General features: G+C 40.2%; 6 protein-coding genes and 1 non-coding gene across 9 annotated transcripts; 2 read left to right on the forward strand and 5 right to left on the reverse strand.

Annotated features, from left to right (window-relative positions):
• Nucleotides 1-2106: 2106 nt before the first annotated feature.
• LOC102224195 (calmin) lies at nucleotides 2107-11180 on the reverse strand. Its single transcript, XM_023347674.1, has 10 exons — nucleotides 10305-11180; nucleotides 9976-10037; nucleotides 9789-9884; nucleotides 7822-7905; nucleotides 7654-7746; nucleotides 7340-7566; nucleotides 7066-7259; nucleotides 6900-6982; nucleotides 4409-5709; nucleotides 2107-2980 (listed from the first exon to the last, which is right to left on the reverse strand). The coding sequence occupies exons 1-10, from the start codon at nucleotides 10372-10374 to the stop codon at nucleotides 2851-2853; spliced, it is 2340 nt and encodes a 779-aa protein (XP_023203442.1). The 5' UTR covers nucleotides 10375-11180; the 3' UTR covers nucleotides 2107-2850.
• A 1535-nt stretch (nucleotides 11181-12715) lies between these two features.
• LOC111611468 lies at nucleotides 12716-12997 on the reverse strand. The gene has a single exon (XR_002754065.1).
• A 96-nt stretch (nucleotides 12998-13093) lies between these two features.
• Nucleotides 13094-13982, reverse strand: prkrip1 (PRKR interacting protein 1). Its single transcript, XM_005811154.3, has one exon. The coding sequence runs from the start codon at nucleotides 13928-13930 to the stop codon at nucleotides 13355-13357; it is 576 nt and encodes a 191-aa protein (XP_005811211.1). The 5' UTR covers nucleotides 13931-13982; the 3' UTR covers nucleotides 13094-13354.
• Nucleotides 13983-14221: 239 nt separating this feature from the next.
• Nucleotides 14222-17439, forward strand: glrx5 (glutaredoxin 5). The gene is made up of 2 exons (XM_005811155.3): nucleotides 14222-14638; nucleotides 15968-17439. The coding sequence occupies exons 1-2, from the start codon at nucleotides 14341-14343 to the stop codon at nucleotides 16138-16140; spliced, it is 471 nt and encodes a 156-aa protein (XP_005811212.1). The 5' UTR covers nucleotides 14222-14340; the 3' UTR covers nucleotides 16141-17439.
• A 1933-nt stretch (nucleotides 17440-19372) lies between these two features.
• On the reverse strand, nucleotides 19373-30395 carry ints9 (integrator complex subunit 9). Its single transcript, XM_005811156.2, has 17 exons — nucleotides 30022-30395; nucleotides 29526-29653; nucleotides 29385-29445; nucleotides 29187-29249; nucleotides 28872-29011; nucleotides 28544-28630; nucleotides 27738-27858; nucleotides 26536-26670; nucleotides 24817-24928; nucleotides 24541-24721; nucleotides 24393-24453; nucleotides 23359-23530; nucleotides 23048-23172; nucleotides 20870-21037; nucleotides 20677-20775; nucleotides 20450-20587; nucleotides 19373-19976 (listed from the first exon to the last, which is right to left on the reverse strand). Exons 1-17 carry the CDS (start codon nucleotides 30028-30030, stop codon nucleotides 19800-19802), a joined length of 1977 nt encoding a protein of 658 aa, XP_005811213.1. The 5' UTR covers nucleotides 30031-30395; the 3' UTR covers nucleotides 19373-19799.
• A 312-nt stretch (nucleotides 30396-30707) lies between these two features.
• pla2g7 (phospholipase A2 group VII) lies at nucleotides 30708-42423 on the forward strand. 2 transcript variants are annotated; one of them, XM_005811157.3, is made up of 11 exons: nucleotides 30708-31038; nucleotides 33125-33252; nucleotides 34309-34459; nucleotides 35128-35221; nucleotides 35300-35368; nucleotides 37756-37930; nucleotides 39306-39419; nucleotides 39759-39850; nucleotides 40514-40684; nucleotides 40756-40904; nucleotides 41851-42423. In XM_005811157.3, the coding sequence occupies exons 1-11, from the start codon at nucleotides 30975-30977 to the stop codon at nucleotides 41949-41951; spliced, it is 1308 nt and encodes a 435-aa protein (XP_005811214.2). In that variant the 5' UTR covers nucleotides 30708-30974; the 3' UTR covers nucleotides 41952-42423. The 2 variants fall into 2 exon arrangements, with proteins under 2 accessions (XP_005811214.2, XP_023203537.1); XM_023347769.1 differs by having other exon boundaries at nucleotides 33130-33252.
• A 68-nt stretch (nucleotides 42424-42491) lies between these two features.
• Nucleotides 42492-58800, reverse strand: LOC102224446 (tudor domain-containing protein 6). 2 transcript variants are annotated; one of them, XM_023347399.1, is made up of 19 exons: nucleotides 58777-58800; nucleotides 50124-55762; nucleotides 49856-49935; nucleotides 49688-49747; nucleotides 49553-49598; nucleotides 49148-49215; nucleotides 47188-47242; nucleotides 47016-47083; nucleotides 46467-46518; nucleotides 46275-46360; nucleotides 46099-46161; nucleotides 45667-45685; nucleotides 44852-44931; nucleotides 44736-44775; nucleotides 44593-44624; nucleotides 44435-44495; nucleotides 44253-44320; nucleotides 43906-43960; nucleotides 42492-42990 (listed from the first exon to the last, which is right to left on the reverse strand). In XM_023347399.1, exons 2-19 carry the CDS (start codon nucleotides 55684-55686, stop codon nucleotides 42902-42904), a joined length of 6585 nt encoding a protein of 2194 aa, XP_023203167.1. In that variant the 5' UTR covers nucleotides 55687-55762; nucleotides 58777-58800; the 3' UTR covers nucleotides 42492-42901. The 2 variants fall into 2 exon arrangements, with proteins under 2 accessions (XP_023203167.1, XP_023203166.1); XM_023347398.1 differs by having other exon boundaries at nucleotides 44435-44498.
• Between the last annotated feature and the right edge of the window lie 2007 nt (nucleotides 58801-60807).

The raw sequence follows: 60807 nt of genomic DNA on the forward strand, positions 1-60807 counted from the left end.
TTTGAAACTCAGAAATTTCCCTGTTTTTTCTAGAAATTTTCAGAGGTTAATGTCAGAATTTTTGAGTTTATTCCTCCTTTTTGCGTATTAGCACAATGGTTCTATTACCAATCATCATTTTCTGTAGTCTTGCATTCACATGATTTCTTAATCTTCTACAAAAAAATATTTTGCACTCATCTCCATGTGTGCAGGACCTGAGTTGAATTGCTTGACCTCAACTATCATTCCTAGAAGACAAGTGGCAACTTTTAAAATACACAAAACTGTTGACCCTAAGCTTGTCTGAGCCTTGCAGATCTGCCATCAATGTCTTAAAGCTGATGTTCTTGGCAGGTTGTCTGGGCTGCTGCAGCCGACATAAAAAATCTTCTAAGTTTAGTGAGGGTTGTCCATCAACATGAAGGTCGCCCCATGAGCCTCAGGCCCTCCATGTCCTGTCCTCGACTCTCAGGCCCAGAGAAGCTGCACAGCAGAGCCAGAGGTGACACCAGACCCAACGGTGAAAACAGGATGTTCTGCTGCTCCACAGCGGCCAGGTCTTGGTAAGGCCCAAAGGCTAAGGTTGTGTTCAGCTGATTCTTCAGTACGGCCTTCACACCCCGTCGTACCGATTCCTAAGGAGCTTCCCAGTGTTTGGCAGAGCTCATCTGTGTCCTGAGGAGACGCTTTGCAATCCCAGCACTGTGATACAGGCTAACCTACATGTAACAGATATCTTAGCTTCTCCTCTTGCCATCCCGGCCCGATTGGGCAGAAGACAGGCCGCACTCCTGCTTTGGAGAAGTGGTGAGGGCTCGGTGCGGGGGCGGCTGTTTGTGCTGAAAGCATATTGATCTCCGGAGCTGAGCGTTTGACCTTTGGGTTGAGCTCCGAGCAAACAGTGGGAGCCCGTTTTTAGTTTCTTAGAATTTCACCAACAAATAATGTGCATCAGGTGGCCTCTGAGGACAGAGCATAGCCATTCCTCTCGCACATTCTGGTCAACATGGATTTTGAGCTCTTATGCAACCGGTGCATACCTTTATTTCGTGAAGTTTCCCCGCACCCATGCGGTGGCATTCAGACAGAAACTGTAAACGAGTTTGAATGCCGCTTCTCTGGTTTAAGAAAAAAATCTTTCCAGACTTGAATTTGGAGACTGTCCTGGTACAGATGTGTGAAAAGCGGTCTACCGGTCCGTAGTCTGTGCCTGCCTAAGGGGAAAAGTTATTTCTAGCTGTGTTTCTGTTACAAATCTGCACAAAACTTTGTCAGTATTATTTTGTCAAAACAATACAATTTTGCAATTACGGTGTTCCCATTTAACAAGAAATTGAATTCAAATCCCACGTGAATAAGCTCATTAAAAAAACATCCTGGACCATCATCCTCCACCTACTTCCTGCCGTCTTCTTCGTCTTTTCCACCAGTAGTAACGTCTGCTTGTTGACCATGTGACTCATGTGATGCTAAAGGAGTGCTTCCGTAACCGTTTCGCGAAATACGCAAATTTTGATATGACGGGAAAAAAAACCCACCTCAGTTAATCTAATAACATCATACCGGAAAGCATAAAGTGAAACTTAAAAAGTACCTTAATTAAATTTAGTGGCATTTTTCTCAGTTGTGATGTTGTTTTTGTTTGTTTGTTTGTGAGGTAAAAATGTCAAACTTGATCAATAGTGTCAAATGTGCTGATTTGTTCAGAGCGGGTGGACACGTTTTTATCCAGCCTCTGTGCCTTTGAAGTTAACCTAACCTGTTTCCATCACAACATAAGAGACGAAGCGTTATGACAGAGGATCTCAGAGGAGAAACAGAGTTTAAATTGCCTTGTTAAAAGATATCATTATCTCCTGTTAGTAACTCCAAAAACAGCTGGCACGCATGAAGAGTCCTAGATGTATTATACTATTTCAACATGGTGACAAATCTAGGTGAGTGGCTCATCTATTTAAGATGTTGCCTCAGTAACGGAGAGATGCGGAGCTGAGCTGGATCTCCCGTTGTTCTCCACAACCAGAGTTCTATGGATATTTCGAATAAACTTCTAACTTCGGATGGAAATATGCCCATTTCAGACGCCTGTGAACCGTTTAGGCATTCATTGTTCATCAAACAAAGAACCGCTCTCCTCCTTATTTATTATTAGAGGTACAAATAAGTGTCCCAACAATAGTTTCATCAAAAACAATTACTTCCCACCGTTTTTTTTCCATTTGCAACTGCATTAAAAATAAATTTACTGCACAGCTTTTTACAACATGGGTGCCGATACATTCCCGCCTCCGCGCCCCATGTTGTAAATTAGGATCTCTATAGGAAGATAATGTGGTTGATTACAGGTTTAAATGACTGTAAAGTTACGCGGACAAAACCAGTTTATTTTAGTAATAGCCTCGTTAAATATTATCAATATAATCTCAGGATTGGAACTAAACAGCAGGTCATGTTGGATTCTCAGCAGACAACCAAAAGCTCTGGTTAATGCACAGCTCCTGTAATGCTGCGATGCCACCATGTGGTGGGTTATGTCAACTACATCTGAAAGAATTCATTTTTTTCCAGGAAAATTCCCCCTCCGCCCCAAACGTAAACGGTGTTCTGGTCATTTAAGCAGCAACAATCACTTTGAGAACACTAGAAATCAATATAATCAAGCAGATTATTAGAAATGATTACCACAGCTATGACCGTGTTAAACCTGCTGGCAATAATCTGCAAACCTAATCCTCCAATGTGACCCTGAGGGAAATTTAATGAACCGGAAGAGAAGCCAGGCCAGACGTAGAGTCTCTGTTTGCCCCTTTAGAGAAAACTGGTCTAATTAAGCGTGTTTTTGATGCGAGGTTGTACAGCCAAGTTGACTCATAGGTACATCTGAGGCAGGATGAGGTAGCAGTAGAGCGAGATCCACAGGAGCAGCAGGACTTCCACCTCTAATGGGGTTGAGTTGCAGCAGGCTGCTATAGACTGAAGACTGAGTTCTCCGTTGTTCCTGAAATGCAGATGAACACAGGAGAGCTCCATTAGGGCTTTTTATGTTTCATTTCATATATTGCATTCAGAGAAAGAACACAAAGCAGGACTGAATGCCTGGTTTGGATAATAAAGCAGTTGAGAGGACAATTTTTGCCTTTGCCATCTCAGCCCCACATTTTGACCCGGTGCATCCCTTCCTACTCCCATTTCCGTTCAACAAACGATTCCATTACCATCTGCCTGAGCCACTGTGTATCACTGTATTTCTCTTTTTTTGATTTATGGAGCTAAATGGTCAAAAGGAAATCCTGTAATCACATCTATGGTTTATTTTTTGTGCTATTTTCTTCTCTTAATGCTTTTTGTTCAGGGTCATTGTGTGGCATAGTGGGTAGAGCGGCGGGCGCTCCGTATGCGGAGGCCATAGTCCTCCCCAAGGCTGCCCTGTGGTCAATTCCTGTCCCAAGTACCTGTTCCACATGTCGTCCCCACTTCTCTATGCCTCCTTCCTGTCTACATACTGTGAGAAAAATGGAAAAAGCCACTAGTGCTAGACAAAAATGTATTTTATATATAAAAAAAGACTTCTTATTCCACCCTAGCCTGGTGCCTTCTTCTACGCTTTGCTTCTAAACTCTTGGCTATTGAGAAACAATTGTTCGCTGGAGGTGTGACTAAGTTTTAAATAACTGGATCTGATTTTACCCAATGTGCCAGCTGGATGAGAAACTTACCAGAAATTGCTTGCCCCTGTAACCAACTGTGTGGGGAGTAAGTAGGGCTAAGACAACAAAGTGTTATACATTCCTCTTGGTCTGACTTTAATTGCTCAATATTTGGACGTGTGGCCAACATGTACACTTCTTCTGTTATCATTGTCAGACTACAAAACATCTTCCTGGCAGATAGCAATTGATGCAACATCCTACGGCGGACAACAACTTGTTGTGCCAGATAAAAACAAAGCAAGCAAAGCTAAAATGATACAAGGGGGTAAAGGGACAGGCACCTGACTGAACATTAAGCATTTTTAAGCAACTTGTTTACATTGTTATGAGAATTCCAAGTTATTTCTAAATCCTTCTTGTCAAAGCTGTCACCGTTACATTGCTGCTCTTGGGGCAGATTCCTTGGCGTTTTCTGTGATCTGGCCTACACTGCTGTCATACCGTCTGCAGACACAACCCTTTGGAAACACCATGACTCAAACTTTCTCCTGAGCATGTTTTGGTGTCTGTCCTCTTTGCTTAGAGCTCTGTGAAATTTAACACCAGTTACTTTGTGGCTTGGAGGTGTTTTACATGAGAAATGACTACAATAATTTCTCTCATGTAATCACAAAGATTTGCCCCTGCAGAGGGTCGGAATTCAAACTTTTGATCAGGCACAAGGGAGATTAGGACTTATCAAGAGGTTAAGGGTGTGTGCAAAGATGAATCAGTACCATAATGACTGAGAAGACTCCCTGCAGGCCACAGTCCGACTGTTATCGCCCTCATGGACGTCATCAGGAAGGCTTTTGGGGGTAGTTCTCTGATCTGCTTTCAGATCCTCAAGCCTGCTGATCGCAGGTTCCCGTTTCCTCCAGTCTTCTGTTTGAACGAACCCGTAATCAGATGATTTCATTAGATGACCAGCTTCCTTCATTTTCACTTCAGCTCCACAGCCCGTGTTGCTGATTGTAGCCCCATTTGTATTCAGGATGTTAAAACCAGCATCTTCTGAGGAAATTTTTCCCGCAGTTTTCTCATTGAAACTTTGTAATTTCCCACGTTTCCGACTTCCTGTGTCTTTCTTCTCAACACGAGCTTCTTCTGACTCACTCGGTTCCTTTAGATCCTGCCCTTCCTTTAATCTTCCCAAATCTTCCTCCACTGTTCTCTCACTCACAAGTCCCAATTTTCCAGAGAGCTCTGCTCCTCCTTCCTCAGCATATTTCCAACTTGCTACTTCAAAAATAGTTGCTTTTACTCCACCATCTTGAACTTTGTCAAGCCCATCTTTCTCTTTACCATCACTCTCCATCCTTCTGTTGCTTTCTTTCTCAGTGTAAGTGTCTCTGTTTGTTCCTCTCTGGGCCTCTGGCTCCAAGTCAAACACAGCCCTCTTGTTTGTCGTCTCTCTAAGGATACTTTTGATCTTGTCCAAATCCAACTTCCTGTTTGCCCTGAGATGTCCTTCTTGTTTATGTCCGCCTCCGTTAAACATCCCTAGCGCTGCCAGATGTTTCGACTCTTCCTCCATCTCCTCGGCTGTTTCCTCTTCTACTTTTGGTACTTGTCTTTTCGATGGATTACTTGGTCGGAAAACATCTTTATTCAGATCCAGGATGTAGCTGTAAGCGTCCTCTTCGTCTGAGTCCAATGCCGACAAGCTGTAGATTCCTTCTTCGGAGCTCTGGGAAACGTAGCTTCTCTTACCGTAGCCTCGATCCGAACTCTTATCCATCCACGATCGGATATCCTGGTTGGCTATGCCTGCTTCCAGCGGACTTGGTGGCTCTAACGCTCTTTGAGTAAAGGGAAAGGAAGTTTCGGGGCTTCCACTCATGTTGGAGTTGTGGGCTCTGGACGTCTCTGAAGATTTTCTGGACCATTGTCTCCACAGTCGTTGCTCATCGCTTTTCTCAAAGGTTCTGAGCAGAGCTCGGGCTTCTGGGTGGTCAGCCAGGGTCTGTCCAAGGCCGACTGGTTCACGAGACGCAAAGCTGGGAATCTCATGAAAATCAAACTGTGCCATGTGACCCTGCAATATGAAGCAAAGTCACATTTCAGCGTGTTGGGAAAGGCTTATGATTGTGTGATGTAGAAGCACATTTTGAGTCATGTGATGGAGGCAATGATGGATTTTTATTTTTATTATTATGCTGTGGCTTCGATAAGACGACCGAATACAGGATTTCGCAATGAGTTCAACTTCTGAAGGAACAGAGAATAGGTTGGAAAATCTTTGGAAGATTCCAGGCCTAGCTTCCTAAAACTTTAGAAACTTTTAAAAAATCTTTTTTTATTCTCACTCTCTCTTTTTTCATAATTTTTGACAGAGGTGTTGTTATGTACAACTTTTTAAACCATCTCTGCAAGATAAACAAAGCATTTAAAAACAGACACTTTTGGGCCTTTTGCTAAAAACTGGTTAAGTTTAGAAATCTAAATTATGTGGGTATGATAACTAAAGATCACAGTTTGGTTTAAAATGCTCTCTGCAATGATCCATCTGGAACTTTTTGCTACCTCGGAAGTCAGATCTTGAGATGAGATCGGATTCAACTTTTCTGGACTATGCTAACTCACTAATCATTGTGTCCAGTTACCAGGCTAATTACAATTAGCGATACAAGTTGAAAGCAACATATTTCTCAACATCTGGATTATTTTTAGCAATAAAGGAACACGTTCACTCATAGGTGTTGTAGCGTGTGACATCAAGGGTGTAAATACTTTTGCAAGGCACTGCAGTCCTGGTTTCACCAACTGTAACTTGAACTTAATGGAGACTTGCTTAGCCCCGTTCTTATCTGATGTCCAATCTATGGACTATACCAAGTTGACCACCTACATGTGGCAGTCAGTACAATTATTAATGGGCTTTTGGTGAGATGGCTAATTTCTAATTTCTTTTTTGTGTGTAAATTTTATGTAAAGTGTTTTTCTATGGTTTTTAAGAATTTGCTACAGTTCCCTAGAAATGAATAATGTTGTATAATGACTAAAAACGATTTTTCTTAGAACACACCCAATCCAAAAATTACCTTGTCCTTTCTTTTACAACAAATTTGGATAAAGATGATAGGTGATAGTCTTATGGTGTTATGTTGGGATGTTCCCTATATAATATACAGTATGTGTGTGGAGAATCATCTTTTCTCTCAAAAAAAAGGTAGATGTTCAAGGCAAGTGTATTTGACACTTCTCTAAGTGTCAAACTGCACCGACCTCATCTGTGACCGAATGATCCCCCAGGAACATCGACACGTATGTTATGATGGACTGCTCATCCGGCGAGGCGCACGCCACGTCTGTAAGGAGAAAAATAAACTATTCTTCATGTTACTGTGGTAACCATCGTGACTTCTTATGCTGACTTCATTCTGGTTTTTACCCTCAGGCTCCAGCAGAGGGGGTACATCCAAACACTGGTGGGCCAGCATGAAGGCCTGGCGGAGATTTTCCTTTGGTTCCTTGGACAAGCTCTTCCTCAGGTTGACCAGGTCCGGGTTTATGGACTTAATCAAAGCCAGGAAAGCCATTCCACTCCTCCAGCTGGCCCCGAAGTCATCCACATCCACGCCGTACCTGCAAATTCATGGCTATCTTCAAACATTTGTGGAAAATTGTAATTTTCTTCCACTCATCGAGGTTGCACGCAGGCTTACTTTGACGTGCATCTTTGGACCCAGTGCAGGAGAGTCTTGATGGCTTGGCTGTGGTACTTTGGCTCCCTTTCAGCCTTTTTCCCTTTCCTAGGCAGAGTGCTGCAGGAGTAGCTGCCATTGTCACAGGTTTGAGGTGAGAGGTCACTGGTGGAAGGGTAGGCGCTCAGCGATAAGGAAGACAGGCTGGAGGACAAATGTCTCTGCAGGCCTCCTGTCGCCTCCTTCACCTGTTTGGTTTCCCATAAAAGGCCAAGAGCCAAACTATAGTGTACATGAAAATATTAGACGGATAATGAAGGTACCCAGCTGCTCACCTGGAAGTGGAGGATAATGTTCCAGACGAGGTTGAGAACAACAGAAGGGAGGCCATCAGCGATGCCGGAGGCGTCGATGCCAAGAAGCTTCACCTGGGGGACAACACTGCTGTAAGTGAGTGGATTACAACGAACCTGGTTGTATTGAACTGATGAGCGAATCCCCACATGTCTGTCATCCAGGAAAGCTAGGGCTTTGGAGATGTTGTTCAGTCTGAAAATGCGATGAGATGAAGACCTATACCTGTAAAGCTAACATGGAAGTGACAGTGTGAAGAGGAAAATACAAAAGTAACCAAACCTCTTGAATTCTTGCACAATTTATCTCATTAGAGCTGTATACTTCATTGTGTTTTATTAAGATTTTACAAACCTTACTTTGATATCCCTGAAAGAAATCCTGTGCAACCGTTTAAGAAATAGTCTGCAGATGTTCTGTGAAGGTCTCAGAGGTTTATTAGAGAGCAAACAGCATCATGAAGACCAAGGATCACAGAAGATGGGATATTGTTTTATGTATCATTACAAAATCACAAGCTTAGAACATCTCACCAGAGGTCTGATCAGTCCAAATTCTGAAAATAAGAAAATGAATGGAACATTTTCTTATTTTCAATGTATTGTTAAAAGACGCTCTCGTCTAACTAAACTGACAGGACAGGTAAGGATGGCAAATATCAGAGAGGCAGCCAAGAGGCCCTTGGTAACTGTGGAGGAGCTGCTGAGACAAACAGCTCAAGAGGAAGAAACTATTGACATGACAACTAAAATTTCTTCATTCCGCAAGTTACGGAAGAGAGGCAAGAAGAAAGCTGTTTCTGGTAGCCTGGCCATTGCCTTTTACTTGATTCTCATCTCCCTTCAATGCTCCATCTGAGATTTCTCCCATTGAGCTCGATTTCAATGTAGAATTTCAAGTGGTCCAATCAGCAAACAGAAGTTATAAATGATGACTTTGATTTTCTGTGCTGTTTTTAGAATTGTATCCTGCCTATGCTTGTAGCTTGACAATGACAGCAAAGGAAGTGAACAAAGACGTTCAGTCCGGATTTGCCCTACTATTGAAAATTGTAAGTTGGAGCAAGAGAAGCGTTTGGGACATTTTATTGCTGGCAAAGATGTTGTTCAATTTCACAGTGTAGTTTCCTTCATGGTTGAGTTCACACATTACATATGGTCAAACGTTAGTGATTGTTGAAAAGCAAATCCAATCGTTTAAAATTTCAGCTGAGTCCAGGTCTCCAGTAAGCAGTCGTTTCTGAAAAGCCAGAGGTCCAGACCCTCCGGACGGAGCGAAGCGTAGAAAAAAGTCCTGATTCTAAACCAGGAGAAGTTGCTGGTGGAAATCTATAGCTGTTGGAGTTTGACCCACAGGATACAGTGAACAGGCGGCAGGAGATGCTCTGTTTAGTTGAAACCGTACTGAACACACCACCCGTACCCTACAACAAAATGGCCACCACCTAAAACATGGTGGTGGCCATGCTATTCTTCAGTAGCATGCCAGGAGTGGATGGGTGGAGCTAATTACAATAAATTTGCTTAATGGACACGTCAATTTTGAACAAACTCACGTTTTTCGGCTGCATCACAATTTGTGTATTTCTCAAAACTGCAATGGAAGCACTATTTTTGCATCACGCGAGTCATGTGATCAATAACAGGATGTTACTACTGGTGGAAAAGACAAAGAAGACAAAAGGAAGGGGTGGGAGGACGATGGCGCCACATGGCTTTTAATGACTTATTCCACGAGTAAATGTATTCCGGTGTGATTTTAATTGTTTCTTATTTAATGGAAACACAGCAATTGGGAAATTGTGTTTTTTCGAATATCGACAAAGTTTTGCGCACATTTGTAACGGAAACGCAGCTGGTGACTGACTGGAAACTAAAATAAAAGATTGAATTCATCTAAAACATACAACTGGAGCAAAAGTGGAAAGATTTTAATTGAATGACCTAGTCAAAGTAAACAGGATTCTTGCTTAAATATGTGGTAAGATGGGAACTCAGTCTGACTGAAGCAAAAATATTGGACTTTATACACCCCCAATTTGTGTTGCTCTATTCCAACAAAATACTTTTTTTGTTTTTTTGTGGCTCTGAGATGAAAAGTATGAGGGAGTTCTTACTAGTTTGCAGCCAGACAGCTCCTCCAGGAGCGCCATGAACATTCTGCCATCCTGAATGTCCGTGAACAGGTCGGAGACTGCAAGGGGAGGATTTCGCTGGAAATAAACAGAAACCAAAGCTTCTGTGGATAACCGTTTTTATTGTAAAACGTGCTTTGAAGTGAAAGTCTCGTGGCTCGCGCCTTACCTTTTGCAAGAACACATTCATCCATCTGGTGAACGTTCTCTTCTGCGTAGCTTTCCTCCTGTCTGAGAGAGGAGAAGCGGGACGTAGTGCAACCACGATAATAAAACGTTTCCTAATACAACTTTGAGAAGACGACACCTCTAACCAATGAGAACACGGCAGGTGATTGAGCAGCCAGGTGGTACAAAGTCTATAACGGGGATGAAATCTAGCGAAAAATAGCAACAAGTAACCTTTTTGTATGTTTTTTTCTTTTGATTACAGGGCAATTCGATTTCAATGTAGCAAGTTAGATCCATAACTTTATGGATCACTAAAACACATCCTACCTTGAGGCTGCCCATCGTGATCACTGATCGCCGCTGCTGCTTTGCTCTGTGAATCCAGTAAGGCCTGCATTGTCAGTCACTCTTTTTGCTCAAGATCCATTGTGGAGACAAGAGGTGGGCCAAGAGCTGAACACATCCGCAGACTTCTCTGAGACTTCCTCATAAATAGAAGGACTGAGGTGAGGCAAAGTGAGACAGCAGAGCTTGCTCCAGCACGCCCAAACCTCCCACCGAGCCAAAATCCCCCCTAGGACAACACAAACTCCCCGCTGTTGGCGGGCAGCGGTCCACGGAGTCGTATTTGCAGCGGCGTTTGCCAGATTTCACTGGATCTTTCCGTGGGACAAAATTAAAACAATCAGCTGGTTTCACTGTGCTTCACCACATACCCGGAATTAAGACTGACACAAGAACTTGATCTCTGATTTATTGCCTTTTAGTTACCACATTCTGTCTGAGCATGTTCGAAACAATCTGGAGAATTAGCGGGCGTAGACATTTTTTAAGCGCCTTAAAAACAAGGTGCATTCGCCAGCAAACCAAATTTCTTGGGCATTTAGTTATGCGAAGAAGAATCGATGCATGTTGCTAACAGCAACGTTTCTGGAAGACGTCTATACCCATTTATCTACTGGGGATTTATTTATAATAATAATAATTGAATAATTTACTACACAATCATTTAATTCTCGGGTTGTGAAACCACCAGCCTAATGTGAACTTTACAAATCAAATATTAACTTAGAAGTTGTTGGGGTTTTTTTAAGGTTCTCATTAAAACTCGCTGCTATTGCCGTCAGAGCTGCATCAAAAATTGTTCATGACAAAAGGAATTTTACCAAGACATCTTGATTTAGGCGTGATTTAGAAGAGTGGATCCTAAAATTGGTTACTTAAAAAAGGGATACCCCAAGGCTGTGCTTTTGGCTCTTCTCATGTTTCATGTAAAGAAGCGACTTGCAGACGCCGCCGCAGTGGTGCCTCTGACTAACAGAGGAGACGAGTCAGCATACTGTACACGGAGGCCGAGGCGCTGATGTCTCAACTAACTCAGAAATTTATTTTAACTCGAAAAGTTCACATCGTTGTTAGAATAAAGCACAAGGCATATTGTGGCTGGTTATGTTTTCATTTTGTCCGCGCTGGATTGAAAGTGTTTGCAATATTTAACAACTTGAGGTTTTGCGTGAGATGGGGCAGTTTTGAAAGTCAAGACCCCAAAAGTTCTGGGAGCAAGCCATTTAGGAGACGGGTTAATAATGTGGAGCAAGGATGGGTCCAAACAGAATAATTGGATTTATGCTATGATTAAGTGAAACATGTGCAACAGATCGCAATCGATTTTATTTATTGTTAGGAGAGAAAATTGGCTTTTTATTTTAAAGAAGAAGAAAAAAAACAGTTTTAAAACACATCAAACCAAACATTTAGAATAGAATAGAATAGATAGCATTTATTGTCATTGAACAGAATTCAACAAAATTTCCATTGCATTGCATTGTGTTTTATGTGAACATGGCAAAATCTAAAGTTTCAACGTGTATATGCAGTCATATTTACAACAAAGCTTTTGGGTAATCATACATAAAAACAATAATAATGTGGTTATGGAGGAGTACATTTCCACCAATAAAACTCTAATTTCTAACTTAATTTATGCATTCATATATATATATATATATATATATATATATATATATATATATATATATATATATAAATACTTGGACATTATCCTAGATTGAAAAACTCATCAATTTGGGGAAAAAGGGTGAAATGTCCATCATTAAAATACATAACTATGATTTTAAAACTGACATTGTAAAGTCAGACATTTGTAATCTGAATTATATTCAATAAGTTTGAATACTATTGAAAAGTTCGTTAATTTCAGTGATTCAATTCACTAAATGAATCACATTGTATAGGTGAAACACACACAAACTGATTTTTTTTTTTTTTGCCTTTATTTCTCTTAATTGTACAGCTGGCAAAAACATTTTGATAGCATTTCTTTAATCCAGAAATCCAGGCCGAGTAAAATAACTATACTTGCTTAAAGATTGTTATATTCGAAAAGTATGATTAATCTGACAATCATACTTTCAATAAATCAGAATATAATCAGAATTGTATTCTGATCTATTGAATATGACCGCTTATCACAAGTATATCAAGAAATCTTCTAAATACTCCCTCAAATCTTATCCCCACCAATATTACTTTGGGACCAAAACAAACTTCAGTGCAGGACACGGTTAAAGGAAGATGCACCACAAAACGGTGCCGACACAAACCTCTTAACTTAGTTTAGACTGTGGAGCACCTTCCGCCTCTACGCTGAAGCAAACCCACCTTTAAAAATGCTGGATATGAATTAAAGTGAGAATAATGATGGGGTATTAAACTATTACTGTGACAGCAGACAGTGTCTGACAGGAATAGCTTCTCCTGGCCCAAACAATATCAAGCTGCCTGGTTTTTTTTACTCTACCTGCCTCAAGAAAGGTGGCGGCCACTGAGCCGGACCGCCTCCTCCGTGGGAAGCAGGAAGTCTGTCCAAGGAACATCGCACGTGGGACTCCCAAGCCTGCGGAAGCCACGCCTTTTCATCCTTTGAGACGCTTTCTGCAGCCTTGCTGTTCCCACGGGTGATAGAGGTCACCAGGGGCCGATCGACAAGGCGGCAAAGACACACGGACATGACGTCATAACCTTAAGAAAAAGCACATTTCGAATGTGAATGATCCTCCATCCCGTTCTTGAGAGCAAATAATGAAAACATAGAATTAAAGTGTTTTTTTTTTTTTATTAAAACAAAACATGAGAGAACAATTTAGGCAAAACCCAACAGCTTGACAGTTTTGCGAGTGTGATCACGTGTCCAAACCGAATCAAGTGATTGGCTAAAATCCACTCAGGGAGTTATGTATTTAACAGTACAACGGATCCAGTCAATACGTTTCTCCATCAATCAACCATTTATGGTCCGGGCAGGTGTTAAGTTGCATAGAGACCAGGCTAACTCCTGCCACTGTACTTTCATATGTTCATTTCCTCCCCATGATGAAGCTCGGGGTCTCAGCGTCGTCCTCTTTTTGCTCTTCTTCCCCACTCTCCTCCTTCCGTTCTTCCTCTCCACTACTGTCAGAGTCCTCGTCTCCATCTTTTTTCTCCTTCCCCTCCATCTTAGCCTTCTTTGCCAACAGCTTCTTGAGCTTCAGCTTTTCTCGCTTCTTCCTTCGCTTCGCCGTTCGCTCCTCGGCCTCCACTTGGTTCTGCTCCAGTTTCTTCAGGTAGTCCACGTCCTTGCCCTGCTTCGCTGCCATTTTGTCCAGAAAGTCCTGCCGCTGGTATTCTCTGCGGCGTAGGTGGCGGTAGACGTGAAACTCCCCGCTGCCTGCGCCCGCGCTGGAGCCCATCACGTCCCGGACAAACTCCGGCGGCGCTCGCGGGGCCCACTCCTTCTGCCGCTCCGGGATGGGAGCGACTTTGTCGGGGTTCCGCATGAGCCGCTCCAGCTTCAGACGCTGTTCCTCCGCCGGAGTCTTGGGGAGTATCAGCGGCTGAGCTTCTTTCCCCCCTGATTTCCCCGGTTTGTTATTTTTATGCGTCTGCGCCGCCATGTTTAGTTGCCTTTGAGTTCTTCCGTCCTGCCCAGTTCACCCCGGAAGCTCTTAGAAGCTCCATGAGTGACTTTTTAAAATGTTTAATTTCGTTTTTTAGCAAATAAATTATGAAGTACAAGAATGCAAATGTGATTTTTGATTGACTTTATTTTTTTTTAAGTTAATTTTAAACAATTTCCTACGCAACCCACGTTGTTGACGTTTTTACGCTCTGACTGGCGTTCGCTTTGGCCAATAGAAGCTCAGCTTAAACTTTAGCGGCCTACAGCCGTCCAATCCGCATCCAGGTCCCGCCCATCAAGCTTGACGTTTATGTTGTCCTGTGAGTTCCACTCATACAGAACCCAACTTGTCCGTGTGCGACCCGTTTGTTTATCAAGACCAGATAAAACCTCCCAAAAAACACCATGAACAGTTTAATTAGATCCACAGCTAGGTGTATACGGTCCGGCGCGGCCGTGAGCTTTCTCAGGCCAGCCGACGGACTTGTGCGAGCGGCCTCGGCCCGGTTCTTGTGCGCGGCGGCAGACCTCCAGAAGGACCTTGGTGAGATGGTGAAGAAGGACAAGGTGGTGGTGTTTATAAAGGGGACCCCGGCACAGCCCATGTGTGGCTTCAGCAACGCCGTGGTCCAGATCCTCCGGATGCATGGGGTGGACCAATACTCGTCCTACAACGTTCTGGAAGACCAGGAGCTCAGAGAAGGTCAGTAAGCTGGGACGAGTAGAGTCCGAGCAACAAGTTGGCATCTTTAATAGGGGTTTAGCTAAAGGCACAGCTTCATAATCATTCAGCCAGACTGTAAATGTCTCTGCTGATACTTTTGCGTCCATTTTAACCAGACTGTCACCTCCCGGAGATCAGCTCAGCTCTTTGTATTTCCAAACGTTTGGGCTTTTATCAGCGTCCTGCAGCAGCAGCACAGGGTGTGGCTCCAAACAAAGATGAGATCAGAGACTTTACTGCTTTTAAAATCCAATTACCAGTGTTGAGAAGAGAGGCATCGATCCAAGATTGTGTTCTTCACAGTTGGGTTTGTGTCCTCAGATGTCCGGTCTTTTTTTAAAATAATTTTTTTTTTTTAATCTTGCTTCTTCCTCTCTGAGTGGCATTTCAGCCAATGTCATTCTAAGACTTGTTTTTACTGTGGATAGCGAATAAGAATATGACCGGAGAGCAAAAGGTCCACTTAGTGGTACAAACTGGGTTGTTGGAAAACAACCCAGTTGTTTCCTGTTGTTGGAAAATCTGTATTATTATTATTATTTTTCCCCCATAAGTCAAGAGTGATGTCATCACGCCCTTCTTGTTTTTTAAATTGAGTGAATAAAGTCAGAATATTGCAAGGACACAGTTGTACGACAAAGTCCAAATAGTTTTAATATTACCAGAATAAAGTTGTATTATTAGGAGAATGAAGTAGTAACTTTATGAGAACTGCAGCATGAAATAAAATAAAAAAAGCTAACGTGAGGAACGTCGAGCGTCTTGTGAAGTTGTACTTCGGCATCTAGTTTGCAAATGAGCAAATACTTTATCTTTTAACAAGTTCGCATCAAACGCCCGTCAGTAGGAGGACGCTGAAACGACAGTACAAGCGTCTCGAATTTGGAGAAAGAATCACGAGAACTGATCTTATCGATAACTCTAGAAGCTTTTTTTCCCTCATTAACCATTTTCTTAAATCATAATTCTGAGACAATTTTCTGTTGAAATACAAAAAATTGTAGCCTAGCCCTAATACTCTGTTGTACAACTCACACAAGGGGTGATTGAAATAAAAGTCACTTTTTGAAGATATTTTCTGTCATTTGTATTAAATTTGTTTTTAGAAAAGAAAACCCGTTTAAAATTGGTTCTGGCGTAATAACAAAAATTAATAAATCGTAGATTTTATTCTTAAACCAGGTCGTCCGGCCTTAACGCTATCCAGTGCTCTCCGTCGTGACTCGGAAGCGTCTTACCTCATTCCTCCGTTGTTCCCTTGGTGACTGATCTCCGTGTTTCTGTCTGGACTTTGATCCGTAATAACAGGAGTCAAAGTGTTCTCCAACTGGCCCACCATCCCTCAGGTCTACTTCAACGGCGAGTTCGTGGGAGGCTGCGACATCCTGCTCCAGATGCACCAGAACGGCGACCTGGTGGACGAGCTGAAGAAGCTCGGCATCCGCTCCGCTCTGCTGGACGCCGAGAAGGAATCCAAGTAGGAAAAGGGACAAAACAAAAAGAGAGAGAGAGAAAGCGTAACAAACATCAAAGGAATGAGAAGACGGAAAACACATTCATCAGGTCCACATTTTCCCCGTCCCCTGCTACACTGCCAATGATTGGAGATGCATCAGCTGCCGAGGCAGATTGAATACGTTATGCAGCCGGTTTAGTGCTAATAAAACCGACGGCGTGTTGGGGCCATTGAAGATGAAAACAGAAAGGAGTGAACGTCTGAGAAAAAAAGCTAATTCTGAGACCGATCTCGGAAATCTTCTAGGGGAAAAAAAACTCAGAAAATTGCAGTTTTTCTAGAAAATTTCCGAGATCAATCCCTGATTTTCTGAAAAACCTCAGAAATTCTGAGATTAATCTCCCAAGTTGTCTTAAAAAAAAAAAAAAAAATCCCTTAAATTTCAGAATTTGAAAAGTCAGTGAAATTTGCCATTTTTTTTCTAGAAAATTTCTGAAATTAATCTCAAAATTTACTCTTTTTTTTTTTCTGTCTACAATGTCCTTAATACGCCATCGTAAACAAACGCTTTAAAGTTTTTTGGGGTTTTTTTATGCATTACAATCAGAACCTTTTACACCAGTCCAAAAATACAAATCATATCGGCTTTAAAGTTCCTATTTGGGTTTTTTTTACCTAATTTTGCCAAATCAAAATTAGGTTCCTGTTCCTTTGGGTAACGCTTAAAGGAACAGAGTTGTGTATCAACATCGCCACGGTTTCCTTCCATGTTACCTTCAGAAATCTGGACCGCCTCTTCTCCACACTTGGTTCTCCTTAAATTCAGACTGATTTCAGTTCAAAAATGATGATGTCGACACACTTGAAACCTTCCAGATGCGCTGCCTGTAGCTCCACTACATAAAGAGGGAACAGGGACTAATATGCATTATGATTAAAAAAAAAAAAAATCCAACCTTTTTGCTGTGATTTACATACAAAGTCTACCAACTGTGTTTTTCTGCTGAAATCCGCTGAAACGCACCAAACACATTTTGCCTCTTCTTCTTCTTCTTCTTCTTCTTCTCTGACTTATTTCCTGGCCAAACTGTGGCAGTTTGAATTTGTTACATCCGTCTTTGTCGTTTTGGGTTGTTTTTTTTCCCTCTTTTTGTCGCCGAAGGAAGAGTGTTTTTATATTTTGTTTTGGAGCGTCCTCCAACAGTTGTATTATGAAATGAACGTGTAGTACACTGTAAGATATTGTACATTTAAAGCCTATTGTTAAATGTATTTTAGGAACATGTTAACCCTGCAACAATTAAATATTTTCAGACGCAGATGACGAGTCGGCTCTTTGTTTCTGGCGTATCTGATGGTCGCTTTTAATATTTGACAGAGAGAAAAATAATTCAATTATGTTTAATTTTTGTATTTCTGCCATTTAATCCCATTTCTACCACAATAAATGTAATTAATTTGGAATTTATTACATTTCTGCAATTTTATCCCAAAATAATTGAATTACTTTTAACTTTGATCAAATTAAAAATATATATTTTTTCATTTAATTAAAATAACTTTTTAAAAATAAAATAATTACCAAGACCAAATTATTTTTTAATTTTAGCATCACATTTTTCCTGGCGTGTGAAAATAAATCGCTGCCTTACTGCAATAGTATGTTCCCGTGTTTTTCCTGTTTTGAAGAGTAGCAGCGTTTTTGGTCTTTTTTAAAATCTGTAGATAGTTTTTTTTTTTCTTCCTTTTTTGAGGGCAGGTTTACACAAGCAGCTATAATAGATGCATCTTTAGAGAATTAACGAACGTCTGTCTCGCTCCAATGGCAGGATCTCTCGTCTTTCCCATCTTGAATAGTTGAAATAAAACGGGAAACAGGAAGTCATGTAGATCATTAAAAATGCTTCACTTCTGCTTATTTTCTAGGAATTGTTCGGGGGTTGCACACATTGCATCATTAGTTGTAATATTTCAAACAATGACCTCTTACTGTGGGAATTTTTTTTCTTCTTCTTGCTTCACGAATGAATTTTGATTTTTACGAATGTTCAATGTGAAATTATTTTTACCGCAATAAGCCTGGGATTGTGAAGCCTGCTGTGGACGATAAGGAAACAAAACGGCTGCGCTGGTTCGCTCCAGCTTGTCTGGAACACATGGTGTTCCACAAGGCACCTTTCACTGCTCTCTATTTTTTTTTTCTCCAGATAAAAGTGCTAGACATTCTTGTTCTGTGTTATTTTATCTATTATGACAGGAAAAATGTGCTGTTTCTGCTTGCTCACCTGATCTGAACAGTCAGCCTGTAGTGCAGAACAAAACCGAAACACTAAAAACTGAAGGAGGGCGTCCCTTCCAGACTGTTCCTTTTTTAGATCCAGACGTCACAAGAAAGTCACCAAATCTAGAGAGAATGCAGAGCTAAAAGCAAGTGATGGTAGAAGTAACAAAAAACCTGGTATGCAATGCATTTATAACAAAAGTATCGTCTGGTTTATTATCTTTGGTTCCAAAGAACTGCAACAGCAATGTTCGGAAATGATGTGTAGTGCAAGAACAGCAAAGTAACTTGGATGCATAAAAATAAAACAAAAATATAAAGGAAATACTGAAATAATGTAAATGAACAATCACTGTTTCAGCAGTGCCCCTTATGTTGACCTAATCGCACCGTCCCTTGGTTGCCAGTTACGAGGATTTGTGGAAAAACTATATGCAGAAAAAGCAACAGAGTGCATCTATACTTCTTGAATAAGTCCATGAGCTCCGCTTGACGTTTTCTCCACATCTGCCTGTAGGAATCATGATAATGAAAACATCGACCATCTCGCCTTTTGGAGAAGGAAAGGTTCTCCTCTGATTGTCTCTAAACTCACCAGGTAGATCAGCAGTGGCTGCAGACACAGATGAGACGGTAGGTACAGAGGACGGACCTAAGATGGAGGAAATACAGACATATTTATGACTTACTCTGATTAAATTCTCTTGGGCGCAATTCCTATAGCTAAAAATGAAATGTATACCAGGTGAGTGTTTCTCTCACCTGATGCATCGTCCACCGCTGAGCCGGAGAATGTGGATCGGTATTGAGCTGGTTCAGAGGCTCCAAAAAATAAATGGCAACTAATTTCCTAGAGAAGTTTCACAGAACTTATAAATTGATGTAAAAGTAATATTTTTTTTAGTCACATAAATTATCATGCCCAGCAGCAAACAATATATCTCCAGCTACAGCTTACAGTAGCTCAATGATAATGCAGTATCATGTAGTTGATATAAAAATGTCTGCTAAAAATGTAAAACATTTAGATGTTTTAGTTATTTGAAGCAACACAGAAACATGTAGGGTCAATCACGAGAATAGGGCTCTGACTCTTTATATAAATGTGAATTACCAATGAATTAAATATAATTCTTTGGTTCCAATTGACTGATTGAGGGAAGAAAAAATTGTAAAAACAAAATGTGAAAATGTCGGCGCCTCCAAAACACTGCAGTGACTCAAGACACACCGCACAAGATGTTTGGGAAATTATTTAATACAAAATAATGGATCTGGACACGTTTCATAAAAAAAAAAAAAAACAACAACAAAAAAGAAAAACTACAGTTAAATACGACATTTCTCCTCCCCAGTCCAGTGTTTGTGCTGCAGCAGAGGGAGACCAGGCCAGATGGACGCGCTCAGAGTTTCTGCAGGAAGCGCAGCACCAGGTCTCTGAGCGTGGCCCGCAGCGGCTCGTTGTTGTCGCAGACGATGTGCGTCCCGTCCTCCTCCAGCTGAATCAGGGTGTCCTCGGCCTGCAGGTGCAGGATGTGTCCGTCTGCCGTCTCCTCCACTTTGACCTCTGTGATCCCGTGCTGCTCGTCACAAAAGAACCAAACGCACAGGAATGAGAACTGAGCCCAGTTTTAAAGGGGCTCTGTTCTGTGTTTTCCAGGCACTTTGGCCAGTTTATAGCAGTCAAGTAGCCATGTTATAAAAATGCCATATATATCAAACATAACTTAAAAGAAATTTGACTTCTTAATGTAACGCTTTGAAATTGGACCTCTGTCTCTTTAAGAAACTTCTGCTCTTTCTGAAACTCCATCCTTCAGCAAGTCATCACATGCCTCCTCTATTAACCCTTTAACAACGTTTTTTACCAGCATTTCGCTGAGAAGCAGCTCCTATAATGAGCTCAGCAATGGGAGATTAAAGGACTTCTCAAACATGCATGAATCAAAGCAACACTTCAGGTATGTTTTTGATGAGGGAATAGCATCATAAGATGATATAAAAAGTTCATTTTCACATGATACTGCCCCTTTAAGAGAACATTCACTCTGACCTTTTGCAGGGTGGCCAGGAAAGCCTCCAGGGGCACAGCTCCGCTCAGCAGGGGTTTGGGCGCCATCGTCACAGGGGGCTCCTCCATCACCCGCTTCCTCTTTTTGCTGGGGGCCACAGGAGGCGCTTTGGGCACCGACTTGGCAGGGTTAGGGTTAGGGGTTGGGAGAAAAATGTCAGCCAACTCCAGGGACGCCAAACACTTCCAGCACATCCTGCGGCCCTCACCTGCAGCGTGTGCTTGTTGTCCTTGGACTGCAGCACTGCCGACACGGTCGCCACGGAGACGCCGGGTTTAACCTCAGAGGGCACCAGTGAGTTGGCGAGCTAGAAGAGGAAGAATCAGGATTCCGGGAATTAAAACCCGCTAGAGAGGGACTCTAATTGGATGTCAGTTTCCTCTAACTGACGTCAGGGTTACCTCAGGCAGGATGTAGACTCGCTCGTAGCGCCGCCTGAAAGGCAGGTTGAGCACGGAGCAGCGCCTGTAAGGCATGGGAGGGGGCTGCAGCTCCAGCATCAGGTCCGAACGGTGGGACTGCGTTAGAGGAGGCTGGGTGTACTGCTCCGGACACACCACATGGAGGGGCTGCAGGACAGACGCACGTTCGGACAGTTCACTTTCCCACATTTTGTCTTGTTGCAAACACAAACACAAACGTCAACGTCTTTACATGGGATTTCATGTAACAGGTCAACACAAAGGAGCAATTAAATGCGAAGTGGAAGGAAACCGATACAAGAAAATCAGAAATCTGTTTCTGGTCCAACATCATTTTTAAGAATTGTGATATACTGACATACTTTGTAAGTCATAATCTTAAAATAACAATAATAAAGACTTGAAATATTCCACTTTGTATGTCATGAATCTGTAAAATATACTCACTATTTGTAATGAGTAACAAAAAAACCCCTTTTTTTACGATATTCAAATTTTTTGAGATGTGCTTGTATTTATAAGTATAGGAGACTCTATATCTTCTTCGGTGCCCATCTGATGTGGTGTACCCCAAGGATCGATCTTCGGTCCCATCTTGTTTTTCATTGTATGTCCTGCCTTTGGGATCAGGAAGTACAATATTTCCTTTCCTTGTTATCCAGATGACATCCAAATTTATCCAATTGGATGCATCTGACTCACTGCAGCCTCAGTCATATTGCCATTGAGATGAAAAAACACTGGTTGATACAAAACTCTCAGACTAAATGAAAATAAAAGAGAAATCTTATCGCGCCCCTTTTTATGATGCAACTTATTTCCTTGGACTTCTTGCTTTTATACTTTCTCCTATGTCAGAACTCAGAGTGTTTTAGGAAAAGTCTAAGCAAGTAAAATCAATCAAAAACAGTTTTTATGAGATGTGTCAAATTGCTGAAGCACCATTTGTTTTTCTTTCTTTCTTTTTTTTACTCGCATTCATCACCTCTAGATTAGACGACTGCATATCTATCTTTAAAAGGAATCAGAAAACACCAACATCTGACGCCAGTTTTTCAGATCTGCTTCCACTATTTGTCCGGTTGCTTTTAGAAACGTTCACAGCTTTTTATAAATTTTGTTGCATTCCAGAATTACGCACTATGGTTGGGTTAAACTTTCACATAAAACCCCAGTAAAAGTAAAGTTTTTGGTTGAAACTGGTTTAAATGTGGAAAAGTTGAAGGCGTATGAATACTTTTACATGACAAACTGAGCCAAGTATCATCAAAGACTGAACTAAAGTGGGTTAAACAAAGCCTTAGCTAGCATTAGCTGATAACCTAAGTCAACAATAATAAATAAATAATCATGACTTGTATCCTAACCTAACAGAGCCGCTTTCTAACCCCTCCTGTCCTCATTTCTTCTTATTGAAACACCTGCCAGCTTCGGCATATTCTGTTTTGCCACATTTACCCACAATTATTTTTCGCAATTCCACTAACGCAGAAATTCACACAAAATCAATAGATCCCCCCCATTATTTTGCATTAAAGTATAATTACGAGTTAACTGCAAATTTTCCACAAAAATGCTCAAGAACATCTGGTTTCAGCGACTACTAACTCTCACCTGCAGGTGGCAGTATTTCTTACTTCCTTATCAGTCAGTGATTAACGTGGTGAGTAATGAAAACCTGACTACTTAAGTTCTTTAAATAACAAAAATAACTGCTTGTTCTTTTCCCATCATTGTTTTCTGTCTGTATGTATATTTTTGAAGAAGTTTAATATATATATATATATATATATATATATATATATATATATATATATATATATATATATACACATATATATATATATATATACACATATATATATATATATATATATAGCAAATAGCAATATATATTTGCAAAATATTTTTCTAAATATTTTCGCAAATATTTAGAAATAATTGCAAAATTCCTTGCAAATATTTCTAAAGCAGCATCACAAAATCAGTCATTTTGATGGCAAAAAAAGACAAATAAAAATGAACAAAAATCCGGTGACCTGCTGCTACTGCTATTCCACTGGTCTGATAATCAAAAGTTAAGGTTTCTGCTACAGTATCCCACATTTTACTATTCTAGAAAGCACATACATTTGATGAATGATGTGAACTGAATACCTGCACTTCCTTCAGGAGCTTTGAAACCTGATGGAAGTTGAGCCTGGTGTCAATAGGACAGTAAACACATTTCATGGCTAGCGGCTGGTACGGAGCCAGGGCATCCAGGTAGGAGAAATCTGGCTCTGAAAGGAAAAGAAGAAAATAAAATAAAATCAGCTTCAAGATCAAGTTGGATTGGTTAATAAAATCTCTAAATCTTTGTAAGCAGAATGAGAACTGCCGGAGGGCGTCCAGCCGCAATTTCTCTGCATGGTGGAGAAATGTTAAAATTTTTTTTCCTATTTCCTCAGCATCTGTGTGGTAGTTACCTGTAAAGATGACGGTGTTGAGGCTGGATTTGCCCCACAGCTCCATGAAATGAACCACATCGCCGAAGCGCAGTGAGGGGTGACCGGTGAAAACCACGCAGGGCTGGCGGAACTCGCTGCTGAAGTCTCCGTGGATGCTGGGATAGTGCTTCAGCTTGTTGGTCTGGATCAGCTGGAACACAAGACTTATTATAAATGGAATTTAAGACCTATACCACCACAGACATGTCTGAACGTGGCCCTGGCAACTGACGACAAATTTCCACTTACTCAGGATGGACGCCAGAAAAGCTAGTTAGCTTGCTTGCAAGAGTTCGTTAGCAGCTAGTTAGCGGTAGCTTCAACTATCTCAAGGCACAAAACGCAACGAAGATGTCTGAGTGCGACTCAAACGTTTGCCTGGCCAAAAAGTCGCATGAAAAAAAAAAAAACTAAAATGAAAAATAAAATATATGACATTAAATAGTCTTTCCATGACAAAATGTAATGTAGTTAACTAACTAGCTAGATAGCAGTTAGTTAGCTAGTCCTTCCATGATCAAATTTAAGACCTGTGATGAATATACCACCCTGCTTCCTAAAATATTCACCTAAATAAGTTTTTGCCAAAAGTGATGGGCTTTTTTCACCTAAAACTTCAAAAACTTACATAGGCCATTATTTTAAGAAAGCAACTATATTAAAAGGCCAAATTACTTGATACGATGAATCTAAAACATTTTAAGGCCTTGATTTTAGATACATATAAAGAAATGTTTAGACTTTTTAAGGATGTGCTGACACCTCGTCAATCAAACGGAAACAATCACCTTGTGGGAATGTTGCTCAAACTCTGCACTAGTGGAAACTCAAGCATCTGGAAAATTCCAGAGGAGACGACATTCCTGGATCTTAAAAGTGTCACCTCAGTTTCAAATTTTTGATCTAGAAAGATGTTTTTTCCAGCTGTAATATTCCAGCATGTGAGGCCACTTTGACGGAATTGTTTTGTCAGAAATTGCAGCATCATTGTTGGTGCAGCAGGTGGAAATTACCTCTGCGTGTGGGAAAGGAGGCTCAGGAAGATACACCTTGGTTTGCTTATTGTGACAAAGCCTGAAGTGAGAACAGAAAGAAGTGGAATAAGAATGACCAAGAAGTAATGAAGAAAACATAAAGAGATCTTAAGGAAGAGCTGCTCACCACTCAGCAAAGATCTGTGAGAACTCCAGGGAGCTGTTGGCTACGGGTGAGATGAAGTAGAAGGGCGTGGTCCCCAGGTTGGCGCTCTCGATGAATTGGTAGAGGCACTCCAGCAGGTCGTATATCACTCCAGAGGAGTAGCAGGGGACCAGCACGTTGCCTCCCGCCCGGATCGTCATGGCTGTGGGGCCAAACCCAAATACAAGCTTCAGTCAGTGAAAAAAAAAAAAAAAAAAAAGTTAGGCAAATAGTTTCTTCTGGACATTTTTAAGCTACCCAGGTTGCTGCAGAATTCTCCCAGCATGCCGTCTGGGTTGGCGGTGGGCATCTGCGTGAGGCCTGTCAGAATCAGAACGTCGCTGTTCTTCAGGGAGCTCTGGTCCATCGGCTGGGAAAAGAAACAGGAAGCACACGTCCCCTTTACCAGAGCGCTCTGTGACTGTGTGGTTTAGTCTTTGTGGGAACGCAAGATCGGTGGCGTTTGCCTCTTTCCTCGCTTTAAACTACATTAAACTGCCTTCAGTTTTGCTTTAAATTCACCAACACATTAAACAGAGTCTTCTTTTTACACCCTGATTTTGTTACAGGGTATCTGCAGGTTTTGGCAAGAGAAATTTAAGGCTCCTTAAAACCTTGTTTTTATGCCACCTGTCTTGAATGAAATTTAAGACAGAAAAAAAACTATAAATACAGGGAATGGTTGGGAGATTCTACTGAATTACAATCAGGCATAGCAAAAACTGAAATTTTCTGGCTCTGTTTGTGGCAGCAGCATTGTGTTTCTTATAGAGTAAGAAACACAATGCTGCTGAAAGAGTAAGACACTGCCTATGGCTCTGTTTGCACAGAATGCACCTGGCATCGTATAGGTTGGCCTCAGAAGTGAGGCGATGGCAAAAATAAAACTCATCCAGTCAGCTGGTGATACATTTGTACTTACAATCGTTGCAAAACAGATAGCTAGCTAACACGGGTATATTAGCAGCTAGTTAGCGGTAGCCTCAACCACCTTGAGTCACAGAATACAATCAAGATGTCTGCGCGCGACTCAAGCTGCACATATGGGGTTAAAGAGTCCGGCACGACAAAATTTAAGGCCTGTGATTAATGTATTTAAGGCCACTTCGCCTTTTTAAAAAAAAAAGGTAAGACATTTTTAAGACTTCAATTTTCAACTCATGAGTTTAAGACTTTTTAAGGGTGAGCAGACACACTGTGGTTTTTCTTGGTCGAAAATCCTGCAGAAGCAAAGAAGCAGCTTAAAGCATTCCTCACATTCACTGACACGACAGCGCAGTGGATGTCTTTGATTTACATCACTGATGATTTTGTCAGCTACATTAATCATTTTATTAAAAAGGAACAATGACCTCATAGTGATTTAAAAGTGTCATAATGTCACCTTGCTAAAATAATGGCCATTTTTTGACGAAAATGAGGTTTTTTTTTCTTCTTTTTTTGCCTTAATCATCTTTTGGCAATAAAAAGAGGGTGATTTTTTTTTTGGTTGAAGAAAATTTTAAAAAATTGCAATTGGACCATTATTTTAGGAAGCTGATGATAATCAAAGTGGACCGCTCAACTTTCCATTTTACTTTCTGTCAAAAAAGAAAAAAAAAATCCACAAGGTATTAAATGAAAGCCGCTGCTTTGGGTTTTAGTCCATATTTGTAGCAATCATTGCAAAGACATCATGATAGAATTAATTATGTGCCGAGGTGCAAATAATTAAATGACGGCAATTAATTGGAAGTTTCCGACTCAACACATTTCTGTCAATTGATCCAATCAACAATATTTTTCCCTCACAATTTTCAGTTAATTACTGAATCAAGACATATAAAATGTGTTTTATGATGATGTACGACAGATTCTACCACAATTTAGAGCAATTAGAACTTTTTTTTATTTTTTAAATCCACCAAGTGAAATGCAGGTTTCCTCACTGACCCAAACATTTCTTCCTCAGGCTCTGAGTGCAGAGGAGGGATTTACCTGCGGATGTGTGGTGAGGAGGGAAGAACCCGACACGTAGGACACCTTCTCGTGATGCGACTGGATGATCCAGTTGGAGCTGCCCAGCGAGTAGCCGGAGCTCAAGGGGGAGACCTGCACGGCTCCAAACAACTCCTGGACAACGGAGTCAGGGTCAGGACAGCAAACAAATACGAGAAAAACAACAACTGTGGCCTGGAAATACCGTGTTAACACATCTTGCAACAGGAAGAAGATTCAAATGGACTGAAATGTTTCGATTTATCTATTGTTGTGTTTTAACACAAAGAAAAAAATAACTGTTTGGTATTTTAAATTTCTGCAAGCTTTGGTATCAGTCAGTCTAATTATCAGTGTTGTCTAAAGTTTAGCTGCAATGCTTTATATTTTGTCAGTATTTCCGAAATATATTACAGAATATCTGAGTTGCGGACGCACCCATTCACTTTTTTCACTTCCAATACCGATATCTGAAGTCTAGTATCTGCTGATCTGATATAGAACTGTGCTTAAAACGTTTTTTGTAATGTACGGAGTTACAAATTTATTTGATAAGTCTCCACCAGTACAGCACACTTAAATACACTAAAATATTCACAAGCTTGGTCAAACATGTAAAAACGACTTTAATCAGTGCACTTAGGAGAATAACAGCCAACGTAAAATAAATAATAAAGAACTTGACAAAAAACAGGTTGACTACGTTGGTTAAACATGAACATTTTTTTACTGTAACAAACCTTCTTTTAAATGTTTCAGAAACGAGCAATAAGGAATTCTAAATATGATGTGAAATAAACGATAAACCATCACGTCACTCAGAACACAAAGCATAGAATTAGACTGAACAGAGATACCCTTTTCACTGATACCCGATACAGATATTAATATCGGATCGGTCCATCTCTAATCTCAACATGCTGTAAAGACGTTTGTTTTTTTTTACTGTTTTCCCATTATTTTATTGTCTTTCCAACATCTGCTTTTTGAAGGGGCGTCCCATTTCTCAGCCGAATATTTCAACTACTCTGACATTTGAAATGGCTTTCAGGCAGGAAAAAAATAAACAAATAAACGTATAAAAAACTAAAAATACCGACAAGCAAGCCCGGCTGACACCCAAACAATTTGTTTAAAGAAGCTGGAATGAGCTTCAGGATGTGGGTGTGTGAGGTTTTGTCTGAGTGAAAAGTTGTTCCTACCACTTTCTGGGAATAGCCGACGAGCTGCACTTTGCTGAGCGCCGAGTTGACCTCCTGCATGCTGTAGCACCGTTTCCACGTCCACACGTCCACCGCGTCCTTCAGCGGCCCAGGAAGCATCCTGATGTGGAAGAGCGTCGTTTACTTACATCAACCGATGGTCTATTAAAAGGTTTCACAACCCCAAAGTGTTTTTTTTTTTTTTTTGTTGAAAGACAAAAAATAAGAAAGGAAGACCTGGAGCTGGAAAGTCATTTTCAAGCAGAACACTCTGCACAAGACTCCACTGCTGAAGAAAAATCATGCTGAAGCTCATTTCAAGTTAAAATACTAACAGAGCATGGTAAAAAAAAAAAAACAGCAACAACAAAGTTTAGAGGTGGGAGCATCATGATGTGGGGCTATTTGTCAACATATGGTTTCAGCAGACTTCATATAACTGAGGGAAGGACAAAAGAAAAACTGAACCAAGATTGTTTTAAAATTATTTTTCAAAATCAGTAAATAACCAGGGAAACTGAACTGGTTTTTAAAAAAAATAAAGTAAAACTCCAAGTCAGTGATGGAATCCTATGAACCAAAGATTACAGAGCACCAAAGAGGCTACAAGAAATTGAATATGTTTTTTGTTTGTTTTTTTAAAGTCTTTGTGTGTTTATTATTTGAGTCGCTGGGGGATTTATTTCTGCTTGACAAAAACAGGCCATGGAAAATTAGGAAAAGCCTCGAGAAGCATAGAAAAATTTATTCTACAAAACTAGTTCCCTTTGAACTTTTTCTACTTCTTTTGCGTTTCGTTTCCAGACCTCTGAATTTCCTTGTTCTTCCAGCAGGTGGCAGACTGAGCTTTGGGAACCCTCTCCATGAAGTTCACCAGTTCCTCCATTAGTAACCTGCAGGGAAACAAGGGTTCTTACTCGTCAATAACTTCATCGGTATATTAAAACTATTTTACATGTAAGACGAAGGAGCAAGCTCAGAATTGACGGAGAGATTTGTAACTAAAATCAAAAGCAACAAGCTACAAAAAAAATAAAAAATTCTCTATTTCTTGAATTGTTCTCTTTTGTCATTAACAAATGAAGTAAAAACAGCAAACGATGTTCCATCCATTTTAGCGCCCTCCGTACTCGCCTTCCTATCTGCAGGGTGGGCTCTGTGGCGTACACCGTCCCTGTGAATCCGGTGTGTTCGGTGATGTAGGGCAAGGCCATCATACAGTGGTAGTTGGAGATAAGGATGACGTCGATGGTGGAGAGATCCAGCAGTTCTCTCTGTGGGAGAGAAATCAACAAGAATTAGATCAAGATGAAGAGCAAAATTTGCTTTTCAGGTGTTTACAGTGATGTGTAGAACACAGATGATGCAGCAGTGTACAGTGCATATTGCCTAGGTTAAACCCTACCCACGTTTTCTTCTAATAACAATCATCTTGGCTGGATTATTTACCTCAGGGAGACAGAACTCAGGCTGGGAGTCCACAAACACTCTGCCGGCGCATTCTTTCAGCTCCTGGGAGGATGAAGAGGACTTTTATTTAATCTGTACCTTAAAACTATTCATGTAAAACGTTTTTTTCAACTGAATTTACAACCTTTCACTGTACGATACACTAATTCAATCCCTCAATCCTGTAACTCCTCTTACCTTTTCCAGGTTTATGCTCCCATCCTTTGAGATCCAGCCAGGAAGCTTGGAGAGCCTCGGACTGATTATATACAAAATAAAATAAAATGTAAAAAAGTATTTAATCAATACATCCCAGTCATATCACTTTTTTTTTCTTACCTGTGCACCAGAGGGAGAGGCAGGAAGTTGAGGACAGATGTGGTGTCCAGTCCACAGTCCAGCATTATGGTGGTGGATTTGAATTTGAGAACATTGCAAGGCAGCGTTGGGTGACCGGACAAACAGTACTGCAAAGAGGAAAAGGGGACCAGGAGGCTTTCATTGTAAAATATAACAGGGTGATGTCAACACAACCCCAGAAAAGATGCAACAAACTGTTGCTTTTTAAGTGTTTTGAACAGAAACCAGCTTTCTTTGTCGGTGCAAGGATATGAAATATCAATTATAGGACTATTACACGAACTACTTCCAGTCTTCACTATATCAAACAGCATGGGAGGCTCAATGAAAGTACACTCATTAGCCTTGTTGTTAGCTGCTCGGCTAACCACAGTGAATGGATTAGCTTCTAATGCTACTTTCTAAAGCTCTCTAGACCTCTTCTCAAGCCGCTACGGCGTTGTGTATTATTTTAATATTTGTGTTATTTACTCACCAGCTTCATTTTAAGAGAAGTTAGGACTGAAAAATGCTATATTTTAGCCTTCGTAGCTAACCTGCTAATATTTTGTGTTACATTGTTCAGTCTCCGCTCGTGATGTATGCTCTCTGCCGCCCCCTACAGAAACGGAGTATAATTCCACCAGACGAGCCAGCTCTTTAACAGGATATTATTGGTTTTCCTGCCACCGTGGATAACCGAATAAAACCGAAGATTAATTTAATTAAATTCAATATTTATCTAAGCAATGTCCCATGGCTACATGCCCTCTCTCCCATCGTTTTTACTAAGAACGGAAAACGACATTCACAGAAGTCTTGTCACAGTAACAGTGGGATGAAGGTCTATGCTTAGTCTTATAACACAACTTCCCTGACTTTTTTTATTGTTTGGGAACTGATGTCGAATCCGTAGCAATCAGCCGGCGCGATTCCTGACTGGATGTACGGGTGAGCGGCGCCAGACAGCTTTTTCTCCTAAATGGACGGCTATGCGTTTGCCGGGTGACACAGTCCTATGAGTTTTACGTTAATATGACATACATGGTTGAAGTGAGTGTCCACTAACGACCCTGAAAGGCACATATAGACGGTCAGCAGAGACATAGCCCCACCCCGCTAGTCTCGCTGGCTTGTAAATGATGCGGAGCCAGTGTAAAGCCTCTACCGTCCCGCCCCCATTCAGCTCCCAGTTTGGCTCGCAGCAGCAGACCGTCAAACTCGAACAGGTTTAGCTGCCGCCGAGTGACTCATACAGGTGCGCTGCTGCTAACAAATGCCTGTGACCGCACAATAATGATGCACAGCTGATGTGGCAACAGCCGGGGACAACCAGATTTCCGGAGCTGCCGCAGGCCTTCTTGTTGTTTTGTCGCTTTCTAGCCATGATTTTGGTGTCAGCCGCTTAGCGCGCGGCTTCACTCAGCGTTTTAAAACGACAAAAGGTCGATGTATTTTAATGGAGAGTTTGTGCAGATAGCGGTGAAGACAATTTACAACTGGGCAAAGACAGGTAAGCACTACTTTAATCCTACAGCGCGAGCTTTGTGCTCACGACTGAACACCTTCATTGATGTTGTGACATAAAGTTTTGCGAAATAGTCAACAGCTTCTGACACCGGAGTTGCTACTACGCTATTAACAAAGTCAAGGGACAAATACAGGAACGTCGAGACCAAAGGTTAAAGTCTGTCAATGCTGTTTAAAACCCTCGTTTCCAGAACCAGTCAGTCTTTACTTAAACTGCCAGGTCGCGGTGTCACCATGTCCACGGTGCAACATCATCGCTGTCATTTAATTCGGAACTTTAAAAGAAAAAGAAAAAAAAATCACTTTAACACGTCATTCTTCTGATGTGGAATGATAGAACAAACATGTTAAATGATTTAAAATAATGTTGTGTCGTTATTAAATGATATACCCGTCTTCAACGTCTCTCGTGGCTTTTTAACCAGTCAGATGGAGATTTAAAGAGTAGCGGCGAAAAGCAAAGGAGGTGGATGAAAACAATTAATAGTACGTACGTTTTCTGGCATGATGGTTAGACGTCAAGATGGTGTGCCTTGTTCGACTTATTATTCAGTGAGAAGACAGTGCCACTCAGAAAATGTCAGGGGGATTTGCTTTATAACCTCAATCACACAAAATCAGAGTAGCAAAAATAAACATATATTAATAGCTCCATTTATTAAATAGCTAATGATTCATTTGGATAACATGATCAGCCATTTTAACCTTAACATGTCAAAGAATGTCTTTGTTTTTTTTTCCCCCAAAAAAATCCCACGAAAATCACATGTGAGATGGATATATATATATAAAATTTGTTGTGAAATACCAAGAAAAATAATAGTACAAAACAAAATCGAAGTTATATATATATATATATATATATATGTATATATATATATATATATATATATATACCCTTACAAAAAAAAATCACATGAAAATCACGTGACCACATGTGATTCACATGGGGAAATGTGTAAATGTGTGGATGTAGGAGCGTCTTCATATGGTGAAGAACATCTTCACGCTATGAAGATTTTCTTGAACATCTTGTGCCGAACATTTGGTGTTCAACGCGGGATGTTCTTCATCTTTAGTTCAGCGTGGGGTGAGAAGGATAGGATGTTCTTCGGCTTATGTTGAAGATGTTCAACATAAGAACATCTTATAAGTTCAACACCTCATGTTGAGCAGACGATGCTCTTCATCTTGTGTTGAGGATGCTGAGCATAAGAACTTCTTCATGAGATGGACATCATCTCATGAAGAAGTTCTTCATCTTATGTTCAACACCTTATGTTGAGCAGGAAATGTTCTTGTGTTGAACATCTCATATAATTATGAGATTATGATGTTAAATTGTCCATAAAATCAAGCTACGTTATGTTTTGTTGTTACAAGATGTAATTTTGTAATTCACTTCCTAAAAAAAATCTAAAGGAATAAACCGTTGACTAAAAGTTCCAAATTGCTGACTTTTTTCCCCCTTTCAGTCTAATTAATTCAGAAGTAATAACTTCACATATCCATAATTACAATAAAAAACCTTTACTGTGTAAAAGAACACTGCTACAACACTTGGTTTGTAGTAAAAAGAATAAAGTGTCTTAATACTGTTGTTTGTCTTTTTGTATTGTGTAACCAAAATACATGATAAAAAAATGAATTAAATCGAGTTGAATTGATAAATATCAGATTGTTTCATTATGAAAAATAGATTTTGGATCTAAAATTCAATTAATCTGCTTTATTTTGGTGCTTTAATTAGGGCAGTTCATTTTTGACCAATAGGACAAGGGGAGTAAACAGAATGTTAGGATCGCACGAGGGTTAAATTAAAAAAATAAAATAAATAAACAATGCTTAGCCTGGCAGGGAACAATTGAAGCCAGGTGGCCCGCCAGGCTTATACTGGGGGGAAAACCCTGAATTTTATCCGGTCCAAAACCAGTTTCAATAATTTTCTCCAATTTTAACCACCAAGCTGTTGACTTAGGGTGAAGTTAAAAGAGTTTATTGGTAGTTTGATCTTCGTCTCGTCTTGCAAGTTATCGTCTAACCACATCTGTATCGTGGTCTTTCACCAGAACAGTGGAGGTACACGCTAGGCTTCTTTGCCATGGGGAGCTCCTGCAGTAATCACCTGGGGATCCCTCCTCCGAAGGGCCCCAACCACGTGGGCTGCACCGACTTCATGATGGACCACACTGCACAGGTGACAGACGGCAACAAAACCCACTCCATGTCCGCACACACAGGGCCAGCTGTGTGTGCGTTTGAGTGGGCGTTGGATTTAAATAGGCAAAAAACGGTTCTCTGATATTCCTCCAACAGATTCAGGGCCAGCCAAAGGCATATGCAAACTAAGCGGCCATTTCAGAGTGGTTAGACTGTGGAATACTTAGTTTATTAAGTTAAAGTTTAAAAAGAAAATGTTATTTTTCACTTTTCTGCATGATCCAATCTTCTCAAAAGGAAAAAAAAATAAGCATAAATTAGTACAAATCCATTCAATAAATTAGAATATTATTGTAAAGTCAGTTTATTTCAGGATCTTTATTACAAAGTGAAACACGTTATATAGATTAATTACACAGATGAATGTTTGGAAACCTTCATTTCTGTTAATTATAATGATTTTCTGCTTGGCTAGTGAAACATGACATTTAAAGTTTGAATATTACATCAGACTAATGGAAAAAAAATTAATACAGAAACGTACCCTTTAGTAAAATGTTTAGTACCTGCTTAAAAGTTGTCAATTTCTAAAATGGAACTCTTCATCTGACAAGTCAGCTTAATTTATTGAAAATAATTGTGATAATGGATCATTCAGATGTATAAAGTGAGCATTTTTGAAGACGGATGAAATAAAAGGAATATTACCAGAGCTGTACGGAATGATGTCAGCTTCAACGAGGGTCATTTTTGCCACCAAAACAGATATATAGATATATTAAAATCAAAAAGTGCAGTTGCTGTAGGTAAACTGCCTTTATTTCCTCCCTCACCGTCACTGACTCTGCTGCGTCAATGCATCCAGGCTACCTGTTGCACATTTGAATACTGTTTTTTTTTTTTTTTTTTTTTTAGAATGAGTCAAATCAAAAGAATTTCCGCTCAGGGCCCCAAAACGTCACTGGACTGGCCCTGCTCTCACATACCTCAGCAAACACACAATTATTGTCTCCTGTAATGTTTTACAGGAGGAAATGGAATGTTTTTGTTGTCCCGCTGATATAAAGTGAGGCGTGTGTGTGTGTGTTAACAGGGCAGCTTCTTCCGGCTTTACTATCCCTGCCAGGAGACGGAGAAAGCCGAGAAGCCCGACTGGGTCCCGAACATGGAGTATTTTTACGGCCTGGCCGACTTCATGAAAATCAACCGAACTTGGAGCGAAAAGATTTTCGAATACCTCTTTGGTGAATACCTGCAGTCACACACATCCTCCAGATGTGCATCATGCTTCCTTTTCTTACTATTAGTTTGGTTTTTAATCGTCACGCTTAATTTTATTATCAAAAATGGCCAGATTAAATCCAAATTTGTATCTAATTTTGCTTATTGCAAGTAAAAAACTTGCTTGGCTCCCATGTGAAAAAGTAATTGCCTCCCTTTTTAAATTACAGTGCAACTCTTATTCACAACGTCTCTTACAATTTAACAAACCAACGCTCGGATCTGTACATAGAGTCACTTTAATTAGAATCTGTCTGACAAGAAGTAGTAGTCTAAAAACCATCACAACAATCAGTTTTTCAGATTTCATTAGAAATCTGACACCAAATTTCTGCTGAAATCTGAAGCATCAGCGTTTCAGAAAGGCCTAGTTTAAGGATTGATGGTTTGCGGTGAGGAGGCAGCTGATCGAAACCAGATCAGAGGGGAATCTGAAAGCAGAAGTGAGTTAAAATTCACACTTCAGCTTCATTTCATTTCAGTTGGGATTAGCTCAGCTATAAACTTTCTTCTACTTGGATCTGTAATTTCAGATGTGTTAACGAGCAGAATTAGTGGGACGTTAACGGAGGGTTTGGTTCTATTCTGATTCTTAATTCCACACTATTGTCGTCTGGTTTAAATATTCCAGGCTCCTATAAGATCCCTGCCTACATGGATGCTCCGTTTAAATCCAGTGAGAAGTGTCCCGTGGTTATCTTCTCCCATGGCCTTGGTGCCTTCAGGTACACACCGGGTGTAGGTTTTTTTTCCCATTATGGCTGGAGCTGCTGTTAACTGAACATTTGTCTGTTTTGTTCCAGGACTTTGTATTCAGCTATATGTGTAGAGCTGGCCTCTCAGGGCTTCATCGTGGCGTCAGTGGAACACAGGTAACTCACCATGCTGAGCATAAAGTTGGCTAATGAATTTAGTCAAAGTGAACTCTACCTGAACAGACCTGACTGCGGATATGGATCAGTTGAACCAAGGTTTGAAGAAGCCTCGGTTTCACTCAGATGCTGGGGGAAGGTGTTAGATCAATATGAGTTGACGTCGCTGCGCGCTGCCTTTCAAGCTGGCTGCTACACCTTTCGCTTTCTTAAGAAAATAAAAAGCTAATTTAGCTGTTTAGAAATATTTCCAGTTGTGAAAAATTCCAGACAAGTGCCACCCATGTGTGAAAACTACAGTTTCCAAACAAGCAGGAAGTCTCGCTAACCAGCTAATGTTAGCTTGACACGCTAACATTAGCGTGCTAGTTCTGTTAGCATCTATAGACAACCTGGATATGGCGTCCATCTCCGGCGGTCGTTGGGTGAAAGACGGGGTCCAACTTGGACCATCGTGGGCCAACACATAGACACAGGACAAAGAACCATACACACACACACGCACACACACACACACAAACACAAAACTAAAGTTACTTCAACTAATCAACATAAAAACGATTACTAAATGTAGTACTTCTTTGTTTTTGCCTAACTTTTTACATATTAAAATAAGAAATGCTATGGATAACATTAGAATTGTAGTACCGTAATTAATATATTATTTTAGCAGTGGCTCCTCCAAAAAGGGGGCAAAGGAAGCCAAAGCCCTGTCTTGATGAATGTTGATCAATCAAGACATAAATGTAAAACCCAATTAATACATTTTTAAATATATATATATATATATATATATATATATATATAAACATGAAATAGTCATTCCACTGTTGCTAACTGACATATAGCTGACTTTGTTACTATATTAGTGACTTTTTGGGGTGGAAAAATAAATAAAGGTCAGGCTTTTTTAAGATGGGTGACCGGCCAGAAAACTACAGTCGAAGTGCTAGTATAGGACACTGTCAAAAGCAATTCCACCTCTGATTGGTTGAAGGGGGGAAAAACAAAAGGCATCTCCATGTTCAAAAACCCATAAATGTGGCTAAATTAAAAATAATTCTGCAAAGGCAACTATGGCAAAATTCCTTCACTGATGAAGCCTCATAAACGCAACATGCTTTTTGCACTCACTGAGTTTTCGTGTTATGGTATTTAACTGGTTTGATCTGAAACTTTTAAAAGGAGACAATTCGTTTGTCGCAGCACGCTTTTTTTTTTCCATTTTTAATTGACATTTTTTGTTGCTACCCAGTAAAAAATACCCAAAGCCTATCACCCTTCACGACACGGAGCCCAGAAATACAAACCTAGATTCTGTCATTTTGAAGAAATTCTGTCTGACAAACGCAGCAGAGAGGGCCGGCCCTCCTCTGCTGTTTGTCCGTGGAGTCGGAGTGGAAAGGGTGCGCAGACAATGGTCCGGCCCAGCTCATCACATTTTCTTTTCAGTATAGAGACAAGTATGGAGGAGAGCATAATGGCCTCGGCTGCGGCCTCGGCTGCGGGTTGAAGGCAGGAGCCGCGGAGCCGACACGTGGCCTGTCGTCAGCGGACTCGCTTTGTCACAAGTCTGCGGCTCGGGTGTTTCAGCCGGCGGCCGCCTCGCTCCGCCTCGGATTGCGACAGAAAACCCCGAGACGGAGAAGAGAAAGAGACGAGTCTGAACACGAGGGCCAAGCCTCGCGCAGATATGTGCAGATCTCAAGATAGATTTGCTTTTTAATTCACCTCAAAACAGGATGTTTCAGTAGACGGACCTGAAACCGAGACTTGCTTTTTTTCTAGTCCCATAAAGGAAGTTTATATATCTGCTTCTGCTGAATGTCACAATCTCATAAAACCCTCTTTTTCTCAGACTTGTTAGAATTAAATACAGTTACAGTTTGCCGTACTAAGAAATTTAACACAAACAATAAAACCAAACATGTAATTAATCCCAGAGGGAAATTAAATGTAACTCATATCATCCAAGTGTTTTTTCAAAGAGTTGTTGTAGACGCTGATGGCTGTTGGGAGGAAGCATCCTCTGTAGCAGTCTGTGTTACAGCAGTTCATATTGAAACCTCTGACTGTTGCTGTAGAACAGTCTGTTGAAGAGGATGCTCAGAGTTGTGTGTAATATTTTGAAGAAGCCTTGATTGGAGCGCCATGTCCAGAGGTTCTACAGTAGTCTCCAGAACTGGTTCTGATCAGATGATGGCTAAAGCCAACAGTGACATCATCTTTAGATCTTTATCTCCATCTGATTGGTTTAGACACATCATCGCCACTAGGATGTCCGCGTTTAAGCCAACCATATACAGCGAGGTCCGGTTTCATTTTCCGCCTTTTATTTCTTTTTCTCTCTCCCTCAACGTCCATTTTGCGTTTTCCCCTCCCGGTAGAGACGAGTCGGCCTCGGCTACCTTTTACTACCACGAGAAGACGGAACCCGGGCCGACGCAGGAGAGCCGGCCCAAGTCGCCGTCGGCCTCGGACCGAGACGGCCTGCTGAGGGAGTGGATGTACTACAGAGCTCTGAAGCACGGCGAGAGCGAGTTCCCCCTGAGGAACAAGCAGGTCAGTTGAAATCTGCAGCGTCATGCAGAGAGGGCCGGACACTGATGGATTTCATCACTTCTCAATTTTCAACACACACAGCAGGCTTTACAGTGAAATAACCACATCCTTTCTCTGTCTCTCTTTATTTTTTTTCTAGGTAACAGGCCCACTCAACATAAATGTGCATTTTCAAAAGTATTCATTTCCTTTGAATTTTAGCTCTATTTAAATTAGGGCTTCTACAGGTTTCACAAACACAAATTTAAGACTTCTTAAGACCACCGTCAATGGTAATAATAATGGAATTTAAGACCTATTTCTCCACAGAAACGTATGAAAGTCATCCAACAAACTGGTGAAAAACTCGCATAATTTATCCACCATAGACGCAAAAAAAAACAACTAACTAACTAGCTAGTAGAAGCATGTTAGCAGTTATTTAGCGGTATCCTTGACCGCATCGTGTCAAAGAATCTACAAAGGTGTGACTCAAATCTTGGCCTGACAGAAACGTCGCACGAGAAAAATGTACAGGAGATGACATGAAAGAAAATAAATTATATAATCCTGGCAATAGGGTCTTCAAGTTTTATCACAATATTTTGCGGTACTATTGTAATAACGATAAAGTGACTTAGAACTATCTGTTATGTCTTTGACTTGATGTAATAAAGTCTGTATGACTGACTGTTGTGTCAGAAATTATAGCCCCACAAACACAAATATTGCTCTTGACTAACATTCTCGTTTGTCATGTGCCTCTTTAGGACACCAGTCACATGAAGGAGTGTGATTTGTATCACTAAGCTGAACACGGCAACTATATTTTCAAATTCATTGGACAAGCAGTGCAGGAAATGAAACAGTCAACCGTGACAATAAGAGCGTGTTTGGTCGGTTTTAAGCATTAATTGGAATTTATAGCAACAATAATAAATCAGAATTCTTAAGACACTTATCGCGATAAATGATAAACGATACGATAAATGCCCTCCCGTGCCTGTGATTGACATCTTAAAGGCCAACTTAATTTTAAAAAATAATAATTTCAGACATTTTAAGGCCTTAATTTTACACTTTTTAAGGACACTCGGACATTCAGTAAAAGACAAAAGGGTAAAAACTTGAGTCTCTGGGAGAAAAACAAATTTGTCAGAAATAGTGGTTCTACCAAATAGAATCGGAGTGTTTAAATACAAATGAACACCTTGAGGATTTTTATTGCCTCAGAATTCTGAAAACCATGTAGCATTTTGCTCTCACTTTAAACTTAAAACACTACTTAAGATGGGAAATACACAGAGCTGTGTGGTTATAATGCGACAACGTAGGAGCACAAAGCTCTATGATACTTATTTAATTTGATCTGATCCCATCTTGTTACCGTTTCCAGGTGAAGCAACGAGCTGACGAATGCATCCTGGCTCTGGACAAACTCACCCAGATGAACTCTGGAGTAGCGGTGCAGAACGTTCTGCAGACGCCGTTCGACTACACAACGCTGGAGGTATTGCTAACGTAGCTATGGCCACAGAAAAAAAATACATATATTCTAGCAGACGAAATATTGGATCTTGCTGTATCTGTCGCAGTGTAGCTGCATGGAAAGCAACTTCATTTAAAGGGGCATCCTAGCTAGCTGCTGCTCTGATAATAGCGTTAGCTTAGAAAGTTAGTAAAGTTGGTCATTTTGTGGGCTAGCTTCCAAAATAAGCCAGCTTCTGGTGTCAGAACTACAATAAAGACAGCAGCTATAACATCATTACTCACTTGAATTCAAGTAGAATTCATATATATTGGAAAAAAACTCATTGTAAATGACTTCCTCTCGTCTCTGTGGCACCAGAACTCCATGGACCTGTGCAGGACAGCAGTGATTGGACATTCCTTTGGTGGCGCCACTGTTATTGAATCCCTGTGCAAGGAGGTTAAATTCAAGTATGTTCTCTCTTTACTTCTATCTTCTATTCTTCACACAATATTGTACAGTACTCTTTAGAAGCAGCAGCGTCTCTTCATTTTTGCATCTTATGTAACGATGAAACACTCGTGTGTTTTAGTGGGATTCTTTTTTTTTTTTTTTGAGTTTGACCAAAATGATGTTCAAGTAGAATGACACGTTTTGGAATTTGTCTTCAGACCTCCTCTCTGATGCCGCTAAAAAAAAATAAATCAAAAGAATCCAGTGCAGAAGTCACCTGTGTGTTTGTTTTACAGCAGGACGACGGCCCTAAACATACAAAGCACAATGTTAAAGCATGTCCATGTTTTAGTGGTCATCAAGCCTAAATCTGCTTGAGAATATGCTGTAAAATTTGAAAAACTCTTGAGAATTTTGTTTAACCTGATTGAGCTGCAACTATTTTGCAAAGAAGAATGGGCAAAAATGTCAGGTTCTAGTTACAGAGCTGGTTTTGTAAAGTATTGACTTACAGGCCACAGTAAATTTTCCTGATTTGCATTTGGAATATGTTGAAAACTGCGTACACTTTTCATCTTATGCATTTCTGCTGTGTTGGTTCATCAGAAAGTCCCAATAAAAACACTGGAGTTTGTGGCTAAAACGTCGCTGCAAGCTTTAAAACTCTGCCCTCCAATCAGGTGCGGCGTAGCTCTGGACGCCTGGATGGTCCCTTTAGATGACGAGATCTTTCCTCGGGTCAAGCAGCCCATTTTCTTCATCAACTCTGAGAAGTTCCAGTGGGCGGGAAACATCAGCCGCATGAAGAAGTTGGACTGTACTGTCATAGACAGGAAAATGATCACCATCAGGTACGGGAAGGACACACAGTAAGTCATAGTGATATAATAAACTGGTCGTTAATGCTCTCATATTCCGACAGAGGCACGGTTCACCAGAGCTTTCCAGACTTCACCTTCCTGACCGGGAACTGGATCGGGAAGCTGATGAAGCTGAAAGGGGAGATCGACCCGGAGCTAGCCATAGACCTCTCCAACAAAGCAACTCTGGCCTTTCTGCAACGCCATCTTCGTAAGAAAACCCCCACCTGGTCCAGCTAAAAGCCTCAGTTCAATGTCTCCAGAGTACTAGCGGGTCAAATTTCAGACTTTTTAATTCCACCTCAATGAAATTTAAGACAGAAGAAAACTATAAATACAGGGGATGGTGGGGAATTGTGCAGCAGTACAGTCAAGTGTAGAATAAACTGAAATATCTGTGGTCTGACTGTGGCTCTCGACACCAGCTTCATGTTTCTTGTACTGCACATTTTCACCTTACAAAAATAACGGCCCACGTCATTTTTTTGCCAAGTGATATAAGCCAAAAGAAAAAACAAAAACTTATGCCAAACCTTTGCTTAACTGAAAAGTCCTGCAAAAAAAAAAGAAAAAAAAACGGAAAGCAAAACACCCAGTCATTTTTTCTTTTTGGCAATAAATTCATGTTTTTTGCTATCTGGCGAACGGTTTTAAAAAACTCCCAAATGTTTAGTCACAATCAGGCAATACGTCTCATCTAGCAACCCAAGCGGAGCCCCGGCACATTTGGTCAGCTGGTTTCACCGCTGTATGTGCTGTACAATGGCTGCTGGAAAATACAAGTGTTCTGTTGTTGACTTACCATCCAGAAACCACTTGTAGTATTCTTGTTTGCGTAGGAGGCTTCACTACTTCAGGGTCAAAGATGGACAGTTCTAAAGTTGCGTATCTGTTATGCAGTCTTTTCCACGTGGCAATGTAAACCTTGAGTCAGGGGGCGTGGCCAGCAGCGAATTATTTGGACTTAAAGTGACAAGAACCCCTAAAACAGCTTGTTCAATCTAAGCTGAACTGATCAGAGCGAAAACTCATTATCTAAGAATGCTTTGGGGCGAAACCTGTTCAAGGAAGCATAATAGTTTTTTTGTTTTCATGAATTTGAGACATTTTCAGGCCTTAAACTTTAGACTCATCCGGATGTTTTTCATATTTTGTAGGTCTGGAGAAGGATTTCAATCAGTGGGACCCTCTGATTGACGGGCAAGACGAAAACCTCATCCCAGGAACCAATGTAATTCTGCTCCAGTCTTCTATGTGAACACCCTGATGGGTGTCTCGTGCCCCAGAATCTCTCCCAGCTGAAGCCGGTTCCTCTGAACAAGGCCGAGGAGAGTAAAGCCAGTCTACCTCATAAGCAGGCAGGACAAATCACCAAGTGTACCGCTGATTGTATCAAGAGGCCTTGACGTACAAAGAACTTCCTTTTACTGTTGGTGAAATCTTTTATTTTAGCTAGCAGTTTCATATTTGTTCAGTAAAAACCAAGTATTTTGAGCAATTTGTTTGGATCTCGACTTAGATTTTTGTCCTAAGCTATAGTAATCTGATGCTAACTGGTTTTAATTAGTAGCTCAGCCAAATAAAAAGGCCTGATTTTTTAACACTAAAGCCTACAGTAAGATCCTATGTGCTGCAGCTCAGTATGATTCCTCATGGGTGAATGGCACGTACAAGTTTTAATCGCATACCGTCTATAATCTACGTGTTTTAAATAAACTTCTATCAAATAATCAGTGTTGTTGTTTTTTTCTTTGGTTTCAGGGAAGTAAGGACGGAAAACCACTCATCAATACTGACCTGGAATATTTATTGGGTCAACACACAAAAAAATAAAGATTTCAAAGCATGCATGTGTTCACAACAAATAAAGAAATTGTTTCCACTCCACAAACCAACATCTACTTAAGTATTTTAGATGTGCAACAAAATTAGAATCAAGAAAAAATACTGAAACTTTTACAAATAATTCTCCTGCAACAGTGCTCCAATTAGCATCACAAAAAAACACGAACAAATTCCTACAGATAAACTTTTTTTTCCCTCAGAACAATGAAAAACAGGAGAACCTGCTGAGTCAAATATATATAAATATATATAGAAATCAAGACAAGCTAACTGATCTGTACCCGCTTGATTCAGAGCAGAACATAAGTAGCTGATTAACTTCGATCTGAGACCACAAAGTAAAACCAAAAGAAGGGCAGGCCGTTATTCCTCCGGTTGCTGCTCGAGAAAATAATCAGCAGCTCCGTCCTTTACGATCAGACAGAGGTGAGTTATCTTTGACAGCTGGGCCTCTAGAAGAAAGCAAAACATGTGTGATTGTGAGCGGAATTAGGAGATTCTCCCAACAAAATAAAATAAAACTGCAGATGTGTCGAGTAAAGAACTGTACTATAGCTTTTATTGGTGTGCATTCTTTTCAAATCATAAGGGAAAATGTGCCAACTACTCGTTAATTGTATAAATTAAAAAATGTTAAATTTCTATTCCTCTACTACAGATACTGGTAAACGGTTTGCCATGTAGAAATATGATCTATTTAAAACAGTGATTAATATAGTTTGACGTTAGACCACTATTCTGAACACAAATATAACAGAAACTCTGGTATTAGTACAAATTTATGTATTTTCCACTTATGCAGTAGTTTTTAATTCCGTGAAGTTTTGTTAAATAATGAAGTAATGTTGTTACCAGTGGTGGGTAGAGTAACATTATGACTACTTCAACATATTTTTAAACAAGGAAAAGTAAGAAGTAACCGTCCGAGAAATTACTCAAGAGTAAAACGTATTTGGTGAAAGAATTGAGTAATCGTCCTGGTGAAACGCCGTATGTCGGACATGACAGGGCCATTACAGAGAGAGAAAAAATAGAAGTCAATTTCTCCCAAAAAATCTAAAAAAAATTAAAAAATTAGAGTTTGAAAAGTCAAAAATTTGCTAGAAAAAAACTCAAATATTTCCAACTTTTGAAACCCAGAAATATCCACTTTTTTTCTAGAAAACTTCTGAGATTAAGGTCTAAATTTTTCAGCGGAAATTTGATTTCTTTTTTTCTATCTACGATAGATTTTTTCTAACATACGCCGTCATATATTAGTCAAGTAACTCTGCTTCGTTGCCATTTTTCCTTGTGAAAAACAAAAATCTTCTGGTGAATTTTTCTTCCCACAGACATGAGAGCAAGCGTTGGGGAACTTTGCTTACCGAAACTGTCCTCAGCAGACAAAGATTCCTCTGTGAGTTCGCTGTCATCAAACTCCTAGAACAAAACAGGTTCCAGTTGTGAACATAAAAACACCAACAGACAGCTCTAGTTAATTTGTAGAACCAGCCAAATGTTCGAACATGATTATCTCATTGTAATATTAGCTGAATCTGTTCCGGTAGAGTCACGAACATTTATTTCTATTACGTTTAGCTACACTAGCCTTCAGCTGGCAGATGGAGCAGGAATTCTATAAAAAGCAAACTCCTCAACAGTTCTATTGAACTTAAAGAGACCGTCAGTAAAACCGAGCTTTGAGCGTTTCTGTCATCTTTCCTCCGTTTACCTCGTTCAGCGGTGGAGCCGTTTCCTCAGACTTGCAGTCCGTTTCCGTTTCAGGATCTTGCTCCGAGTCTGACGGAGCAAAAACATGTCAGCATTGTTTATTTATTAAACTGAAGGAATGCTCCATAATAAAGTACGAGTTTCAAACGTCTGTTAAAGAAGTTTGACTGAGGAGTCCGACACCTTGAGAGACGTCTGCCAAACGGCTCTCGCTGACCAAACACGTCAACTCTTCATCCACGTTCTTCTGAAATGGCGTCACGATCGGGATTTATTCAGATGAAAGAACACGTAGCATAATTAAGAGAGGGGGGGAAAAAAACAGCCCTGATATACATTACCACATCTGTGTCGGTTTGTAACGCCCCATCAGCTGGCAAAACAGAACGGGGGAAAAAGTAGAGAAATAGATGAGGAAAGGGGTCAAAAATGTGATCAACGTTCACGTTTAAGACGTGAAGAAGAAAAGCAGGAAGTTCATTACCTTTAATGGGAACGGTCTCGTCTTCTGACGGCGAGTTGTCCTGAAAGACAGGGTCACGTTAGCCGCTCATGGATCACACAGCAGATGAAGCAATGGACTGGAATTCTAACCGATACCTTGTCAGAGCTGGGAGTGCACGGTACCTCAACGTGCTGAGGAACATCTGCTACTGCCGCCGTGATTCCTGACACACTTTCTGTGCAGGAAGAAGGAATGGAGGGAAGCAAATCGCTTTCCAAACTTATCCAAATCACATTGCTTCCATTTAGAGGCTGCTTAGTAAAAATCGGTTATTAACCCGTGTAAGCCGAACATGTTGGTGACGACGCAGCCAAATGTGCAGTACTGCAATTCTGCAACATTTGTGCCATCTGAAAAATTCCAACGGTTTCTGAAAGGGGACAGATATTGGCTGGAAACCCGATATTGCTTATATTACGGTACTTTCACTCCTGCCGTAGCAAGGAGTGAAATTACAGTAAATTACAAAAGTAACTGCTAGATATTGAAAGTTCCTGTTGCTATGGACAAATGGGCAAGATATATTTACTCACAGGACATTTAAAGAACTTCGTACAATTAAAGTAAGCAAAAATATCCAGGCAGAGATTTTAAACTTCGGATTCAATGGGGTTAAGGAACATCCATTCCTGAATTACAACAGGAATGGATGTTGCAAAGTGGCAAACGTTGATTGGTATTTGAGAGAAATCATCACTCAAATGTTTCCAATAGAAATCAGAATGTATTTGTATGTCTGTAGCACATATTTTCTTCCATTAGTGAATTTCAGTGCATAAAGAACATGTCAACGATGCGATTAATTAGAACAATTTACATTTTTATTCACATTCTCTTGCTAATGCAGCTGCTTATTTTAAGAAATGTTGACTAATCTGGTGTTACTTAGAAAATCTGCATTATTACTCACCCGCTGAGTCTTCCTGGACCTATTGTTTCAAAACAAGAAGAATTTAAGAAAAATCAAACAAATAACAGAATATCTTAAACGTAATTATGAATGATCAATCGAATATGGTGCCTTCAAAAATGTTCATTTTTGTTGAATATTTCCACATTTTGTCACATTAAAGTTATCAATAGATTTTAGGTGACAGACTATGCTAAGCGTGTTATTGTGAAATGGGAAGAATGAAGCCGACTTCTGATTTTTATCTATCAAAACAAAAGTTTTTCTTCATTTTGTGCTACTTTCCACAGGTCTCTCACTAAACTCCTCTGATAAACATTGACATTTGCAGCTGAAACGCAGCAAAATGCCAGCACCGTTCAAGAAGTATGAATGTTTTTGAAAGGCGCCCTCTGTAAATCGGTCATTTTGCGCAACAGCAGAATGTTTCACCTCGTCTGACTCTTCAGCTGGCTCAGTTCTGTCACAAATATGATCTACATCTCCTTCAGAAACCTTTAAAAAAAAGAAAACAATTACACCACTGCTGACTAATCACTTAACACTGATTAGTCAGCACTGAACTGAAAAGTTTAAATTCTCTTTGTACACATGATGTTGACACTCACAGAGATGGAAAGTGTGATTTCCTCTGCTATGGCATGGCTCTGGCAACCTGCTGCACTTATCTTTTCATCAGAGGTTTGCTCTGAATCTGCAAACCAAAGAAAAACTTGTAGCAAAATTAGAATCCAAGCAGCACAACAGATGCTGGAGGAAACATTTTTTTAAATTCTTTTCCAACTGATGAAGAGTTCTACCTGCTGGATGGGTTTCGTCCGAAGAGCAGGCCAAGACATGAGGATCCTCACCCTGAAACAGCAACGATATTCACCTTTCAGGGTTCAAACGTGTTAACATCTGGAGGCTTGTTTATTTTTTAATCTGAGGTATTTCTAAAACTGAATGGAAATGTACAGCTCAGGGTGAAAACTTTGAGTTTTCTTAATTTTCACACTTTTCTCCCAGGTTTAGTTTGGATTTTGTCGTCGACGTTGCCAAGGATCAGTGACACGGAGAGCAGATTTGTTCCGCTAACTAGAATTAAACTAAATACTTTTGTAATTCAGAATGGGACAAAATATAATATGACTCAAACATGAAAGAGATTCTTCCATGTGCACAAAAACTTTTTCTTTTTTTTGTGCCAAGATTAAGGTTTGAGAATATTCTAACGTCTTTAGAGTCAATACAAAATGAACTCTAGGTGATGAAATGTCCTCCACAACTTCCTGATTGCACTAAGGCGTGTGACCCAACCTGAAAATGCCAAACATGCCAAGCGAGTAAAGAAAGAGGTCTGCGTTTACTGTTTCTGTGGGGGAAAACGTGCAGTTCTGTTCTTCGCTTGTGGTCGTGGTAGATTGTTGCACCAGGGCTGCCGAGACAAAATGATATGTAGATATTTGGCTGCGTCAGTCACCAGTGTGCAACTCCTGACTCAAATCACTTCACAGATGGTCTAATGTGGCGTTAGCAAACCTGGCTCTGCGTCCACAAGCTGGGCGGAAGCAGCCTCTTCGCTCGCGGAGTCATTCTGAAACATTTTCAGACGCAGAGATGAAGATTTGACTCCGATTGTGGCCTTGTAGGTTTGTTACAATGTAACTTACAGTTATTGTCAAAGCAACACTTAGCAGAAATATCTGGTTTTTCCAAATAATTTAGTCAAACCGCAACATTTCCAGGGTAGAATTATAGCCAAAATAAAGTCAATGTTATTAAACATCAAGAATTAGGTGCCCTTTTCTTCTACACAATATTAAAACTGTATATATTTGACTAAGGTCAAATATATACATACACTCCCAGGAACATCTGGTTAAATGTCCCTTGCTATCAAAACACATTCAAGCTCAATTAAACATAGTTGATCTATGGATAAACAAAATGCCTTCTGGATAGAACTGTTTGGTCACAATGACAAGAGGTATGGTTGGAGGAATCAAGATGGAGTCTTTTAACCCTTCTAGGACTACCATTATAAAAGTCCGCATGAGCATCTTTTTACATTTTTGGATGCTGCAGAGTCATTATTAGGAGCACTCCAATGTTCTTTACATCTATAAAATCCTTATAAGTCCTCCTTTCCAAGTTTGTATGCCATTTATCAATAATAACTGATTAAAAATAGAAAATTTGCAAAACAATAACAAGAACTCCATCCGTTTATAATTTTTTTGACATATTTTTGTAAATATGAAGAGTTTCCTAACTTTATTTACCAAAGTTCCCAATACAAAAAAGTTGCACACAAGCCTTCTAAACCAAACACAATTTATTTGGAGTTTTTTCAAAGCTTCGTTTCAAAGTTACAGCCAATTTTCTAAAAACAATAAAACGAGGGAAAATAAAAAAAATGCTTTTATCAGTGCAATCAGAAAAAAGAAGTGCAGAAGATACATTGCACATTGTACATCAACAATAAAATACAAACATTTAAATGAAAGTGTGTCAGTCTTTGTGTATTCACATGAGAAAATGTCTGTCCACATGACAGACATTTGCAAGAGCAGAGCCAAATAGCACGTGCAGGAAACGGAAATGACTTTCATGAAATCTCACCTGAAGTCATGTGACATTTCATGAAATCTCGTAGTATTTCATTCTGTCAACGTCAGAACAACACAGGAAGTGATTGGCCAGACCCGAGCTGATCTACAAATAGAGGGATGGATGCCACATCATGTTTGTGGACCCATCCTTTTTACTATAAATCTGTGAACTCGTCTGCGCGCGCACAGCAACTCGGGGGGGATGTTTAGGGTCGGAAAAGGAAGCGCAATTCTTACAGTTTAATATGCAAAAAAAAAAATTGCTCTACCTTACGTGGTTCGAATTCTACCGGCATTTGAAAAATATGTATGCATCTCAGATCGCCGGCGATCTGGTAGCCCGAATCGGGTTAAACCCAAGACGTTTGTGTCAACCATCAAGCATGGTGGTGGCAGAATCATTCTGTGGGCTACGAATTGGTGTAATGCAGCTGCTTGATGGTTGAAATTGGAACACAGCTGGGTGGTTTAACAGGAAAACAGTCCAAAACAAGTGAAGCTTGATGGTAGATTTCATTAAGCTTCTTGGTTCAATTTCAAGCTTGTTCAGACTATAGTTAAAAGTTGGCTTGTGTCAGAAAAATGGCTCAAAGGAACCAATTCTGTTAAGGACAAAGGCCAAATATTCAGCCAGAATCTTTTCAGAAGGTGTTGCTGACGGACATTTAATAAAATGGTGGTGGGTTTGAGCCTGTATGTTTAATATGGACTCTGTACACACAGAATTAAAAAAGCAGCAAAACATAAAGATCTGAGCATCAAATTACTTATAGAAGAAGCCCAAATTATTACGACTTCCATTACCCAAATCCTATCTGCTAACGTCTGACCAGAACTATAATTCATCAATAGTCAAACAGATTATCTTCCTCACTTCTGTAACGTACCTGCACATTTGTAGAAACACATGTCTCCTCCTCACGTAGGGTGCCTTCTCCAGCCTCAGTTTCCTGCTCTGTGACAACAATCACACATTCCTTTAGTTGACTCAGAAACACGTCTTCATCTTCATTATGACTTGACAGAGAGAAATGCCCCAGGACAAAAAATAACCACATAGAATATACAAGAATAAATAGTCCTCTCACAACCAAATTTAAGACCTGTCTTTAATGAATTTAAGACCAACCTTTTTTTTTTTAAACTAAAAACATTTTCAGACCTTAATTTTATATTAAGGACTTAATCTAAATCTTAGGACATTTTATGGGATTCATGGCTACCCTGTAGAATAAACAATTTTCAAAGAAGCTAGCACCTCTGTGTTACATGATAAACTTAAAGTTACTCACCACACAACTGCTCTTGAATTGTAGTTGAGGAAAGCACCAGTTCAGTCTAATAAAGAAAAAAAAAATGAAAACATAAAGCAGGTGAACCTGAGGTCATTCCAAATCACAGCAGACTTCTACATCCGTCAGACATACCTGTTTTGAGGAATCCAATTCTGTATCCGTCGTCTCCTTCAAAACATCATCTTGAAGATTCTTTACAGAAAAAGAGTTAGATTTCATCCATCCTTAAATTTCCCCCATCACACAATTATAACTTTCATCAGGTTCATTCACTGTGACCCCAATATATTCTACATTTACCATTGTGTCTTCTGATGTGAAGGTCATTAAGTCAGCCTGTAGGGCAGCAACATTACTTTCTTCTGCTGCCATAGCTGGAGCTTTAAGAGGAAGAGATAAAAATAGGGAAAAGAAGAAATTAATGAAATGTTCTTTTTTTTTTTAAATAAAATAAAATGTGTTATTTGGATTAGCAAATTGACTAAATTGGATTTGTACCTTTTTAATCATCAAGAGATAATTGAGGTGTGGCAATTACATGACAGAAAAAAGCTGAGTTGAATCTTACCATTTAAAGTGTCCATCTCCAAGATACAGGAGGAAGTACCAAGCGTCTCCTTGTCGCTAGTTCCACTCTCCAGCTCACCCTTTGCCCCTGAAACACCGTCCCTTGGAGAAGAACCATCATCATTTGGCTTTCCAGCATGAAGCACTGAAGTATTTTCCTCCTCGGGATCTTGGCCAGTGACCACAATCACGTTTTCGCTCAAGCATGAAATGTCTTTTTTATCTGAAAGGTCTGCTGAAAGTTGCAAGGGTTCCTTTATGACACTATCAGAGGGGAAAATATCTTCAGGAGGCATCATGGCAGCAGGGACCATGATTATCCCTTCACTGGACTGCTGCTCATCCTGTCCAAACTCAACAACAGTCTCATTATTGGAGTCTTCGGAACACTTGCTCTGCTTTGGACTACTGGCTAACTTTAAGACCTCGTTTTCAATTGGAAGAAAGTTGAGCTCCTCTGCAATACGTTCCTCATCCTGAGACACTGTACAAGTGGAATAACTAGCAACATTATGAAGAAGATCTTGCAGAGTGTTGATTGAGTCAAGCTGCTGTGGAGTAGTCGATTCACCCGAATCAGGCATGTCTTCTGTTCCAAAGTAGCTCCAGCAGGTATTCATTGCTTCGTTTATCACCTGGCCTTCACGCTCCATCTCTACCACGTACTTCAGTTTTCCTTTTGTCCTTGTTACTCTGGTGACGGTGAGCTGTAGCAACTTGTCTGCTGTAAGTGCAGACAACTCATCTGCTGCTCCATCTCTCCAAAATCCACGGGAAGCATCGAAGCCTTCAAGCTCACACAGAAACGCTTGGGCTGGAACTTCCAGTAAGGCAGGTGGTACCACTCTGACATTGGTGATGTTTGCCTGTGACTTGTTTCCATAGTCCACAAAAAGGACAGAAAGCTCATTGTCACTTTTATCAACAACTTCCGCGCGATACCAAAGTTGATCGTCAGCAAACAGTGCAACACATGGCATTCCGAGATAAAGAGCATCTGGATTAATGTTTTGATCTGCTGCACTCTCAACTTCTGAAACAGCCGATGTTATCATACAGAGCTCCTGTGAATCGGCAGGCTGACACCAAAATGTCTGATCTTCATTGATGGTTGCGACATAGACCTCTAGCCGCTGCCCCTCTTCAATCTCTTTTAGGTGTGGGTAGCCAAAACTGCAGGGCGGCAATGGTTTCTCAGAGTCTTCGTCCACTTTTCTTTTCTCAAAATGCTGCACCTGCTGCTCATTTACTACTTTTTCTGGTTTAAAACCACTCCCTTCTGTAGACAATTTACAACCAATATCCAGGCCGCCATCTTCCAGAGTGACTTCCCACACAGATCCAACCTGCTTGATGAACTGGCACTTGAGCACCTTGTCTCCACAACTGCCGATGTCCTCTTTAAAGGCAGACACAACATGTGGTTCAAACACCTTCTCTTCTCCAAGAACAGCAGTGTCCTTTAGCATGCAGTGTGTACTATATACTGGCAACAGCAGAAGAGATTTGGGAAGTTGTTCCATTTTAGAAATTGGCATCGCTGCTGTGTTTCCAAAGTCTATAAACTCAACAAGAGCCCTTGCATGTTCAAGAGTTTCTTTCACAACCGCTCTGTACCAGGACAAATCATCTGCAAACTCTGCTTTGACGAGGTCACCTGGTTGCAAATCTTTGATAGGGCTTGCTTTTGATGTTGAATCTGGACTGTTCAACTTCTCCACCAGGGAGATTAGGGCAACCTCTTCACTAACATGTTGCACAAAGAAACTTAATGGGCTGTCACAATGCGAGACATAAACATCCACTACTGTGCCAGGTGTGATGCATTTCGATGGGAGGTCTATGAGTTTTGGGAGTTTTTCAGCTAGGGTTTTCTCTTGGGAATCTGTGCCAGATGATTCTGAAATGAACCTTTCAGTTATAGGGGGGAGACTCACTTTTCTGGGTCTCACCTGACCACTAGCTTCCTCAGAACCATCGTTAGTCAATGTTCTGTTTAGCTGCCTTTGAGACGGAGTTTTGTATAGTTCTTGTGGGACTGGTCTGTGCTTCTGAGTTGTGGATTTCAATGCAGACCTCAAATTCTCATCAGTGAATTTACCATCGAGCTTCGTTTGACATGGAGGTTTTGGGGTAGAGAAATTGCTCTTTTTAGAGGCTTGCTCGTAATCTTTACTGTCCATGGCTCGGTTTGAAAAAGTCCTTTCCATCTTTGGTGCATGAGTTGCTGGAGCCTGTGGTTTCCAACTCTGGCAGACAACTTGCTCTTCTTGCTTCTCAATCTGAAATGTTTTCTTTATCTTTGCATTAATCTGGGTGTTCCCATGGTACAGCTCTACCAGTAATTTGCCATCAGCTTCTCTAGCCACTATCAACGCACGGAATTGGCATTCTGTTGCAGTTTTCTCAAACCATTCGTTTACCTCACTAGGAACATCAGTAGGAACATCAGAGAGAGCACACACAACTGCTTGCACAGGCACAGACATAATGTCATTTGCCTCTTTGGGGACAGGGAGCAGGTCAGACTTGTCCACCTGAAGAGTCTCGCCATAATCCACAAAGTGAACCAGTAGTTTTGGTCTTGTGGCCTTTATCTGAGCCCTGTACCACTGCCCATCAGTGTATCTTGCAAAGCACAAGGTTCCAAAGACTGCTGGAACCTTTACCCTCTCAAGCTGTTGGCAGAGAGTGTTCACCCTCATTGTAAGATCTTTCATCACGTCAGCATTCTTGTCAAGATGGCAGAAGAAATCGCTGACACTGTTTACGAACGCCACAGTGACTTGCTCCTCTGTGCCAGTTTTGATATTGTGCGTTGAGTAGTAGTATGTGTCCAGACGAAAAGATGGCCCAGAGGCTTTCTTGGAAGGAATGTTTGTGATGAGATTGGCCAAAGCGTTGCAAATGCTCTCGAACGGAGTCTCTAGATCCACAATGTTGTGAAGAACCATTTGTTCCGAATGCATGACGGCATAAATGGTGCACTTCAAAATGATAAAGTTGGAGGCAGCGTTTTCAACAAAGTTTTGGAACCTTTCCTTTGCTTTGTAGTTCCATTCATTAATTGCCGATGTAGAACGGATGAGGTTCAACAGGCTACATCGAAACGCTTGACCGTGGAGAGTTAGAAATTCTGGACTTATCTTTCTCAAGTCAAAGAGGGAGACGGTTTTAGTCTGCCCATAGTCCACAAACAACACATCAACTTGAGGGGTTTCATGTTTGCGAATGACTAGAGCTCTGTACCACATTCCATTCTCAGGATGACGAGCTACACAGGCAGCATCTACATTAGGCTCAAACTCACTGTTTGCATAATAGGCCTGGATGTCATGCATAAGCAATCTCAAAGATCCGGCATTCTGAACCAGTTGACACCAGAAATCATTTGGACTTTCAATGCAGGAGACATTGACATCAAGGACACTTCCAATAGGAAACATTTGTTCCTTAAAGGTACCGATTTTTCTCTCATTGTTTAGAAGACCAAATGTAGGTCTGAAAGAGATTCCAATGTCTTTACAGACCTGTGGCAGTGCTGCAACAGTAAGTGGTGCTGAAGATACAACGGAGGGCTTCAATGCACCTTTAACTGTGGGTTCTCTTGGAATCTCAGTTCTTTCAGCAAAGCCATTTGTGCACATTTGTGTATTAACATCTTGTTCTGTCTGTGCTTCAGGATTTATCAGTTGGACAACATAGCTGTCACTGTATCTTCCTTTCACACGCACAATGAGTTCTGTATCTGTGACTGTCTTGATGAAATATTCCAAAGCATTTTGACTCCATCTCCCATCTTTTGGTCTGACACCAGCCAGGGAACATTTCAGACCCAGCTGGGGCATCTTTCTGCACTCAGCAGGGAGGATCCTGATCTTACTCCCATCAACCACTTCAGTGTTGCCATAATCAACAAAGAACACCTTGATTTGTGTCTCACCAACCTCTGTCACAGTTGCTCTGTAGAATTCACCATCTTGTGCCTGTGCAGCACAGTAGAGGCCAAGTGACGGATTTATAAGCATGTGCGTATTCGCTGAATCTTGGTACAGATGGTACATTGCGTCCAACAGTTCCTCCAGATCTTTTCTGTAGTTTTCAGTTTGGATCCAAAACTCTGATGGGGAGGATACGTGATGAACAACTGCCAAATGTGAGGAGTTTATGACGAGGTCTTCAGCAGGAATCTCTTCCACACTCTGTTGGGAAGGTAGCGCCTTTCTTTCTGGTTGAGCCGGATGCTGCTGGGTATAAACTCCACTTGGCAGGGCATAATCTCCAAGTGTTTTCTCATACTTTGGGAAACAGTTTTCTTTGGAACCAAACAAGCTGTTCATGTTAATGTTGTCATCACCATAAAGTGTAACATAGTAAACTTGGTCAGAGATGCTTCGGTATTCAACCTTGGCTATCACAGTCTTGTGAAGCAGGAGTGACTTGAGAAAGTCAATTTCACTTGTTGTCCATCCTACCTTTTTGTCAAGGATACCATGGAGGGAGCAAACGTAAGTGACAACTGGCATCCTGGTAAACTCTGTGGCAAGTCGTTTCACATTTTCCACCTGGACAAACTGCTTTGTTCCATAATCTACATTTAACACTTCCACCACTTTATTTGTTGGGAACACCTGCTGTATGACAGAGCGGTACCACCTACCGTCCCTTCCTCTTGCTGCACATGGATACCCAATCATGTCTGGGCTTATCATGCAGCTGGACACTTTGCTCTCGCAGCTCTGCGTAACCTTCTCAGTTAGTTTCTTTAATTCGTGAGAGAAAACTTTCAACTGACAAAAGATCTGTTGAGGATTTGTCACTTCTGTTACAATGACGGTCTCCACAGTTCCTCCTGGCAACTCTGGGTACATGAATAGTTCCTGTTTCTGGAGTCGCTCACCCGATCCCAAATAGAGCTGCTGCACCTCTGTCAATTCTTCAGCTCCATTGATCGATTTCAGTGACATGTGGAGAAAGTCCTGGAAGGTTGCTGGAGACAACTTTTTTGCAAATCCCATCTCATACATTTGCTTGGATATGCAAGGGATGTTCAGGATAATCATTCTGTCTGGCACCAGCACATCTTGCACATGTGCGTTGACTAACTTTCCAGTGAAAGATTTTAGAAACTCAAGAGCCACTGGAGACCATCTGTTCTCAGATGAAAGTGGTAACACATTTGCTAGTATGCATAACTCCACTTCAGGGGGCAAAAGAAAATGTTCTTTTTTACCCCATGCTAGCTTGCTTGTGGTGCCAGTGTATGTCATCCCTCTGTCAATGAGGAAGACACTATATTTGGAAGCATTTCTGGACACAATGCGTGCTCTGTACCAAGTAGTATCAATGTGAACTAAGCACTGGTCACCAGGATTTCCTTCCAGGTCTTTAAATAGAGCTCCATGAGACTGAATTTCATCAGCCAGAATCTCATAATCTGTTGATCTCTGCTGACTAAACTTTCCCCAGAACGCCACCAGCTCACATAAGGGATGCAAGTGAACTCTGATTACAAGCACTGTTACATCTGATCCTCTTGCAGGAAGTCCAGGGATTGCAGACATTGTGGCAGTTTCCTGGACGGCAGCTGCTCATGACTTGCCACCTTCTCAGTGCCGGTGTGCAGGTACTGAATATTACCTGTGAACAAAAAAACAAAACACATGGTGACAAAACCAAGACTGAATCAGAATCTTTACATATGGGTCAAAGAGCTAATCTAAAATTAATAGCTCATGACTGCCAAAAACAGATTAGATTTGATAACGTAATGTTAACCACAAAGATGGTTAACCCACAAGTAATTGGGCTAACATTAAAAGTCCGGCTCCTCCTCATAAAATAATTGGATATTTTCCTGTCAAAAACAATTCACTTATTTGGGAATTATAAATTGTTTAAATCAATCTAAAAGGGTAATATCTAACTTTCAACATTTAATTCCATTGTATATTTTTTTATTCATGAGAAGAAAATTTAATTACTATCCAAAATTGTTACCAATAATTGAGCAGTCATTGTCCACCATTAAAACTCAATTTTTAAAGTTTAATTTTATCTGAAAGACCACAGCGGAGAGAACTAACCGTTGTTCACTTCTCCCCCACCCTTTTTAAATAATTTGTTTTCATCAAAAATTCAAAAAACATCTGAATGCCAGAGGGTACAATGAGTACAAAGGGAACAGTGTTGAAGAATAAAAAAAGAATAACAAGAAAAACAAAATCAAATCAATACAGAAATTACACATTAAATTCTCATTAATCTTGTCAAGAACAAATGCTTTTCATTCCCTTTTGTAGTCAAGTATCTTGGCTGAGGAGATTTATGTATTGAGTTTCTTGCAGGGGGCTGACCACTTCTTCTTTTAATTGTGAAATGTTACCACACAGTAGAAGTTGGGTGAAGATGAAGTCTTTATCCATGCTCTTATCATCAGAGCATGGTATAACATCTTTCTCTGTGTAGTTTTCTGTCTTATAATTTTTACACCTCTTCAATATGTAATTATATATTTACATTGACAATATAATGAGAAACTGTTTCCATGTCTAGTTCACAGAATGTATAATAGTCGATATCAAGTCTAAGTCTTTCCAGTGTTTTTTTGTGAAGTATATATTGTGCATAATTTGATAGGTAACCTCTAACTTTTTTCCCCCATTTAAGCAAATCTGCCCTTAGTTAACTTCTCCAAATAAAGAAGACCAGAAACATTTCATATAAAGGTAATCTTCTGTAAACAAGTTCTCTTAAATATATTGTAACATCTTTTTAGTGATATCTACTTCATTATAGATATCATTATAGTGTTTCTAACACTGATTATGCCCTTTTTTTGATAAGTACAGGCATAATCTGTGTGACCTGAAGAAATATGACTTAACAAGAACAACCTTGTCTAATTTCCTGACTAAATATTTTAGTTGCCCTGTGCACTAAATTGACTGAGCTATGGCAGCTCTGATATAAAGGTGTTAGAAGTCTATGAGAAATAATCTACAAATCCAAAAATTATAATATTCTTTAACATAAATTTGGGGCTTATGAATCAAATGCTTTATTGAAATCAGTAAACAAAATGTAGCAGTCATCAAGTACAAACTATTAATCAAAATTAGTCAACTATGGTTGCTTATGCTTCTTCCAGGCAAAAATCAAAATTGCTCTTCACTAATATCCTTTAATTGTAATTTTAGTTGTTTAGAAAGATATTTGCAAATATTTTAGTGTCAATATTTTACTTACTCAATTTTTGAGAGGTTTTGGGAACAATTTAATCCATCCTTGGGAGTAATTCACCTCTCAGTATCTACTCTTAACATACTTTTTTAAAATGGGCTCAGTTCTTTACAATTAAAAAAAAATAGAATTTACAATTCACACCATCCTTAATAGAGAATTTATTATCCTTAAATGAGCAAATAGAATGTCAAACTTCTTTTAAATTAATTTCTCAATCATAAGTTCCCTTAAAGTCAATATCAGTTTTGTTTGTTATCTTAGAAATGTGTCTGTTCTGTCTTCATTTTGTACATCTGCCAAATATTTCATAAAAAATTGAGACATACTTCAAAATTATATACAGATCTTCAAAAATCACATTGTTAGTCTTAAGCTAGCCAGTAAATGATTGCTCAAAATGTCTCTTCTCCAATTTAAAGAAGTACTTGGAGCACCTCACAAATGCTCCCCTAGCTTTGCCCTCAGAAAGCTCATAAAATTGTTGAAAGCTCCTTTGAGACTTCTTTCTTGGTTTTCTTCAATATTCTCGTAATTTAATATACGGTATTATTTGGGATTCTCTCTCTCTTTTTTTCCTTTTGGAAAAGTTTTGTTCAAGTTCTAGTTGCCATTTAAGTCTCCTCCTCATAGAATGTAAATGAGTGTCATATTTTGTGATAGTTGTTGATAATGATCATTTCTTGAATTAGTTGTTCAGACAGCTATGGCTCTCATGTTAATATGTCTGGTCTTATCGCCATCTTAGTCGACCTCCGTAACCCCTCTTTCACTGGATTAGGGTGTTACCATGATTCACTATACCCAAGAAATATCACGCTCTGTGTTAATGCGCATGCGCAGCACAGAAAACAACACGATGCATGCGTCAAAATTATAAACCCCACTGTTTAACGTTTATTTGTTGTTCATTATTATTTTTGTTTCAGTGAGATACACTGAAGTAATTGTATTTGAAGGACTATGCTAACTACCTATCAAAACTTAATAACCCTTGGTACGCTACTTTGAGCATAGCATTGTGGACTTCCGGTATGCTATTCTGACAGGGTATACCAAACCAACAGAACACCGACACATGTTCATTATTACCGACCACAGCAAGATTAGTTTACCATGCAAATATATATGATTTTGAGCTTCAAACAGATAACTGTGTGGAAAACGTTGTGTTTTTCCTAACTATCAATGCGAGAACTACCCAAAGACGTTATCCTTTTGTCAGAAAAACGCCATATGCGATACAGTTAGCAAATTTTACTTTCAGTAGCAACTTGGCTAAGTTACTACATAAAACGGCCGTTAACATAACAGGTCATGTTGTTCGCTTAATCATTAACGGTCTTCCAGTTGTCACACAAAGCCTTAGCCGCAATTAATCGAAAATTATCTGCTCCAATATATAAACTCACCGGGTTTTTTTATTTTTGGCGAACCTGTCCAATCCTCTTAACACCTGAAGTGACGGTAGCTCACCAACAAGCCGCCTAGGCGTTTCCACCTCCGCCACAGCAGATCCACGAGCAGCCGCGCTGACGTGAACAGCGTCGAAACTTTCCGGACTTTCTGCTGCTTTAAAAGTCGGTCCGGTCACGATGCTTTTCTCTTGCGATGTTCTGTGTTCTCAGTGAGAAGTTTAGCTGTTCCCGGAGGAATTTAGTTTAATGAGCAAACCTCACTGCACACAGCCGTTAGCTAACGGTCGCTAGCCTAAAGCCCCACACAAGCGCGTGCCTAACGTTTCTCTCTCTTTTTTTCCTCCTCGCGTGACCCGGAAATACCATTAGGTTAAATGAAATAGCGTTCAAAAATCTAGAACAATACGTTGTTTAATTTTCAGGTTAAAAAAATAAATATATATATATACATATATATTATTTTTACATAAACGATGAGTTTAAAAACCATTATTGCTCAAATGTGAGTATTAATAATTTTACAAAAATATAACCTAGTGTTAAGCTTTACTAGCTCCATTTATCAGTTTATGGTTAGATGTCAAACGCTTATTTAAAAAAAAAAAAGCTGGTGCCTATCTCCAGCTATCGTTAAGGGCGAGAGGCGGGGTTCACCCTGGACAGGTCGCCAGTCTGTATGCAGGGCAACACAGGACAAACAACCAGGCACACACACACTCACACCTAGGGAGAATTAACCTTTTGGACTGTGGGAGGAAGCCAGAGTACCCAGAGAGAACCCACGCATGCACAGGGAGACCATGTAAACTCCGTGCAGAAAGACCCCCGGGCCGGGAATCGAACCCTGGACCTGTTGCAAAGCAACAGTGCTACCAATTGCGCCACTGTGCAGCCAGACTGGAGTGTGGAAAATAGTCAGAGAGTAAAAAAAAACTAGATTCATCTGACTAATCTAATTGCCTTTAGAAAGGAAATAACCTTATTGCACACGTTAACTGATTGAACCTCCAAGAACCCAGAAGTTGGGTTCCTTCATAGTGACTGAAAAAGGATCTGTATGGAAGTTGTATTTATTGCAGTGAACCAGGACAAGTTCCACTGTCTCTGGTTACAATGTGTGTATCCTGTTGGATTCTTGGCTGTTGTAGTAGTGTTGGTGACACCTAACTCTCCTATTTGGAGTGGAGTGAATACATTTTCTTCTTTTTTATTCCATCTTATTTTCCTTCCTTAACAAGGTGACAAAATGCTGTCTTTCACTGGTTGGAACAATTATTGCTTGCTTTCATACTGATGAAAATTTACCCTTTTCCCCAAATCATTCTACACTATTTTAATATGAACTATTTTATCTGCCATATGTGGCAACACTTTATAGCCTAAACCGTCTGCAGGTGCGGTCTGACGAGCATTATTAATCTTTCTTTATCACTTTAAATGTGTTTAGAGGCAGAGCTACAGGATCTCCTGTTTTCCTCAAATACTGAGATGCTATGACCGTACTGTGTTTCAATAATATATTTCATCATCAGAGAGAATATCGGAGCTGTGTATTTTCTTAAATGCTAAAACCAAAAGTTTAGCTTTTTCGTGAATGGTTACGGTCACCAATATTTAACACTGGCAACGCATGATTGAAGTACTACCTCTAAAATTGGCATCTTTGCATGTTTTTCTTACCAATGCTTATGCCCTTTTATATTGGGTTACTTTCTATTAGCTAATATTTGCCAAAGTGTTGGAAACAAATATATCAAGTACTGCTTCTGTTTTATTGTGCTCCTTCCCTATTATTAATACAAACCAAATTATAATTATATATTCCTCGGCTACTTCACCATTTGTGTCAGTTTTATTACTTTAATTCAGAGGTCAGAGTACTAAACAGCCTTTCAAGGCCAGGTAATGGCTTGTGAAGCTGATGAGATATAGAGACACCTAGTGGACATTTTGGGAAATAACACAGCCATACTGCAGGGTTGTTGTTTTTTTTGTGTCTGGTTGTTCGAAAAGCCGTAAACTGCA

This window comes from Xiphophorus maculatus, chromosome 15 (assembly GCF_002775205.1).
Source record: "Xiphophorus maculatus strain JP 163 A chromosome 15, X_maculatus-5.0-male, whole genome shotgun sequence".
Taxonomy (NCBI): Eukaryota; Metazoa; Chordata; class Actinopteri; order Cyprinodontiformes; family Poeciliidae; genus Xiphophorus; species Xiphophorus maculatus.

Bases quoted from the DNA above. Each gene is read 5' to 3' on its own strand.
- prkrip1 (XM_005811154.3), bottom strand. From the start codon at position 13,930: ATGGCGGCGCAGACGCATAAAAATAACAAACCGGGGAAATCAGGGGGG.
- ints9 (XM_005811156.2), bottom strand. The intron at 26,671-27,737 runs GTAGGAACAACT...TCCGTTGTCCAG, and splicing joins TCGGCTATTCCCAGAAAGTG to GAGTTGTTTGGAGCCGTGCA. The intron at 23,173-23,358 runs GTAACTACCACA...TTTTCCTTTCAG, and splicing joins CAACACCGTCATCTTTACAG to AGCCAGATTTCTCCTACCTG.
- LOC102224195 (XM_023347674.1), bottom strand. From the start codon at position 10,374: ATGCAGGCCTTACTGGATTCACAGAGCAAAGCAGCAGCGGCGATCAGT. The intron at 7,906-9,788 runs GTAAGAACTCCC...CTTCCATGTTAG, and splicing joins AGCTGTCTGGCTGCAAACTA to CTTTACAGGTATAGGTCTTC. The intron at 6,983-7,065 runs GTAAAAACCAGA...TTCTCCTTACAG, and splicing joins CCCTCTGCTGGAGCCTGAGG to ACGTGGCGTGCGCCTCGCCG.
- glrx5 (XM_005811155.3), top strand. From the start codon at position 14,341: ATGAACAGTTTAATTAGATCCACAGCTAGGTGTATACGGTCCGGCGCG. The intron at 14,639-15,967 runs GTCAGTAAGCTG...CCGTAATAACAG, and splicing joins AGACCAGGAGCTCAGAGAAG to GAGTCAAAGTGTTCTCCAAC.
- pla2g7 (XM_005811157.3), top strand. From the start codon at position 30,975: ATGTATTTTAATGGAGAGTTTGTGCAGATAGCGGTGAAGACAATTTAC. The intron at 34,460-35,127 runs GTGAATACCTGC...TAAATATTCCAG, and splicing joins GATTTTCGAATACCTCTTTG to GCTCCTATAAGATCCCTGCC. The intron at 40,905-41,850 runs GTAAGAAAACCC...CATATTTTGTAG, and splicing joins CTTTCTGCAACGCCATCTTC to GTCTGGAGAAGGATTTCAAT.
- LOC102224446 (XM_023347398.1), bottom strand. From the start codon at position 55,686: ATGTCTGCAATCCCTGGACTTCCTGCAAGAGGATCAGATGTAACAGTG. The intron at 46,519-47,015 runs GTAAACGCAGAC...TTGCTGTTTCAG, and splicing joins CGTTTTCCCCCACAGAAACA to GGTGAGGATCCTCATGTCTT. The intron at 42,991-43,905 runs GTAAGCAAAGTT...GCTTTCTTCTAG, and splicing joins GTCTGCTGAGGACAGTTTCG to AGGCCCAGCTGTCAAAGATA.